Source organism: Hirundo rustica, chromosome 6 (genome assembly GCF_015227805.2).
Source record: "Hirundo rustica isolate bHirRus1 chromosome 6, bHirRus1.pri.v3, whole genome shotgun sequence".
Classification (NCBI taxonomy): domain Eukaryota; kingdom Metazoa; phylum Chordata; class Aves; order Passeriformes; family Hirundinidae; genus Hirundo; species Hirundo rustica.
In genome coordinates, this window is record NC_053455.1 from 19,940,041 (window position 1) to 20,012,129 (window position 72,089).

The following is a 72,089-nucleotide window of genomic DNA, read 5'->3' on the forward strand; positions in this document are numbered from 1 at the left end:
CAAATGCTTTACCTCTCAGCATTCATGTATTCACTTCCCAAGAATGTTTGAGTAAGTGATGAGCAAGACAAGAAAAGTTTCAAGTACATTAATCCACTAAACCACCATACAATGATTGCTACTCACAGGATGCCATCAGTCTGTGTCATTTGCCTGCTTTCAAACTTCCAGCTAAGGTACTCCACAACTCTCTCCTGAGCTGTCCTCTCTTTCTGGCTTAGAACCTATGCACTTTTTCCTGATCTGAGATTAATTTTCCAGATTACAATCTCTGGCACCCTAGAACTGGATTTTCTTCCCACAGCTAAACAAAATTAGGTGTAATAATATGATATGACAAAGAACTAGGAGAAGCATTGCTGTGTGCCTCTACTCACATATTTTACCTCTCCCTGCTGATGAATAAAGTCAGTTCCTTCTGCCTCGGAAACCTCATGCACAACGTGCTCCCTGCTGGAGTGTATGGAAGGATACTTCATTTTCTCAGTGCACTGCTGTAAGCCCAAGACTTTTATCTTTTTTCTTTTAGTGAGCCTTCTAGCAAGTAATTCAAAATTGTAGAAATCATTAGAAAAAATTAATGTGCACAAGAGCCTGATAATTATTGAAGCAACTTCTTCTCCCAACACTTTGTCCTGAAAATAAATACTGGCCTGCTCTATTCAGAGCTGCTTAAGACAGATTAGATTTGGATTTCTACAGCAACAGAATTCCAAGTTTATAACACTTCAGATAGTGCTTCATAAGTTTATGGCTCCTGGCTTTGGTGGCAAATAAGTAGAGAAGTTGGATCTCAACTCTAGGTATTTTTGTTTAATTACCAGCAACTCTACTGTATTTAAGTTCTCAAACTCTGTCTCAGGCTAACCTCAATAAAAATAAATATATAAAAATAAAATACAATTTTTTTGGAACACAATATCGTTCTGGTATTCAACTATTGTGGAGGTCACAGCAGACTGAAATTGAGCACCTTCTATATGGAAAAGCAAAAGAAAAATACATAAAATAATGGCATTACCTGCTCCACTATAGTGCTTGTCTGAGGAGACAATAAAAATGGATCTGTCGGAAGAGAGTGACACAGAGAAAGAGGTAGATATGCATAAAGCCATAGAGCAAAACAGACTCTAATCTCCTGAATGCTTGGCCATGATCACAGTGTCATTAAACATCACAGACACCACAGGTCAAGTATGAACTAACATACTGCACCAGGGTACACACATCCTGTGACATAGAAGATGTTGGGGAGGGAGCTGTTATTCCACTGTCAATGCACCTGGAATTTTGTGCTGTATTAGGCAATGTTAACTGTGAAGTTAGTGCAGCAAGCTCTGTTGGGGTAAATACCCAAGACATCTTGGGCCAAACTCTAACTAGACATTCAAGTACAAGCATCATTTCCTTCCTTCCCTTAGAGATATGGTTTTTCCACACCATAAAATGAAATGAAACTTTGTTTAGTACTCCATATAATTTCCCAGTGACCAGATTAAGGTTATAGTGTATTTGTGACCTGCAAATGCTTTGAGACCTTTTTGTTGTTTATTTTCAAAGTATAAAATTGTTGTACTTTTGTTGGGATTTGTATGACAGGGCAACATTTGAAGGTAGTATGAGGGCTCTAAAAATGTGTTTGTACAACACACACGTCTCAGGCTAAATTTGTTCTTTCCTCTGAAATCATTAGTTTTAATCCCTCAGCTTTGAATTCATTGTTGGTTTCCTTCCAGGATTGCATTCTTCCATTATAGACTGGTAATAATAATGCTTGATATTTATAGAGTACTTTATATTCTCAAATCTCTGTGCAAGCATTCATTATTTCATCACTACAGATTTAAAATAATTCAGTCCTATTTTAGAAGAGCCAAATGGAAGGCAATTGAAGCACTGAAGACTTCAATCTCAAAACAAGTAGTGACAGAAATGGCAAAAATCAGAGACCTATGACTTCTGGGATCAGGGTACCTACTAATACATAGCCTTTATCAAAATAGTTACTAAAATTAATCAAAAGGAAAAAAAACAAAGCAGTAAGCAACTTACAAAGGTCAACATGTGTCATAGACTAAACCATACCATTATTACTGAGAGCTCAGTGCAATAATGGAGTTGGAAATTTTGTGATATTTATTTTGGATAAAAGTGAAAATATAAGTTGTAATTCTCAAAACCACTCATGCAATACTGGTTTGAGGCACATTTTTGAGAAATTATTTCACTAAATAATTTCATTGGCTTTTTTTCCCAGGATTAGGGGCATTTAAAATAAATCAATTTATTTCATTTGTCTTCCACTCTTTTTTCCCCTGTTTTGGATGAAACAAGCTTTCACATCAGATCAGACCACTAGACTAATTTGTATCCAGTGACTAACAGAAGTTATAATATCCAATGTGTGAAGAACTGTAAAAATATAAAATACATCCAGCTAATTTTGCATTGTTTACCAAGAAAGATGTACTTCTGCAGAGATTATTTCCAATAGCTGGTTTAAATTAAATAAAAGCAGTCTGCTGACATTTTTTTGTCTTGGGTAATTGAGCTGAATTACACAACACTCATAAGAATAGGCAATAAATCTGGAAAGTTAAATGCACCCCTGTTTGTCTGTTCTTCCTCATTTAGTAGACAATGAGGCACTAGAAAGTGGTTAACCCTCTGAAAGTCAAAAATCTTTACGAAAGCTACCAATAATTGCAAACAACCAAGTTACCATATCATAAAAAAATTACCTTTTCTCAGCTAACTCTTATTCGATTCCTCACACGCCCCCTTCTCTTCTGCAATTGCCAAGTAATTTACTTCACATTTGCAGTAGTCTGGAAGCAGATAGATAAAACAATCTAGCTGAGGTGGTGAATCCTTCACAACAGTAGCATGTTTGCATGTAAACAGCTGTGCTGGAAGGACCCTGAGGAAATCCTCTCCCATTGTGGGGTTTTGTCTGGCTGAGCACAGAGCCACCTTTGGCACAGTGCAGCCTGTGACACTGGGAGAGGTCCCTGACAGCTCCAGGGAAAGGCTTTGAAGGGCTGACCCATGGGAGCTGATTTCAGGCAGCTCTTGAACTTTGTCCCTGCCTGAGTTACAGCTGCCTCCATAGCCAAGCCTATTCCTCACCATGGAGTCTCTGATCTGGGGCCCCAAACCACGAACAGACTTTTCAACTGGATGTCAGTTGTGATCAGGAACTTGCCCGATGCCCTGCCCTGGCATAATTTCTGATTGCAAAGTAAATAGTACTAGCTCTACCTCTCAATTTTTGGGTACTTTATGATGTTTAGAAACACATCAGGCAGTAAATGACATCCAGAAGGAGATCTAACTGATTCAACTATGTGATCCATATAGTCAGCAGCTTTGATTCTCATTTCATCTGTGTAAACATATTTAATAAAATTGCAGATGGTACAATTCTCCATATCACTGCCAAAAAATGCTCTGATCTCAACATGTTTATGATCAATTAACCTTTAGCATTCCCTCCACTTTATAAAAAGTGTGCATTATACACCTGAGACACATGGGTTTATCCCCATCTCTCTATTAGATGATTAAAGTAATAAAATGGCACATAATAAACATTTGTGTTTATTGCCGAATATGGAATTGTTACTTTCCACACACTATAGTGAACAAATATCCACTTGATGAATATTTGTAATCATTATCAAAAACCAGGTGTGAATATAGGTGACTTGAATAGCAGTCCAGACTGGAAAATAAGTTTGAGGGGACTGTGTTTGAGAGCTTTGCACCACTCCCCCCATCACCCTGCCCATCTGAAAATAAACCGTCCAGAGTTTCAGAAAACCTGCCGTGGAATCTGTGAAAGAAATCCTGCAATGGTAAGATGTAACATTAGCAGTATCTGGAATTTTCATGTTAACGGTTGAGGAATCCATTCAGGGCAGGCAGCTCGGTTTGCAGCTGCAGTGCGAGCTGCAGGTTGAGCTCTGGGTGGGAGGAGCCCGAGGCAAGGGGGCCACAAACTGGTGACCCTCTGCCTAACAAAGGGCACACTCAGAGACACAGCAGGAGGCAATGACCACTGACTTTTGTGGGCTTAAACTGTGAGAGTATAAAAGCCCAGGTAGCCCTTTGCTCAGGGTCCTTTCAGATACACTTGGCTTGAGCTGTTATTCTGTTGTCACACCAAGATTACATAAATTATTTTAAGAATCCAGAGGTCTGATACTCTGTTATGAGAAGCAGAATTGAGCTGGTAAGGTTGTCTGACTGTGTGAGTGTGGGGTGTGTAGGAGGTCAGGTGGGGCAGCTGTCGGGTCCCTGGAGCTACATGCTGTGAAGGGACTTCAGCCCCAGCAATGAAAGTCTCTGATTGTGATAGGAGGGCTCCTGGATGGTCAGACAGGAAAGCTTCCTGAACATAGTTCTGCATTTGTAACATTCACAGAAACATCTGATTCTCTTTCCTCTATTATCATACATCAGAGTCCGCTAGTTATTTTAACTTTGAAAATAATTCTAAGCTAAATGAGCATCCCATTAAGAAGGAACGTGGACAGCTTCAAAGTTAATGCCTCTGTCTTCTGGTTTGAAAGCCTCCGTGGGGTTCCAACTCACAGACCTTGTTCAGATGTTAGTCTCAGCTTAGCTTCCAATGGAGGGCAGTGGACTGCACAAGGTTTCTATGCTATTTGACATGCATCTGGGACTTTCTGCAACAAGAAAGGGATTGAAAACTGAAATTAGTTTTCTACCCTGGAGAAATTTGTTGTTATAGAAAATAGCTGTCTCCATGTCTGTGCCCCTGGCTTTCTTAGCAGATTCCTGCATGACTTGTCATTGGCATAAAGGCTTTCTGAGAACTCCACACAGTGACCACTTGCATATGTAGCCGAATTTTCAGGCTGGAAATCCTATAACATGGAGGCAAAGTGAGGGTCAAGCAGGCTTTTATTAGGTAATAACTGATTGATTACCTTTATAGAAGCTAGTATCACATACAAATACTACGGTTATTGGGCTTGAATAGTTTTGGTGGCTGCAATCTGTTTCCCTACAGCTGAGACTGGTGCTTTCATGACACAGAAGTCAGTATCTGTCTATTTTTAAGTGTTCCTTGTTTAACATCCTTCATCTCTGGTTCCCCTTTTCTTTCACAAAGAAAAATATCCCCTCAAACACTCATCTCAGCAGGGATACAAGTGCATTTAGCACTACCATTATCAACTAAATATTAATGTCTAGCTGTTGAGCCTCCATTAGAAGACAGTACATAATAACTGTAGAGGTGGATGGAGATCTGCTGAACTCCACCTCTCAGCTGTAAATGGCACAAAGGGCATTTCCTGTCTGTCACACTTTGTAAGCCATTACCTCAGGCCTGGCCAAAAGCTGAAGCCTTGATCCTGTCCCTTTGCATTCATATATACTAAGAAAAGTTCCGTTTCATGATGTGAGCTCTTGCCCAGGCTATATACAGTGCTTTATTTTGATTTAAGTAGATTTGAAAACATGTGAATGCCAGATTTCTTGGCTGCCAACACTTATCTCAGAATCCAAATAAGCTGTCTGGGTAGATAAATTCTTGGAGAGAGCATTGAAAGCAAGTTGTTTTCAACCCATGAGATTTTTAATAAACTTAATAGCTTTGTGTGGCATATCATGAGGTAGCTTTCAGTGTTTCTGGCTATTCCAAGGGGGAGATTATTCTGAAGAGCATGTTTCTTCTCCTGGGAAAAGAGAAGGAATTCTTCCAGCTACAGGATGGGAAATGTCATATTCTCTTCCAGTAAAACATGGAAGCCTTCTGCTCTTAAGTAAGGGTTTGCCAGGGGATTCTGAAGGACTGCAGTATCCTATAAGTAAAATGTTATACATGCATCCAAGGAAGAACAACTCAAATAATCTACACTTTAAAACCAGCTTTGCTATTTTTTACACAAAACAAAACCCAAATTATTTTTAACTTGGTCACGCCCCCCCAAAAAAGTCTTTCACGCAAGCACTTGTAATGTTCTTTCTTAAGAACGAAAAAGCTCCACACCAGGACCCCATGCAGGTTTTTTGCAAAACTTACTGTTTCAAGTAAGAATTTTAAAAAATAACTTTATGGTTAGGCTTTAATATCTATTAGCACTAACTGTGCTTAATATCTATATGCACTAACTATTTGAAAGACTAAGGACACACTTTTTGACTCACGCACTTAACACACTAACAGAGTGCACACAATCTATTTTGTGATGTCCTCTCTAATTCTGCATTTTCTTCACTGAGGTACAAGTAAGAGAACGTAGCTGAAATAATCCTGCGGAATTCATAGCCCTGCAAATTAAGGCCTTAAATAGCTATATAATTCTGTGAGTTGCTTGTAATCTACCTTTTTTTCCCCCTCATGTTTGCCTCTGCCAAGGAAGTGCCAAAAAAAAACATTAAAAAGTCTTAAAGTCTTCAAAATATTGAAATCAAACTTAATTCTAAACCCTTCATACTAAAATATGATGTGCTACTGAACAAGCAAGAATGAAGGAATGAAATTTTTAGGAAAATCTTTCATTTTTTTCCATCTGGAAAGAAAGAAAACAACATCCCATAATGTATATTTTCTTAAGAGTTTTCTAACCCAAGTCAGTTGATTGAAGATACTTAAGTAGTTATAGCATAGTTCTGTCATTTTTGAGGAAATCTTTTATACTGGACTATGCTACATAAATGAAGCCCTAAGAGAATTTTTATTCCGATTTCTGCTTGAGGTTCTCATTGGACATCATTTAATTAAACAGATCGCAGTCCTACAAAAATCTGATTTTACTTTACTGGTCCAACTGATGCAAAATGATCTATAGAAGTCTGACAACTCCTTACATTGAGCTCTGAGTATTTCCCAAATGCTTAAATAAACAGAGACAGTATTTTGAAATCATGCAGAGTTGTAGATGTTCAAAAACCTTGCTGTATTAGACCTTTACTGGTATTTATTACTGATTCAATTTTCATTACCTTTAATCTGAAATGTAAATGGTAAACTGTCTTCTCTGCAAACATCAGTGACAGACACCAAAGTCCCTGTCCCCAAATTATTTAAACTATACTTAGTTTTTGCTTTGGGTAAATTGAGTTCAGAGATGGAAGAGAATGAAACAACAGCTACTGTGTGTTTCCTCATATTGTGGTAAAGATTATGCTACTCAGTATTTGCAATTAGATAGTTGCCTTCAGCTTTAATAACTCTTCTTCCTTCTTAATTATGATTGATCAGTGTGATCATCCCAGGCATGTATGAGGCAATTTTGTTGGGTATGAGAAAGGTGTTCTCTGGCATCAGCAACTCTACGACTGGTGCAAATGCTAATAAAATTATTAAAAAAAGGCGAGCTTGCTAATTGTGAATGATTTGCTTTCTTATCCCAAGCTGATGGAGGAATAATTTTGATGAAGGATTCAGAGTCAGGAAGCATCAAGTGAGTTCACTCCAGATTAATTTCCGTTTCCAAAAGCAAATAGTTGCTGCTGAAATATGGAGCTGAATTTTATCTCCCCCATTCATGGTGGGATGAGTAGGCCTTATATTTGTGAGACATTTAATTTAATCAATGCAATTTAATTATGTTTTGATGCAAAACCACCTGTGACCTTCCATCTGCTAACAAAATTCACCCATCTCTGCACATACGCACACAGTCTTTAAAAATAAATAAATAAATGAATAAATAAATAAAAATTAATAAAAATAAAAAAATTAAATTATTGTATTCCTGAAGGTATAAAGGAATTAATGTTTCTGACTATTGCAGCTGGATGCATCTGCTCATACTGTCTTCCCAGAGAACTGGTAGACGGGAGCTTGCTACCTGGGTTGTCTTAAGAGAAAGAGTTGAGAAACATCCATTCAGAGAAAATTAAAATTGCCTAGGTGAGCTGATGGAAGCCAAAGTGATGAAAGTGATGTGTTTCAGTGATGAAAACAATGTATTTCAGTTTGCACTGTGCAGGAGAAGAGATGTATTAAATGTGGCTTCAGGAGTACAACTCTTTTCTTTCCATGGAATCTTTTCAAACTACTAAGCAAAAACAAAATCTTGTATGGTCTCTTTTCAGAAAAAATGTTGAAAGTAATCAGAGAGTGATGGTTTCTGTGCCACCCCTAACGCCAACAAAGGAGAATAATTTCTTGTTAAACCAAAGGATACACGTATTGATACCAACCCACACAAAAAGGGCAAAGCATGGCACGGACAGTCTGATCCCTCGTTTGCTTAGAATGAAACTAGACTCTAAAGAGCCTTCTCAGGTTTCTTCTTTCATTCTGAAAAGCTGTTCCTAATAATAATTAAAAATTAAAATTTAAAAGCCATTAAAAAGGACAGAACTTAATTTCTGGAAAAAAAAAAAAAAATCAAGATTTCAAATACATTTCCTATTCCAGTCAAATTAAAGTCAAAAAAGGGAGAATTTGGATGGGATATAAAGTGATGCATATTTCATGCTGACAATCACCAAAGCAAAATATGTCAGCAAAAGATTGGACAGTTTTAGAAGACATTTCTCATCACTCAGCTAAGTTATAGAGTCCTTTATACTAGTGTTTTCCTATATCAAATTTTGATTTAATTTAAAATATTTCCTAGTTTACTTATCCTGCTTGTACTAAAATCATTCTTCCAAGAGTCTCAAAGTAATATAATAATTTGGTAAATACCCTGTTTTGTGGGGGTTTTTTGTGGTTTCTTGTTTGTTTGTTTTGGGGGGGGATTGGAGATTGCAATATAATAAAGTGACTAAGATCCCATAGAAAAGTCTGTGACCAAGATTAGGAGAAAATCTGAGTTTCCTGTAAACCAGTCCTGGTAGACTCAGCCAGTGATTATAATTCTGCAACAGAAAATAAAATGAGTGCTGGATCTCAAACAAAATTCCTTTCCTCAGTATTAAATAGGAAGGAAGTCCAGGCTCCTCTAGGTATAGACAGAATGGGCTTTTTACTACTGAAACAGAAGTGTGCTAGACTGTAATTTCTTTCCAACAAGGTGTATGCAGAACTCTGTCAGTTAAAGAAAGTCTTTTCTTATTTCCTAGTTGGTGTCATTATTACTATTTTTTTCTTCAACAAATAAGAAATAAAATGCTCCATTGTCCTTTCCTGTTGTATATGTCCTCAGGCATTTGCTTACCTCTTTCAGCTTGAGAACCTGGAAGTTCTTTCAAAACTACGTGTAATTCACAGGCTGAAATAAAAAGGTAAAAAAGAAATCTCCACACCTTTCAACACAGAATTTGAGAAATATCAGCTTCTCTTGATAAAAGAAATGCAGCTTTTGAATTGAATGAGGCATTGAGATGGAATGTTCTCTCTCTTTCTCTCCCCACCCCCCCTTTTGTTGTTTGGGGATTTTGGGTTTTGGTTGGTTGGTTGGTTAGTTGTTTGATTGGGTTTTTTTGGTTGGGGGCAGGGGGTGGTTAGTAGTTCTTTTTAGTTTTTTTCCATACTTAGAAAGATCCCATTAGTAAAAAATAGAGGGAAAAAAGACTATCTAGATGAACGAGAAAAGATAAAAATGTTTAAAAGACATTTTTTAGTGACAAATAAGAAGATGAAGTGTTGCATCAACTTTGTGATTTTTGAATACTGTCTATTTCTAGGGTTTTTGTTGGGTAAAGAATAGCTTTCATTTGTAAGATAAAAAGGACAAATTCATCTTGAGCTGTATTCCCCTGCAGCTTATATATTTTCATATACTGATATAACTTGGAACTACAGTCTAATCATAATTCAGTTCCTGTCTTTAGTAAAAGCATGCGCCTCTTAATTTGCAATCAATTTCTGCACTTGACATATGGAAATAATGAATGTCCTCATCTACAGCTGGAGACAAAGGGAGAAAGGAGTGTGCAGCTCTTTGTAGGCTGGAATGTCTAGGCATTTCCTTCTCCTAGGCTTTGGAGCCTGAGCATCCAAATCATGCTAATATCGTGCTATAATCATTGTGTGAATGAAGATTCTCTGTTTAAAGTTTTCCCTTATCTCCTTTGAACAGACAACATGAATAATTGCATAAACATGAGTGAGAATTTGATGGCACCAGTTGATCATGCGGGGTCTGACTTTCTGTAAAGTATGAAATGTTATGCAGTTTCCAAAAGGAGGTATTTGTGGACATATTCATCTCTACATGTGTGTCATATCTGCTATTATTTTCCTCATGCTTGTCTTTTACTGAACAAAACCTAGTAAAAGAAAAAATATCTGGAAACAATAATTATCAAAAATAAGTAAGTTGTTTTAATTCACATTTTTTTCAGGAAGTCTCATGTCTGATTTTCAAGGCATAGCTGTAATACTAATTTCCCAGTGTCTAGAGATTTCAGTGAAGGTTTTCTCTTTTAAGCCACTGAATTTAAGAAGACTACATTACAGTGCATCCTAAAGAAGTAATCTGACGTTTGTGTTCCACTCCTTTATTTTAGATGGAATGAGATGTACTTATGTATTTACCATGGCCTTTTAATGCTTACTTTATTGTAAAAATGGTTGAGATCTCCAGACATGTCCAGGATCCCCTTTCTGTTAAGAAAAGTATAAAGAGAATTATAAGCCTTCCTTTAAAAAGCTTTTAGACAAGTACATCAAGTAAGGAGGAAACCGATGAATAGAACACAATGCACTTGAAACAATTCTATACTAGAAATGTCTACCAACAGAATACCCTGTAGTTCTAGGAAAAGAGGATCTGTTTTCTCACCGGCAGCCGTGGAGGTCTAAATACCTGCTGAAGAGGGAGAAGACAAAGATGGTATTTTTTGACCTTTTTACCTGTCACTAATGAAATCACTGCTAGGTTGGAACATGTAACCTGCTTGACAGCAGCACCAGATTATTACAATGAAAGAAAAGTCCTGCAAGGAACTGGCACAGCAAACACACTTGAATAAAAAACTCTGCAGCTACCTCCACTAAAATCTGGCCAGCTCACCACAGCTGACATCTCTGCAGTTGTGGCTTTAGGATTTCCTATAATCATCACACTAATACAATAATAGATACTTAGTGCTACACATCAAGAATCTTCTCTAGTAAGAAATTGGTCAATAGCAAGGGTATTAGAAGGAATACTCCACAGCTAGTATAAATCATGATGGTTTAGACTTTCCCAAAGAAGATTTTAAACTGGAAAGAATATTTAAAAAACTTTTGTAAGAATCCTTAGGCCTTTCTGAATCTTTTTTCCTGATGTGACATAAATAATCTTATAGTTATTCCCCCTAAAAAAATATGTACAGGTTAATGATGCAAAAGCTTAGAGATGCAATTTTTTTTATTTATTTTTTTTTCCCTCTCCTTAATAAGCATGGTTACTAGCTGGGGCTGAATTCTATGGGAAATAATTAATAGTCATAGAAGTCACTTCCAACAAAAGCCTGATGAAAGAGAGGTATGAACATAACTGCTCATAAAGGTGATGCATGGTAATATTAATCAAGAAAATAGATGCCATATAAAAGCAAAAGGTCAGCTACTGTGAGGTGTAGGGAAAAAGAGTGCATCATAGAATATCCTTAGCTGTAACGGGCTCACTAGGGATAATTGATGTGCCTGAAACCTTTGTGCAAATGCTTCTCAAACTCTGTCAGGTTCGGTGTTATAACCGCTTCCCTGGGAAGCTATTCCAACGTCCAACCACTCTCTGGGTGAAGAACCATGTCCTAAAATGTAATTTAATCTCCCCTGTCTCAGAATCATGCCATTCCCTTAAGTCCTGTCACTGGTCACCACAGAGAAGGGATGTGTGCCTGTCCCATGGCTTCCCCTTGTGAGTCTCCTCCAGGATGAGCAAGACAATGACCTCAGCTGCTCCTCATATGGTTTCTTCCCCAGACCCTTTGCTATATTTTAGCTCTCCTTTTGATATTTTCTAATTGCTTAATATGCTTCTTACATTGCAGTGCCCATAACAGCACATAGAACTTGAGATGGAGCTGCATCAGCACTGAGTAGAGCAGTGCTGGCTCATAATACTGTGCCTGATGCACCCCAGGATATAATTTTCCCTTTTGGCTGTCACAGCACAGTGCTGACTCATATTCAAGCTGCCATTGACCAGGACATAGGCATGCTGCTTTCAGCTGGCCTAGAGTTAATTTTCTTCATAGTGGCTGGTATGGGGCTCTGTATAGGATTTGTGCTGAGCACAGGGTTGATAATACAGAGATGTTTTTGTTATCACTGAGCACAGCTTGCACAGAGCCAAGGCCTTTTCTGCTTTTTTTACTGCCATGCTGATGAGGAAGTTGGGGTTGCCTGGGAGCTTGGCAGTAGACAGAGCTAGGACAGGTGATCCAAACTGACCAAAGGGATATTCTAGACCATGTGGTGTAATCCTCAACATAGAAAGTGGGGGGAACAAGAAGGAAGGGGGAAACGTTTGAAGTCTTTTCTTGACTTGTCTTCCCAAGTCACTGTTACCTGTGATGGGGAGACGGTTGAACACCTGCCAGGCATGGGAAGCAGTGAATTAATTCCTTGTTTTGCTTTGCTTATGGGCTTTTGCTTTCCATGTTAAACTGTCTTAAATGCTATATTCTTGTTGTAGTTTAACCCCAGCCAGCAGCCAAGCCCCAGGCAGTCACTCACTCACTCCCCCAGCAGAGAAATCAGGCAGATAACTGGAAGGGTAGAAATCAGAAAACCTACGAGCTGGCTGGGGTTAAACTACAACAAGAATATAGCATTTAAGACACTTTAACTGTATATAACCTTTCAAGTAAGAGGTTCCTGAAAGTATGAACAAAAAGCATGATTGGTATCACTAAAATTAGTCAAAAATTGGGTCTTTTTTTTTTTTTTTTTTCAAAAGACAGGAAATTCTGCCGATTGCTAGGGCAATATTAACAATTTGTGACAAGTGAGACTCAAAGAGAATTTTGAGCGTAATTTAATATTCACAATCACAGCTTTACATTGCTGTCTTACTATTCAGAGGATAGGAGAAATGCTGTAAGAAAAGCCATTCCTTCCATCTTTCTCTTTCAGGTAGGTTACAAAGATAACTTACTATATTTGAACACTGGGAAGATATCTTCAATACTGGTTGGGCAATGGTTCAATATTAAAAAATCAAACCTTAGTTTTATCAGCTAATTCTGTCAGCTATGTCACCTGTGCTTCTTAGACACGGTATCTCGAAGTCTACAGACCTCATTTTGAAGAGTAGACCTTGAAAAAAAAAATTTCATCATGGCTTCATGCATTGTCTCCTCTGTTCTCCTCTACCTTAGACTTTCCATTCTCCACATGCCTATTCTGAATCCTCCTCTCAGTTTCAGTTTCTGAATCTGCATTTTGCTTGGTGCTTCTACACACTTCCTGTTTATCCCACTCTCTCATATTTCCTTGGACTAAATCTCCTATCTGTTATCTCATGTCCCTTCACAACAAATCCCATTTCATTATTAAGACACTTGCATCCATCTTCTTGGCATACCTACTCCAAGCAATTTCTACTTCATGCATTCTCTGTCAGTCATGGATTTTGAAAGTGACGTCAATACTCCAAATGGAAATGTGTGAGATGCTTTGGCAAAGCCAGGCAATGGGGAAATATTCCCTTAACTGTGGAAAATTGGTGAGAAGTCCTCATTGTTCTTCAATATTAACTTTCAATCTCAAAAGATACTTGAAACATATTAGCAGATTTTTTCTTTATTTTTCTCCCAGTGTTTCTCTATTTATTTACTTATTTATTGGCATCAAGTAATTTCACCTAACATTCAGGGATTTTTGTTTGCTATCATTTCAGAGGTGGGGAAAGAAAGACAAGTTTAAAAATGCATATGTTGTCCTTATTGTGCTGTAACAAGATTGGCATAGTACCAGTGATGTTTGAATTTCTCTCTTAGGAAGACTAAGATAGTTCAAGCAGCTGCACTGAAATTGCATTGAAAATGGATACTTTGCAAATTCTCCCCATAAATGAAAGTTTAAATTACAAAAAGCCGTCTGACCGGTTATCTCTTAGTAAAGTGCTTTACAATTTGCATATAAACTTCATTTATTTTTCTAATTACACAGACTAAAATGCATTCATTTTGCTTTTGATTACAAGCAGTCGTGCCAAACACCTGTGACTACCACAAACTCTAATTTGTTATTTATTTACTTCAAAGCAATCTTATCATCTAAATGATTCAAAGCATCAAAGACCTTAATTATTGATAGTCAGTTTGAAGGGTTACACTTTCCATGTCCTTGGGCTGGAGGCACTTCTCTGTTTTCTTCTCCTCAAGTACACACTTGGCTGAGCAAAAGGACATATGATTCTGCAAAGTGTTTTGGAAATCACATTCTTATTTAATTGCAACTAGATTTAGACAATACCAAATAGACAAGACTGACAACTACAATATGGAATCTATTAAAGGACCAAAAAAAAAAAAAAATTAATCTCCTTTTTACCTTGAAAATAAGTTGTGTGTATATCACATGTACTGTGCAAGTTTGATCTGTCTCCACAACACTAATGTTTTGTGAATACCTTTCATTTATTCCAGACAAAAATTTACCCCAAATTTACACTCTTGCAATATATGTGCACATGGTGTGTCTTGTCATGATGAATTTTTAATATTTTCTTACAATTTAATTAGAATATTTAAGTGGGTTAAAAACTCTTATACAAATCAGAAGGGAAAGGATGAAAAGGTCTTCAATACAAACAAGACACAAAGCTAACATGCATGTTTTAGGGTGCAAACTCCTAGCTTATGCACATGCTCGGGTATCACAACGCAAACCTTCAGACAAAGATTCTTGGTTGCCTCTGTCTGCAAACCATGTATTTTCCAGAGTCTTCGATCGTCATAGCTACTATACTCTCATAGTGCCTTGAAGGTGTGGTATATTAGATCAATTTCTTGGAGCTGAGAATACTCAGAGCTTCAGATAATTCAGATAATTTTTAATTACTCCATTCGCCATTAACCTCTAAAATATTTTAACTTTAATGCTTAAGGCCTTCAGATATAAGAAGGGTCATATTACTCCTGAAGCCTTCATAAAACTGGTCATGAAGCCTACAGAATGAATAGTTTGATGTCTAAGTTTCTCACCTGTATCCTTCTACTTTTAAACAAATATCTTAAACTTTATTTCAGCTGTAGATTTTCCAGGGTACAAGGAAACAGGATACAGTTTTCACTGTTCTTGAAATACATTCATAGAGTGTCCTGCAACCTGTCTGCCACTACCTCTTTACCCTGGTCTCATTCATTTTAGACTGGGCTGGCTCCTGCTGTTTTGTTGTTTGACTGGAAAAACCCAAGTTGCCTTGTTTGTATGTCTAGACACACCACATTTGGTCAGGTGTTGCACGATGTAAAAGATCTGTGGAGAATCCTGTTCCATAGGAATCAAGGAGTGAATTAAGGAGGATATGCACGGTAGCCAATACAGCACCAATGCATGGATACAGTACATAAAAAGTCCATATGGATATACACATGAACCTATGATTTGGTTAGATCTGCAGCTGTAAAAACCGCATCAGCTGCACTGGCTGAGGAGTGAGGTGAGGTTGTGAATGGATTATGTGTGTCCCAGCCATACTGTGATACATCTTCAGAATCTGGTCTCCTGTAAGTACAATGCTGATGTTTTAATAAACTATTTACATATTCCTTAAATGACTTGTTAAGCCCTGAATTCAAGATTCACCCTCTGTAATATGATATGACAGTGGAAAGCTTTTCACATCTAGAGTTCTATGGTTTTTGTTTTCCTGTCTTTTAACTCATTATATCATTATCTTCTACAAAAGAACCACCAAATCATCTGTTCTGCTCTTGGCAAATTCAAGAAAAGTCTCAAGAATAATATGCAATATCTTAAGCATCTTAATACTGTTAGCATGTTTTTTAATTGGTATGTTTTGGTTTTATTTTTTAAATAATCATAACCAAAACCAATGCATTTGATATTATAAAGCTAGGAGTAACACCTACATGCTAACATTTTGCACACCTGTGAAGATATTAAACAACAATCTTCCTGGAAATGCAAAAAAAAATTTAAGTACGTCTTCTGTGCATGTTTTCAGCATTAATAGGAAGAGAGTAAAAATGAGTCAGAAAATATAATGTTCTTAATTGTTCTACTAACTCTTGACTTTCTAGGCAGCACCATCTCAGGATGGTTACATTTGATATGTCCTACAATGGTAAAGAGAATATGGCAACCATAATTATGAGGTAATCCCACAGAAAGATATAGGTGCTTTTATTAAACCATGATTATTAAAGTTTGAATATCTCATAAATAATGAATCATAGCAGTACACAATTGTGAGGTCAAGGTGCAAATTGTGTAACAAAGTTGTGTCTGCTATTATTAGGGCTTAATCAAAAACAATACATGAAATAGAGGAGAGAATACTTGAATTTTCAAGCTAAGACTGAATAGAGGCCAATATGAGCCGAGATAATTAACATCTTACTGAAAGATTCGACATTAAAATTTTTGTTCAGCCAACAAAACATGATTTTGCAATTCCATTATAAATGTATAAAAAAGAGCTTTTTAAGAGTGTATAAACGCATATGCATAAGTGTGTATATATATATACACATATGTATATATAAGTGTATATATATATATGTAAAATATCTTTTAAGAAGTAATCTCTGCAATGTATTGAAATACACAAATCTGCAAGCTTCAGAGCTTCAGGTGAGGAAATGAAAATTGACTACTCAGGTTTCCCTGCTAGCTAATCACAAAGCGAAGTAGTACTAATACTATTAGCAAGTTAACGTGCACAAGCAAACCACATGTATATTCTTAAATTATTTTAATATTTACAACCTAATGTGTTATTGTTAAATGAGGGAAATAAAATTATTTAAATCCACTGCTTTCCACTTCTTTAAATCACTACTTAAGTGCATTTTCTAGGTCATTGGTAAATTGATAGTTCCAGTTTCTCTCATTCTTTCTCCCTTTTTCCCATCTATGACTTTTCAAATACTGCACAGGTACTGATTTGACTGAAATTAAACATCTGATGCAAAGCTCTCTGAAGTCAGCATAAAGGTATCCACTAACTTTAGTGACACTTGGATCAAACCCTAAGTAAGCTGTTTAAAATCTCTACCTTTACAGCTGATTCCTGCAAGCAAGAGAAATTGTTGGGTGGCCAGTGGTCAAGTTTTCCATCCAATATAAAAGCTGTTTTCTTAATTGACTTCTACAGTCTTTGCTACTTGACTTTTTGAATTATTAGTATATTTCACTTTGTGATTAGCTAGTTTTAAGTCTTAATGTATTGCTAACATTACTTACAGGGCTTTCATTTATGATAGTGCTCAGCATGGCCAAGAGGAATCGTACTACATGAATACAAACTCCAGTGCACCACCTTTCCTCTGTTGCAAAATTTACCATGAAATTGAGTCTACTTGCTTCTACTGAATCATCATTATATCATCAGTGACCTTCCACTCTGATCAGTATGATCCAAATCCACCTCACAACACTTCTTTGAAGAGAGACGTGGATTGTCTAAGAAAATGCAAACTAGCAGACCTTGCATTAATTCAGAGTGCAGGGCAAAAAAATATTCTGTACTTAGTTTGCTTCCAGGGAACTAAGGAACGGTTTACAGTGGAAGACATGACATAATAGTCTCCTCTGCCAGTCCAGCCCTTAAAGTAAGTGGAGTTTGCTTGGGGGGTTTTCCTAAGTGAAGCAGCACCCTTTTTCCTAGTGAAACTTGGCCTCTCTCATTGTAGTGTTATCCTAAATTTAAAAAAAAAAAAAAAAGTTCATTTGTGTTTTTAACGATCATGTATCAGTAGATTGTGGACCACAGAGAGGACAGCACAAGCCATGCTTAGTGTCACTGTATCAAGGTTCCTCTACGGGCAGATGCCAGAGCACGGGCAATTCTACATTCACCCAATCACTTGTGAAAACACTTAGATACAGCAGCATTCGGGAAAAAAGCTCTCTCAGGAGACAGCCCTCCAAGCAGAAGAGTCAATGCAGTAGTATCAATTGCATACTTTTTCTGTCCCAATAGGAAAAATAAAAAGAGAGAAAGAGTTCATTGTCAGTGCATAAACTGAGTGAAGAGGTAGGGAGGCCTATCTTCAGCCTGCAGTAACACCCCACAGCTTCTCCATTTCATCTTGGAAAGTGCATGAGAGCTAAAATAATTCTAGAAGGAGCTGTGAATGGCAGAGAAATGGTTTGCCACTACTGTTATGTTTGCAGTGGCTTGCACATGATATTCCACAAGTCCACTGTCTTGGTTTGAAAAGACAGGTGTCTGCTAGGGAGAGGCAGGCCTCTCTAGGAACGGGGAATTCAAATCCTTCCGTCCGTGTTATTATAATTTGGAAGATTAAAAAAAAAACTTTTCAGTCAGAGCTATGGGGAAAGGAATAACTGTCCTTTACTAGTAACTATAACAGGACAGACAAATAACAACAGCAATTATAATAATAGTAAAACAGAACCAAGAACCCCGAGGGCACACGGTGGAAGCTCCGGCGCTGATGGCTGGAAGCGGTGGATTGTCCTCGGCAGGCAGGGGGTGTCCTCGGCAGGCAGAGGTGGCAGTGCCGGAGAAGCCGCAGCGGCGGGACCCGGGCTGACCCAAAATCCAGCAGGGCAGTGAAAAAACTCCGAATTCCTGGGTGCTCCAACAGATGATAGAATTCTCAGGACCGAACCCCTCCGTTAACCGTGGAATCCACGCAGGCACCAGTCGCTCGACCATCCTCCTCCCGGAAAAAAACGAGAGCCGAGAGGAAAAAAAAACAACCCCCACCCTCCGCTCCCGGGAGCCTTTTTCCTCCCCCAAAACTAAGTGATCAACTTCCTTTGTCTGTGTTGAGCACCCTTTAACTATCAGTATTTAGTCTCCTAGCAACTTATGGGGGGGGGGGGGGGGGGGAAATTCCACAGGAAAACTTAACCCCCAACATCCACCCACAGTCATTCCACGATCAATGAAATGCTCTATTTATGCTCAGAGCTGTCACTTGCTAGTGGTAAATTATTGTGTGCCTCAGAACACACATAACATGTACATGATGTGGCACTCAATTAAGTACACATATCAATCAAGAGACAGCGTGAAGATCTCTTTGTCTGTTTCATTGCTCCCTGCCCTAGGTAGAGCCCTTTCATTAAAGCTGTTTATTGTATTTTTTGCTCATTCTGCATATCCTTTGGGCTGGTTTTGTAGCCAAAAACAAAAACAGCAAGAGGAGAGCCTACACATTTCATGGTCCAATATATGCCTGAAACATGAACATTCTTCATGTTCTTTTAGTTCCCAGAATCTTTTACCACATACTTGAAAACAGTAAGGGTGTTCAGCTCTCTGGTTTAGAGTAAACACAAGTTCCTTTCCTCATCCCTCCCCTTCTTACCTCCAGTCTTTCTTTGTGGGGACAACAGGGAGGCCAGTGTCAAGTAGGTTAACCTGATAACAAGTGGGGATCACGAGGTAAAATAGCTCTCCAAGAGCACCTCTGTCAGCCTCTATGAGGATTTCAGCCTTTACCACCATGCAATAATTTTCAGCCCAATTATTTTCACAAAAACTTTTGTGGAAACTGTTCTGCTTTTGCTCTTCACAGTTTCTAGTTTGGAGATTGCAGAGGACTGACATCAGCGCTTTGTTGCATAAAAACAGCCATGAAACGCTCCTCAGGATGTGAAGTATCATGCGGGCAGCTGGGCACATAGTAATGTCAAGATGTAACTAGCACAACATGATACAGTTCAAACTCAGAAATTAGATTTTAATTTGCTGCAAAATTTAACACTATTAAACAGGGATTAACACTGCGGCAATTAAAGTGCAATCAGAAAAGCTCTTGCCTATGAGGTGGGAAGGGATGAATTAACTTTAGGCAAACACCAGGAAGCTTTGAGAGCATAAAAGAAATGGAGCATGGGAGAGAACATACAGGTGCAAAATCTCTTCCTGCATTGGTAAACCATCTCGACTGCACGAGCCTCAGGGAAACATTTTGAAAATCATTCAACACAAATATAACAATACTGTAATTCTGCTAACTCAAGAGTAGGAAGCAAAAGACCAATGTTTTGTTATCTCTGCTAAAGCTGGGCCTTAAGAGATTCTCTTCCTTCTCCTAAAAGAACATTTGCAAGCCATACCAACAAAATAGCTTTCAAAGGTCTGGTTTTTTACCTGAAGGACTACTTTCAATAACCTATCCCTACGTTCATCTATGTGATAAATGTGCTAAAGTTAATTCGTGTTATCAAATTATACAAGGTAAATGTTGAACTGTGTAACATATGAATGTTAAAGATGTGCTCAAATGAACATAAGTAAGGGTAAAATGTAGAAACCAAAAATTAGAAAATTTCCTGGCTTGGGAAGCACAGGAGGGACACGAGGAAAGTATGATTGGAATTACCAGGGAGGGGGCCTTGAAACTATTGCTGCCGGGAATCCCTGAAAAGAAACAAAAAACCACGGAAGAAGAAGATACAAGTCCGGAGACCAAGATAATCACTTCAGATGGATATCTCTACTCGTCTCCACCGAAATTAACATATACACGACACACCCGGGCTCGGCCATCAACGGCATTGTTCCGCCCTACCGGTCTATTCAGACCTCCGATACCAGGACTTGAATAATTAATGAAGACGCCTCGGAGAGGATAACGTCAGAATTTCGGACTTCACTCCGCGATCTTGTGTATAAAAAGGGGTGGCCAGAGACCAGAAATTGTGAACTTGGGGGGATACCAGGCTGACAGAGCTTGTTATCCGTGTTCACCCGGCACCGATCCCGGGCTCGGCGCTGTCCTTTTAAATTGTGGCTTTCCGAGACTGATATTTTGTCTCAAAATAAAATTCTAAATTTTGATACTTTGAATTTGGTCCATTTTATTTATAACAATCTAGTAGTATTTTTGTGAGAAAATATTTAAACATTTTTGTTCAGCTACCATTATTTAAACCACTTGCTCCTCAGTAACTACCTTAACTTATGCATTCCCTTGCCTTTACTTGCAATTTTGGCCCTCTAATTTGCCAGCTTCTGTTCCTTGCCACAATTTTTAAAGTTTTGCACAAACCATAGGTTTTTCTTCTCCATCTTTTTGTATCATGCTCTTACTCATTTCCTAATCCATTAAATGTAGGTCATGATTCTATACCAAAGCAACAGAAGGCTTGCATCTTTGGCCTTCAATTTCTTTACTACAGATTTCTTTAATTTATTATTTTTTTATCTATGGGAAGATTATTCTATATGGTTATGGCAACTATTCCAAATGTTCTTGCAGGTAATCAGGTCTACCCTCCTCTGGAGAAGCTTTCATATGCTGTCCCATCAGTAAACAATATACTTGTAACTTTATTTGCATATCTATGTGGAGTAAAAAAAAAAAAAAAAAAAAAAAAAAAAAAAAGAGAGAGAGAGAGAGATCCAAAGGAATGCTATTGACAAATATTAGGCCTCTAAAAGAGCAGAGAAATCATCTTAGGCTAGTTCTGTAGTCAGAGAGAGAGAGATCTCCACACAGCACGACTAAAGATCTGAATTTGAAAAGTCAAAGAAAATGCCCAAGAGCACTATTAGCTGACTCAGCTGTGCAAAAAATCAACTTAACAATTTCTAAAAACTGGACCAGACACTCCGTATTTTTATATTCATTCTTCTGTCTCCTTTGGCCTAAAAATATGGCTGAAGTTTGTTTTATCTTGAGGAACGTTACTGACTTCCTTGCTAGCATAATACCAAACGCTGTGCTTCTTCCAAGATAATTTGCAAAGCTGATCTAGTTCTTCCATTGTCATATTTACTGTGGGATACAAATACATTACAGAAAGTGGCAAAGGAGAATCCAAGAAGCAAGCAAGATCTCCTACAAACTGAGAAACAAAAAAAATGACAAATTTAAAGCACTCTTCAGAAGTGTGTTTTTACCGAGGGTCACTGAAAGGAGGACAAGTAAGGAGGGAAAGAGCTCAAGGCCCATGGGCTCTGCATTATTGACAGGATGGAATTTCAATAAAAGACCAAAATGTAGTGAACTGGGAGCCAGGAACAAGTCTCCACTGCAAATGAAAGAAGTGCAGATGTAGCTTGTGGCAAGGGAGTTTCTGGGCCAGGAGATAATTTTCCTCTTCTAAATGCCCTGCTGCCTGTGCTAAAGGCTAGCTCAGTTACCTGGGACAGCTGCTAAAATTCAGTTCAGACTGTCATGAAGAAGGAGCTGTTTAAGAGCTAAAAGAATCCTCTGCAGGCTCATACAAATGGTTTGCCCAGGAGCTTCATTTGTGTTGAGACTCCTGTCCTTGGTTCCTGCTTGTTTATATTCAAAACCAGTATCCTTACCTGCTTCTGGGCTTTGTTTCTGTCCATGTCAGAAATCACATTGCTCCATTTATTTGATGGGGGAAATTGCTGTTAATCAATTAGTTCAATTCTACCAGGGCTGTAGAGCAAATTGAACCCTTTGTTTTTCATTGTGCATATGGTGAGAGTGCAGGTTAAAGGAGATGGAAAGTCTTTGCACTAATGAAAATGAAATACACTTCAGCCTGGTCTCCTCTCTAATAGCTTTTATATTCCTCTTGAATCTATTCCCATTTTCTCCCTGCAAAATAAGCTAAGATTCAGCATCAAATCCTGAAATATAATAAATTTCTTTCATGGAATTCTGTTCCTTCCCTGGCTGAAAGAGTTTTTAGGCCAATAGATGGAAAAGGCATTTCTCAAGCTGACATGAGAACAACAGTCAGGTGCAGTGATACAGAATTCACTTAAAGGCACCCTACAAAGATCACATTTTGTTTTATTTTAATTTGTTCAGGATGCAGTGTTTCCTTGAAAAGCACCCAGGAATTGATTTTTTACTAAGATTTCACAAATTAAAAATACTGGAATAACATTTTATGATTACTTTTCATAATTAAAATATTTTTCAAACAGTTCTGTGAGCAGCATCACAGAAAACAGATCAGTCAACAGCCACACTGCATTTGCAGCCCTTCTCTCAGGGCACCACTTGCCCAAGTCTCAATTCAAATGTAAAAGACTACTCTCCATAATTCTGATGGTAAAAACAACAGAAGTAATCATTCCACTAGCAGACTCTGAAGGTGTAGCATGAAGCTGATGAGGAAGAGCCCTGGCTTCCTTATATCCTGTGACTGGAGTGCCCTACAATGACAGCGTTTCTGTGGTCTAAGCAGGGAACATTGCAGAGTAGACCTGGAATGATCTTTGTGATTTAAATCCCTTGCTGTCACTTTCAAGTCACAGAGGACTTGTTTGAATTGGCCACTGGATTCTTCTAAATGAAGTTTCTTCAATGAGAATGGCAGATGTATGTGTAGCAGAGGGAGAATTAATGTGCCTAGTTTCATAGGAAACATGTTTCAGTGACACACCAATGTTTCAAAATATTTTCATCTCTAAGTAGGATGAACACTAGAAATTTCAAAAATGTTCAAGACTGAAAAGATGTATTTTCAAATACTTTGGAGCATAGAAGAAAGCTTACTCCAGCACTATCTTGAAATACGTCATTTTAATCACAACCGTTTTAAAAGACACAAAGTTTCCTTCATTTTCTTAACAAAAGTAATTTTAAACTGGAAAAATTTATTGAAAAAAAAAAATTGAAGCAATACTGAAACTAGTTTTGAAAACTTTTCTAAAACAACCTATGAGTTAAAGTATCTTTGGTACCAGTCTTTGCCCCTATAAAATCTTGCTTCAATAAATCACCAATTATAGTGAAAAGAGGTATTACAAAAGTCTGACCAGCTGTATTCTCTACTACTATATTCTGAAGCGTGCTCAACTGCCATATAATTCATTTTCACACACACCCCTCTTAACCTATTTGAACTTGCCTTTGTTTTCACAATTCTAATAATTGGTCATTATAGAATAAGTTTCCATTTTATCTCTGAGACACATCCAGCACAATTCCTAGCCTCCCAAATTTAGATTGAAACAGACATACCCTCAGATGTAAATTCTCTAGCATTTTCTAAAAGGATTTTTTTTTCTCTTCCTTTCCTTTCCTTTCCTTTCCTTTCCTTTCCTTTCCTTTCCTTTCCTTTCCTTTCCTTTCCTTTCCTTTCCTTTCCTTTCCTTTCCTTTCCTTTCCTTTCCTTTCCTTTCCTTTCCTTTCCTTTCCTTTCCTTTCCTTTCCTTTCCTTTCCTTTCCTTTCCTTTCCTTTCCTTTCCTTTCCTTTCCTTTCTTCTTTATGATGTGGCAACTATAAAAATTCAAACCTCCAGTTGCTCTTTCCCCTGAGGATTTTCTTCCTATACCATTTAACTTTTCCTGGCATCTTTCTTCCTTTCCTTTTATACTACAAATTTCCCCTAAACAATGAGAACTTGTATTTGCATCTTTGACAGCAAAGGGGAGACTGACGGATGGAAGCAATGCTCTCTTTGAATAATGCAAGATGTTGTGACACTGACAGTAATAAGGAGTCCTAAATAATAGGTCCTTCTTGATACAATTTAAAAATATGCTTCCTATTGTCTCAGCCACCAGCAAACCAGCTCATAACTACTGCCTCAAGAGTAAGCCTGAGTTCTATCCATCTCAGAGACAGCTGACAACAGGAAACTAATCTCTCTTAAAAATATTTCCCAATCACTTTTCTTTGTAATTAAATCAACAGTGTTCAACCACAAGTACAGGAAAATAACTCTCTCTTTTATGACATTTCAGAGCAAGCAGTGGGCTTAAGTTTTACTCATCGCTGCCCTGAGGAAAGTCGGTTCCAATTAGAGTTGTCTGCATCACCTAATCCCAGTCAAGACCCTGTTCACTTTTGTGTTTTCATTATTTTTCCAGTGGTGCCCACAGATATTAACAAAGAGGAAAAAAAATTGTGATACAATGGTAAATCTTATAGGCTTAAAACACCCATGGGCATAAAACTATCTGAATCCTATAGCACTGACACAACTGCCTGAGGATTTCATCCTTAGTATTTCATTGCTTTGTCTTAGTGTCTATAATTTTATTTGGTACATTATTTTTCACATTAAAAGAAATCAGAAGTGACTTGGAAGTTCTTCAAAAGGTGAAAAATTGGTTCTTTTCAGTTACACTTTTAATTATGCTTATAAATTGATATAACTTATACCATTAGAGAGGCTTTATTAACTTTTATAGATTTTGAACTACAGTTTCAATGACATAATTTTGTAATTAGTGACTCATAGTCTTTCAGTAATGGAATTTCTGGAAAATGCTGTCAGAATTAGAAAGAAAGAGGGAAAGATACAAGAAGGGCAAACTGTATTAGAATATAGTTAATTTTTTATAGAGGCTTATGCCCCCTAACATCCAATGAAATTTTCATAGATGCTAGAAGTTAATTGTGCTCAAGTTCAGAGTTGCATGGAAGATTTGGCATGCAATAAAAGTCTAAAACAACAGCAAAAGCATCTACAGTTATCACAAGAAAAATGTGATGTAATCAAGAACAAAAAATGCAACTACTTTTCAGAGTTACAGCCATGGTGAATATGTATATACTTTTACTTATCTTTGGTTTGGTGTGGTCCTGGCATACCTGAGACAGCATGTCCAGTATGCCTCTACACCTCAGCCTGAAGCATGTCACAGATCCCCAGCGCTCAGCATTATCTGTTACTGTGGGACCATAGCAAAATTTAATTCAGCATGGGATTTGCTAAACCCTATGTTCACTAAGCTGATTAATGTCCACTTCCATATTTTTTTATTACATTGTCATTGACAGTGCAATCAGATTTTAAGTTATAGCTGTTTTTCTATTCCTGTCTTTGTCTGGTATTGCTGAGAATAACTGCATGCCACCTGCACTAAACAAACCCTTCCCCAGCCATACCCATCATTTCTGTGGACACAGACTATCACATCAGTCTTATTAGCTGATGTATGAATACAGACACAGCAATGGAAAAGTCATCTTAATATTATCTTCTTTTGCAAAGAACCAGTATTACAACTAGCAAATTCTATACTGTGGCTTCAGGACCTTTCTCCATTGCAACTGCTTCCCCAATGTATTGCAGCTTGCAGTAGGTAGAGATAAGCAAAGTAAATATAGACCATTAGCTAAAGCTGTTGAGCATCTTCAAAGGTGTACAAAAAATATCCAAGTTTCCTTTTATTTCAAAGAAATCAATGTAGATAAAAAACATCAAGGGTATACTTCTCCCTCCATTGGACACCAAACATCTATTTGAGACACTAAGGTTATATCTTTTGTTCAGTTTAAGATACAAATTAAGACACAGGTCTTATTTAAAATCTTAAGAGTTTGCCAAAATGTCTGAACCTGAACTATATTTCCTTTAAAGTGATGACGACTTGTCACTGGTTATACTATATAATGTGAATACATGTAGGAAAAATACTTAGAATAATATGATAGAAAAAGGCAAATTAAAGCAAAATAAAATACAACTGTACTCGTGGGGAATACCTGTCTATGGTGCAGGAGTTTGCATGGCTTCACCTGAAATTGAAGAGAAGAATGGTTCAGAAATAATCTTAAAACTGTCTTCTACCATCTCTGCAGTGCTCGTGCGGTGGTATTCTCCTAGGAGGAGACTTTTATCAGACATGTCTGTTGTGTCAGGAGATACAAAGTTATATAAACTGCATGGATCTTAAAAGAGTCTTCAATACTTAGTGGATACCAAAGCCACTGTGTGAAAGCCTCCTTCCAAGGTCAAGGGAGAGCTGGTGACTTCCAACATGACACAAAAGGTCACCACCTCCTTCCTGGTCTTGCATTCAGCAGTGTGGGAGATAAGTGACCCTGTATGTGTCAGGACACTCCAACTCTCCTGTTTTCTGCTACAAAACCTGCTGCTCACGTCTAAGTGATTTGCAAAATTCTCACAGGAAAAAAGGCAAAGGAAAATTATACTACACAGATACATCATAGCTGGACTTGTGGAAAAGGATCTGCAGTGTCTTTTTTTGATCCAAGTTCTTCCATAAATATCTGGAAGGCAGTGTCTTATTCCAGCTGCGTGTGAAGGTGTAACAAAATCAGTACTGAAAATAATAAGAAACAACAGAAAAACAAACTTAAAAAATCTGTAAAAATTATAACCCTGACCGAATGAAAAGAAAGATACCAAGTTTATAAGACCTCATCATTTAAGAAAAACTTTTTTTTTTTTTTTTTTTGCATTTTAAAAAACAAGGTAAAGACCTATTTGAACATCTGTCTCTGATTTTCTAATGTTTATTTAATCCTAATACTCATATAACACTTAAAGTGATCCTGACAGATATCTGATAATGAATCTGCTTTGAAACTCATCCAGAGAAGAAAAACCTGTTCAGGGAATCCAGTGCTCTATCTCAAAGGGAATAAGTTTAGATCAGCCTGTTAATACAATTACATTTGTACAATTCTTGGAATGTTTGCTAAGTGTTGTGAGGCAATAAAAACTGGCTAGGCATAACTTTAAATCCATCTCCTGCCTGCCTGTGAGTTAGAGTGTAACATGATTTTCCTCCTCTGAGGAGAGTGGAGATGTGTGACTGTAGATTCCTAACTTTAAAGGAATACTCATGTGATCTATAATTTCAATTTAAAGTTGAGACAGCTGCCTATGACTGAAAACTTTTGATTCGTCCACTGAGAATTTTTCTTTTCTATTTTCAAAGTATCTCCCAGTTCTTGTAAGGTTTATTCATCCCACCACCACATGAAAGAATGTTACAGCCATTCCATTTGGGCTTTTCCCCCAGTTAGAACCACTGAAGGAAATGATATAGGTGTTTGAAAAGCATGCCTTTGAGGTGCTACACTATCATCTTATTACAGAACTTCCGGAAGAAGCAGCAAACAGCAATAACAAACCCTTAAGTTTACGGGCAAAATATCGGATATTTTTTATATATATATATATATATATATATATATTTTTTTTTTTTTTTTTTTTTTTTTCCCCTGCCAGAAGTCACATTCACTGATCAGAAAATTCCTGGTCTACTTTTATACCACAAGAAAGAGAGAGACATTTATCCATTTTATCATCCCTAATTTTAATGGTTTTTGTAATTCATGGTTCTAACTAGGCTTCACTCACAACTGATAACGGCTTACCCAAAAGCAATGAGAAGCACTTGTCCTCTCAGTCCTTTTCAGGCTACTGCAATGTCCAGATGACCTTTACCTGTAATCTTCCCCACCTTACTGACAAGAGCAACACAGCCCTTCTTGTCTGGTAAGCCAGCCAAAATTCATTGCTTGTCACTCCACATCAAAGCAAAAGCAACGTGGAATTAAATGTGGATGCTGAGCTGGCTAGATCTATGAGACTGAAGACACTCTCCCTTTCAGAGCTTCAATGGAAAAGACAGAAGGAGTTAAATCAGCTTTTCAATATATACTTCTGAAGTAATAGGGCAGCTTTCTGACTAGGATAATTTTATTTATAAAGACAGTGCAGTTTGTTGCATTGGTTTAGAGTAAAACATTTCAGCTCAGCTGAAGTAATGAGCTTCCTCAGGGATTCTGCAAGAAGCGTTTGCTATCCACGGTACAGCAGGCAGGCTGGGATTGGAGCAAAGCTCATTGGAGGAGCCACCAGTTCTGCTTTGATTGCTCTAAGTGCCTAGCAGCATGGCATGTGTTTTTTTGACTACAGGTTTGGAACTTGAAAACCTGAGATGAACAAGCAAGTAGGGTAATTGTTAGCTACAGAAAATCAGTTTGTAGAACAATTTGCACATCAGGTGTTTTTTGGTTTTTTTTTTTTTTAACGAAGTATGAGTAGAATTCTAAAAAATCACCTTTCTCTTACCATGTCATTATCCATATTTCAGACTCTCAGAGTTTTTTGATGTCCTAAAACTCAAGGAGAATGAAACACAATGAGAGCAACCTGGGAAGAAGCTTAAAACAGAGGGTCGGCTGGTGGCCATGGATGTGTCCTTTGATGAAGGTTAGAGTAGGTGACTTTTCTGGTGTGGTACTAAGTCCTCATGAAGAATAGAAAGGAGTTTTGTTTCTATTGCCTAGTACCTGGCCAGCCAAAATGACTGAATAAAGGGCTGACTCTTCATATCTTTTAAGACTATTGATAAAATGGTCATGTCAAAGCCATATACCACAGGAAAAGTAAACAATACACATTTTATCTAAAATATATAAAATTCACACAGCAGGAAGGCTGTTATGTTCTGTCCAGCCATCATGCAGGAAGAACCCATATTTTTCATGATTTTTCTGCCCTCATTTCATACTTTGTTTTGATTTGGGCTGTGTATCTGTATACTGCATGAAAAGGATGATAAAGCCATTATGCTGTGCAAGATATTAAAATAACAGAAAACCATGTTTCAGTCAAGCCATCTGCTCCATTTTCACAAGAGCTATGTGTTTAAGGAAAAAAAAAAAAAAAAAAAGGGGGGGAAAAACAGCTAAACAGAAATAATGCTAAGGTTACATGAAAAATGGTGGGGAAAAAGTAAACATATTTCCATTATATATCCAGTTAAAAAATCTGCTTCTCTTTAAAAAAAAAAAAATACACTTGGACTGCAAGTTAAAGGATTAAAAATAAACATAAGGGAATGTGAAATAGTCTTTGCTCAAAACATTTAAACATAATGAAACTGTCAAATTTTTTATTTCTCTTATGATAAAACAAACAAAACTGATTTGAAAAATCAGAAAATTTTATATATTCTGGAACCTATATTTTTAGCAGAAAAAAAAATAACTGAAAAATTGTTTCTTATTCTATGTGGTGTAAAGGAACCTAGGAAAAAGAAGCCTAGGAAAAACTCCCCTTATCAGACCAACTTTAAGTTTTTGCTTAGATTTCCTTTGCTTTCTCCATGTCTTCCTCAACTTCTGTAGAATCAAATATCTTACACTGATATTGATAGGCCAAACAAATTCACTTACATTTCCAGGCCAATGACAACAATAAGGCTAGTCAATTATGAACAAAAATAACATTATTTAGTTCAAAAAAGTGCCATAGAGATACAGTTGTTTTGTATTCCCAAGTGTAATACCAGTATTGAAACATTAGATAGATATAGATATATATGGATATATATAGAGAGAGATAGAGAGAGAGAGAGATAGATAGATAGATAGATAGATATAGATAGACAGATATACAGATATAAATATATATATAGATATATATATATATATAGGTGCAGAAGTTTCTGATTATTTTACACAATATTTTAAATAATTTTAGGCAAAACCACATTTCCAAAGGAGATGTATGAAGTTTTCCACTGGAACAGAAATTATGTTTCCAGTAAAAAACTTATAGTACTTGTTGTACCTAATAACAGACATCAGGCTATTCACCTCAAGCCTCTTTACTTTCCAAAACAGAAGCTACAGTGAGAGCTGTATTTTTAGGGTCAATGTAGTGTAGCTGTTCAAGCAGTCTTTTGTCCTAAACTGATGTGCAGTTTTTGAAACCACTATTACAAAGCTCTTTAAAAAATCACTAATAGGGGAAACATGTAGCCATTTCCATTCAAGATCATTGTTCCCATAGACCGCCTAGTTGCTGATTTCATTACTAGTGCTCTCTCATCAAATAACCATGTTGCTGCCATTCTGTATTTAGAGTACACAAGTGATCAAAACTCCCTGCTGGAGCTCAATCAAGTTGTCTGGTGGAGCACCCATGTCCTTCAGCACCTACAAGAAAGAAGCAATGTGCTATGAAGTCCTACATTTTTCTCATCAGAACAAAAACCAGATCTTCAGCTCAGTTTTAAATCTTAGTCTTTTAAATCAAGAAAAGCTCTAGCAGTATTATAACATGCAACTAAGGTCTGATCATTCAATCTTTTCTTTGTTTCCCATTGGTTTAAATAAAGACATTCAACCAAGCTGTGGTTCTGAGCACACTGCATGAGTCAGACCTGCTTGCACAGACAGGAGATAACTTGCTTTCTTTGTCTAGCAGGGGAACATCTGAGATCACTGAGCATCCCAATATCACTGTGCCCATGCAACCTGACAGCAATAGCACCTCACCCCCAACACTCAAAAAATATCTACATAACTCTGACCAGGGGCACAGGCTTTTGTCTGTGAAAGATGTGCAGATATTTCTTCAGATGTATCTTGATAATGCTTCATCTTATATTAGAACTACATTTTTGATTGCATCTATGTATTTATAAAAGCATGGGTAAAAAAGAGACAAAACCCAGCTACTATAGAGGATGTGACTTCTGCCAGAGAATAAGGATTCCTCTCTTAGGGAGTATTTTCAAAAAGAGATTTAAAAAAAAAAAGGACAGTTTTGTCTGAGAAAAGTCAAGCTTCAGGCTGCGCAGAATAGAGGGATACGAGGAGGTAGGGTGGCAATCCTTCCTTTATAAAGTTGTATGCTATTTATTTCACTGATTCTGCAGCTATCTTTCTGTTCCCTATTTTTAGAGACATTGATTATTTCATTCACTGCCTGAGCAAGAGGCAAATTGAATCAATCAGTCAAACAAGTAATGTAACTGTTGATTAAATCTGGTATTCAGTGTACATTGCAGCCAAGAGAACCCATTTTTTATTGAAAGAAAGAAAGAAAAAAGAAAAAATAAAAAAAAAAAAAAAAAAAAGGAAGAAAGAAAAGTAGTTTAACTTTATATAACAGCTTTAAAACCAAAAGCATGTGATCATTTCACAAGCTGCAGGACATGACTCAAAACAGTAACAAAATGCAAAAATAATCTGTCTAGCCCTCCCAAGGGAACTGCAACTAAGATTACCCTATATATGGTTACTATCTATACAATGATTTTCTCAATGCCTGAAGGCAATTTCATCTCTCATATTTCTCTGGAAATAAAACAGCTGTATTAGCCATAACACAAGTATCTGTTGGTCTGCTGTGAGTACAGCAAAAATAAGATCATCCTGATCTAAGCTTGAGTGATGAAATCTGAATTGGTTTAGATACATCCAAGACATAATGAATGGTTTTATAATAGTCCATCAAGTCAAGGCTCACTCTCCAAATTGAGGAAAAAACTTTTCAGATGAGTAGATTAAAAAATGTCACTGAATTACTAAGGACAGCAATACTTATTATTGTTTTGAGTCATGTTTTCTGCAGCTTGTAAAGTGATCAGATGCTTTTGCTTTTAAAGCTGTTTTATAAAGTTAAACTACTCTCTTTATTTTTTTTTTATTAAAAATATTCATTGAGATATACATCAGTCCATTGGCATAAATGCAGATCAAGCTCAAGGTTGGTTTGGGTTTTTTTGGGTTTGTTTTTTTTTTCTCTAATGCTTGTTACTCTCTATTCCTTATAATGTATTCCTTTTAATGTATTCCTTATAATGTATTCAGGAGATTTTCAAAGCACTGAGAAAGGGACAAGGAAGAGACTGAAAATGTTGTGGTAAGAGGCTGTGTAGGGATGAACACAAATCCTTCTGAATTTCATTTTCCCAAATATCACTCTTCATAGAACAACTTGTTCTTTGCAGCAGCTAATACTTTAAAACCATGCAGATATCAACATCACCTGAGTGAAATGAACTTATTTCAGCTTGATTATGTTCAAAAAATTACGGTGAGTTTATAGGAATAAAGCATAAATATTACATTAGTCTCAAACTGCTTGAATTTTGATAACCCACCATTATTTGCAGCAGATATTATTAATTTTTGCTTTGGAATACATTCTTCTATATATAAATGCATAAAATATGAGAATAAAAAGGTAAATTTTGTCACTCAAGTATGGCATAATAGATAAATATATAGAAAGGTCATATTTTAATTTTAATTTTAATTTTAAAGGCTGTGAATGAAATCTTTTCCAGCATTTTGTTTCATTTACAAAAATAATTTCAGAATTACAAGGATTTCATGCCAACCCTTAATTTATAAAAACTCTGATGCATTTTTAAAAGTTGTATCCTTATATAAAAATATAAAAGATTATATAGAGATATATAAAAGAAAATTATATGGTAATCTTGTTTCTAGACTGTCTTCATGTGTTCACTACTTAACAGTGACTATTACAGAGACTATATTTAAAGTATTTTTTAAGGTTTTTTTAAGTTCAAAAATAGGGCTAGATTGACATTTTTAGTGAAAGGATACTAGATACATTGCTCTCACAATACATTTTCCGAAACAGACATAATTACAAAAACTGATCTAGACACAGATAAAAAAACCTGCTAAGTACTAAGCATCTTCAGACTAGGCGTGAAATTATGATTAATTAGGAATATACATGTAAGAGTTTTGTGAACATGTTAAAAAATGATATCGTGAAATAGAATAAAAGTGAAATTTTACTGCAACTCATTATGAATGTCCATTTGAAAATATCAGAATGTTATATAACAGAAGACACATGATAGGCTGGGGATAGTGATTTTCCTTATTGATTCTTCAGGTAAAGTGTGGGTTTTGTTCTCTACACAAAAATTAAAAGAGGAGTTGTAGCAATTTGTGCTAATGATACAGCGTACTATCAGATTTCCATTGTGGGACCATTTTGGGGACAATTGGCTTTTTTATGTTGATCTTCCAAGAAAAAAATGCTCTGATTCAGCTGCATATTACAGGTGCTTCCAAAATAGTAGTAGTAGTGATGGCTGCATGATCTACAGTAGCAGCATTACTATCAGTGATGATCTAGTAATGGATAAGAGGACATTAAACAAGGCTATTCAAAGCCATAGTATGCAATACATTTAATAAACAACATCAAGCAAAACAAGGTCTGTGATTCTAGGCATTATGTTGATGAACTTACCCTATCTAGTATGTAAGCTTATAAATATTTAAAGTAAGTGTGAGACAGTCAACCTTACATTTTCCCTGTGTCAAGAGAAGCCATATGCTTTGACTCAAAAGTTACTTAGGCTTTAGGGCTAAAAATAAATTAAATTAAAAAGACTTGAAAAACCCTGCAGCAAATCTTAAAAAACTTCTCAAATCCTCACACTTTTTTCTGAAATTGCACTTTTCATCTACAAACAACATGAACTGTCCTGGAAACACAACAGTTCTCATGAAAACTTCAGTGAGTGTAAGAAGGAGAGCAGTATTAAATAGATTTCATTGAGAACTCAAAGATCAGTGACCTTTTCAACACTGCTAAATTTCAGCTCATAAAGGTTTGGTGGATAGAAATTTTCTCCAAATGAATCTCTAATTTTCAGTTGTTTCAAAAAACTGCTTGAGATATTTTGACAATAAAAAATTACTTCAATTAACTTTGAAACAACTTCTGATTTCAAACAAGGCAGTCTTACTTGGGTGGAATTTCTTATGCCAAAATTTAAGGACCGTTTTCAAAACACATACAGAATTGATTCTGAACTTTTCACCAGTAGAATTCCATTTAACCCTATAAAGATCTTTTGAGAACTTCAATTTGGGGCAAAAGTTATTCTCAGAGACCAATTCCAACAAAAGATTAAATCACCTATTCCTGCCTGCAGATTCATCTGAGTGGGAGCTCCATGGCTCCCAGATCAGTAATCAGTTCCCCTTTCATCATCATACTTTCATGTGGCTTGATGGATCATTGAAGGTCTCAGTTAAACCTCTCTTGCATCAGACAGCAGCACATGGCAATTAGTTGTGCAGTCATATGCCTGCCTTGGAAACTTTTCCAGTTTGCTCCTAAAACTTAAAAGATAACAATATTGCAAAACTCCTCCTGGCAACAGGACAGACTTTGGGTTTGAAATTTAGAAACTTGGTTTTATTCTTTCCCATTTCAGGTATAATCTGAATATTCCGATTTTCCTCTCAGCATGTTTTTTTCCATATGCTACCTCCCTGAATTTGACCTGCACCAGCCATTCCAAACTTGAACACTAAAAATTACATTTCTTCAGAGTACTTCTGTATTAACCTGCTATACCATTTCACTGTGACACTCTGTATGTTAGTGACTAATGGAGAAAGAGTGGAATTTTCAAGTTCATCCTTTGTGGTTACATTTGCAGCAGTGAAATCCAGTGTATCTGGCCTCTGTCACCTAATGTGTTAAAAAGCCATCAAATGTGTCCTATTTGGAAACACTCTGGTGTTAACAAACATTGAGATCTGTGTGTAGAACTGTACATTTAGCATTTTAGGGGCTTTAATGCCACGGGGAGGTTTGGTGGCTGTTGGCTTCTGTCTGTCCCCTCTTACGACCTTATGTCCAGCAGTATTACATCTTAGAATGGGCTGGAAACTCATTATCTGGGCTTTTCAGACCATGGCAATTTGACTAAGTACAAGGATGTTCAGTTATTAATACCAAGAACAACATGCTTCTCTACCGAAGATGTACTAATATCATGAACAATATCAATGCTGAGGAATCATATATATATTAATATAGTATTTGGATTCATATTTAAGCCTCAGGATCCAGGAAGATGTCCTTAGCAGTCAAGTTTTTAGAAACCTGCCTTTTTCTTTGTTGCAGATTAGGGAAATATAGGAGTTGGCTCAGCAACTGAGTTTGTCACACAACTATGAACTACAAAAAAAGGAAGCTTTGGAAGAAACACTGTCTTTAAATTAAAATACAGTTTCAATTGAATAAATTAATGGCTCTTAAAGCATGTGTGTGTGAAGGCAAAAGACAAAGAAGGCAGGTGAGGGAGAGGGTACAAAATGAAGAGTAGAAAAAAAATTCTTTGTGGAATAAACAAACACCTTGCACAAACACCATGGTCACATGCACTGTCTGAAGTTTTTGTTTTTCTTGCTCCACTGCGCTGATGTATTTTGACAGGATATTTTGTTCTGCCTCTTGGGTTTTTAGGGAAAAGGAACTCATGGGCTATTACTGTTCCAGTGAAGAGTTTTGACTGAAATGTTTTGGCTCATTTCCTTGAGCTATGCATTAGCCAGATGGTTTGATGCATGTACCATGCCACCCTGTTTGATCCTGCTGTTGGACTTCAGCTCCTGTTCCACTGTCAAAGGGAAGGATTATTATGAATGCTCTCATTAATATTCACACTGAAGAGTGATCTGACTGCCACTTTGCTCGTACTGCAGGTTAAGTGAGGGTGCCCTGTCAAAACAGAGAAAAATCTTTACCTCTACTAATGCAAACCAGTCTGAGAGAGGATTTTGAGCAGAAAATTAGATTCCAGTATTAAGGGCTTCCCTCTTCTTTTACAGGGATTTACTATGACAAAATCTCTTCTTCATTATGAAATAAGAAAAACAGTATCTAACACTTTCAGATAGAGGAAAAATATATTTTACAAGGTTTTGTGATAAAATACTTGCATGAAAATTGATAGAATTGTGAACTTATTAACAACATGACTATATTTGATGCAGTTCTTCAAATCCCTGCTCACGGGCAGAACCTATTATGTGAGGTATTGATATACGTATACATCACATAAACCTGATACTTCTTCTGGGTGGGTATCCAAATAAGAGCTAAAAGGTGCAGAGGAGACTGATGCTGTCATCCATCCAGTCCTAACCGGAAGTAATATCCCACAGAGCTGAGGGGAAGCACACCCTGTGATAGAGCAGACAATTTCCCCTAAGGCTGCTTTCCAAAGGTGCTGGGCAAATTCAGAGGAAAAAATCATCTGGGTGCTCTCAACTTGAGAAAAAATCATGTGGAGAGGTATCAAAATTTTGTGAACATAACTTTAAACACAGTGGGAAGCCTAGTCCTTATGCAAAGAACTTCGGTATCTGCTGCATTTCTTAACAGCTGATTCCTGCTATCCAGAGATTAAAAATGTCAACCTACACTGACTCAAAATTGATCATACATTAATTTTTAGTTTTGAATGGCCAAAGCTATACCCTGTTCTCAAAATTACTTTCTGGGACTACTTTTCTTCTTCTTTAGAATACACTGAGCAATTGAGAGTATAGTGTTACTGGACTTAGTGAAGTATGTTGCTGAAGTAAGAAGATGCTGAAGAAGATGGTAGCCTCTGTCAGCCCACATAATGCAGCATTTAAAATTTCCTCCACCATATATGATTTGCTGAATTCCTGTGATACTGAATTCCAGAGACTGACCATAATCCAAGGAAAAGAAAAGATGTGGTGGGAGTTCTAACTCAAAGAAATGTTTCTACCATGACTGAAAAGGAAAAGTTTTATGATTTTGATAAAAGACCTGCAACTTATACAGAATTCATTTGGCTTCTGTGCAGGAATTGTCACCTTCTTGGATTTTTCCTATTAATCTTGGAAAAAGAACAATTCTCTTTAACTGTGTGAGACAGGATGCCAAATTCCAACTCATGGCATAGTCCACAAGTTCAGTATCAATTAGCCTTTTGTTTTTTATCTCATGTAGTTGTGTTCTATATATCCACAGTGCATTATCATCTGTTTACTCTAGACAGTTACAACAATGGAAAAGGTCCATGAACATCCTACATGCCAAAATATACAGAAAAAACAGTCTCAGTTTGAGCAATTAACAGCATATTTGTGCTTATCCCAAGAAAAATCCATCTGGTAGAATATATATTATCTTATTGGACAATAGATATATTAGACAATAGATTTATGACATAGCAACCCATGTCATAAGTAGCTTTTTTTAGAAATAACAACTTGCATAAGAATATGGTAAAATACCAGAAAGGTGAGGCCTTGAAAATGATTTAGCTCTGCACAAGAACTTAAGCATGCAAGTGTGAATACCAGGAAAATGCCTAAACCCAGAGGTCATAGTAGAAGAGAATAGAATTATAGAATGGTTTGGGTTGGAAGGGTGTCGCTGTAGGAAACGAAAGAAAGAGGAAAGACTCCAAGTATTTCAGAAGGCAAAGAGTATAGAAGGCTTTATTGTCTAATTCTTACCACCTTTTATAAGGTGTTCTGATACAGACTTAGAATGATTGGTGACTAGGAACAACACCTCTGTAATCCCATTGGTGAAACTAGAGAAACAGCAAAACACCACCTGGAGAAAGATTGTTTTGGGAAAGGATAGTTGTTTGCCAAGATTGTTTTGAGAAGAGGCTTTCTCGAGAACTTTTCCCTTGGGAAAGAGTTAGCACTGCTAGCAGGCTAAAATCTCTTCAGACTTAGAAATGTCAGGCCCACAGAAGAGCCCTTAAAAATCATCTAGTTTTAAATCCCCTACCATGGGGAAGGAGACCTTTCACTGGACACAGTTGTACAGAGCTCCATGAAGCCTGGTCTTTGAACAACTCAAGGAATGGGGCAACCACAACTTCTCTGGACAATCTGTTCCAGTGTCTCATCACCCTCACAGAAAAAAGTTGTTTTCAAATGCCTAATCTGAACCTACTCTCTTGTAGTTTGAATCCACTCCCCCTTGTTCTGTCACTACAAGTCCTTGTAAAAAGTCTCTATCTTTAGGCTTCTTTCAGGTACCAGAAGGCTGCAATTAGGGTATTCCAAAGCCTTCTCTTTTCCAGGCTGACCAAATTCAATTCTCTCAGCCTTTCCTCACAGGACAGATACTCCAGCCCTCTGATCATCTTGGAGATCCTCCTCTGGACTCACTTCAACAGGTCCATGTCCTTGCAGTGCTGGGGACCATAGAGCTGGATTCAGCACTGCAGGTAGGATCTCTCCAGAGGGAGAAAGGGGGAGAATACTCTCCCTCACCCTGCTGGCCACACTGCTTTGGGTGAAGCTCAGGACATGTGTGTCTTGCTGGGATGTGAGTGCACACCCACCAGCACCCCCAAGTCCTTCTCAGCAGGGCTGCATAGGACCTTAGGATGTTTTCTCTTTGCTGAGGCCTTTAATTCAGAAAGATGTTTGGTTATCAGTTTTTCTGAGTGTATTATAAAACCCTCAATTTGGTGTTGAATGATCAGGAATCAGGATGAATTATGAGGAATTAAAATTTAAATGTGATTTTGAGCCTTACATACTTAAGATTTTGCCTGTCCTGAGGAACTAATTGCACTGAGTAATAAGAGTGTTTGTAAAATAAGTTCTTCTAGCAATAGAGCATATAGAATGTTAAAGATCAGAGGTGGCCTATTCAGTCCTTGATTTTAAGAGTCTAAATTGCCTTCTGTCTCTACTATAAAAAAATATAATATGTAATGATATCCATAATAAAATGAAAAAATGACCCATTTTGTTGGGTTTTTGGGGGTTTTTTTTGGTAACGAGAGCACTGATTGGTTTGGATTGTAATTAGAGGGAAACAGTAGACAGTAGATTCTTCCTGGGGGCAAGTTATAAACCAGAACATGTTCATCTTTGTTCATACAGCCTATGGAAGTAAGCCTTGCTTCAAAAGGCCTTGCTTCAAGCCTTAGATATTTTGGGATAAGCCTGGAGTTTGTCAGCCTGCCTGTGTCAAAAAAAGTTAGTAAAAACACAGTGTATTGTTCTCAAAATGTTTTTCTTGACATTAAACCAAAATTTTCACATAATTTCTACCCATTGCTCTTTGATGATTACCTCTTCAAAATTATGTTAAGTGACGGTGATACACTAGTTATAAAAGGTAAACACAATTTTTAAAGAGCTAGGTTCCCAAAGCAAGATAAGAAGGCAGAAAGAGACTCTACGAGGCCTACCTCTACCGACACAGCCAGCACAAAGCCAGGAGCAAAGAGCCTCGCTGAACATGAGAGGTGAGTTCAAAGTCAATGCCTCATTCAGTCTTTTTGCTTCTCTGCCAATGCTTCCAGCAAGTGCCCAATTAGCAGTGACAGCAGTGATGGTGTTTATGAGAAACTAGCCTGAGACTGTCATTTCTTTAAATCTGAAACTGCAGAGAAGTCACGGGGTGGTAAAGCTTTTAAGTTCCTATTGACATGCACCAGAAACTGACCTCAAACTGGTGACTTAGAGGTGAAAGTCTCTATTTGCTAAGTCAGTTTGTCTTCCACAGAGTGAATTTGTAAAACAAATTCCCATTCCATTCCAGCTTACTTTATTTCTCTTGAGATGAAGGAAGCTTTCCCCTGCATAGCACTAGAACAGTATCCTCCTACCCCCTCCTCTCCTGGAGGAAAACTGGGCTGTTCACACAGGTCTGTGTGAGCAAGTTGGTCAGTGCATCCAACACTGAAAAGTGAACAGTAGGAAAAATACAACAATGGAAATTGTAAAGCCATTAATTAAAAACACAGTAGATTGTCACAGAAGGCACTGCCTAGAAGTGTTACTGAATGTGGTGTTTCAGTAATATATAAAAGTTTGAAAAAAAGATATGAAAGAGAGAGGAGGAAAAGAAAGACTATGTATAGAATACTTTAAAAAGGCTGAAACAAACACAAAAAATTAGAAATTTCTGAAATGTTCCCCTGAGACACAGTCTGCTAATTTGTTGGCTTGGCTTCTCTTGTCTGTACACACTGATGGGCTATTAAAAAAATAGCAATGTGCATTAATTTTAAGCATATGGGTTAAACTGCAACCATAGTTCTTGGTTGTCAAACATCTTACAGTGCTCCTGAGTCCATTTCAACTCTGAATCCACCTGCCTTAGAGTTTAAAAAATAATCTGATTCCTGTGTAGAGTCTGAATATGTGGAGGTTTTTGTTTTACTTTGGTTTGAGAGTTCAGGGATTGACTGTTTCTTGTTGCCTGGAACATCTAGACAGATTATTGCTATTTGTATCTCTTTTTTCTGTTCTCTTTTCCATCGTTTCTGCTATTGTAATAGAGTGAATCAAGGATTAGGCTATTTTTGATCTGACCTGGTAAAGCTTTTTTTTCTCTCTGGCCATGTAGAGAGCCAGTCCCTTTTTTATTAAAGGAATACAGAATTCTCATCTAACATTATGGATGTTTCACAATCTCTTTCCACATGTGTAAAAGAAAAAGCAGATTGCAAAATGTCAGGGAACAGGACTTGCGTAGTGTGCCTGAATTGTGGACCCAAGGTTATTCTTTGTTCTTGTTCTTCCTATCTTAGCTGTATGGCAGACAGCTACTTAGGCACCTACAGTGTTATTCCTTTCCAGCTCCTGATCTCTTGATAATAAAGGGCATGTTGAGAGGTGATTTGACTGAGCTCCTGCCAGCCAAGTCTAGCATAATGGTGTCTTTCCAAGATAACATGAATCAGAGTAACCCACAAAAAATATCTGACATATTTTGGGACTAAGGTAGCCTTAGAGATTAGGTCATCACAAAGTTATTACAAAAGCATTTCTGACAGCTCTCTCACTGTTCAAAATTCTGAGTTGAACTTAAGGAAGCTTAGCAAAGCTAGACAGTTTAATCTTCTATTTGGAGACCCATGAAACTGTTAATTAAGCACCAATAATATTACCAGTTCCTATCTTTCTTTTTATTTTTATTAATATGGAAAGGCTGGGAAAAAAAAAGGATAATGGAGGCAAGGTAGGTACTGCTTGTAGGCCTCACTCATCTGCACCTGGGCAGTTGTACTCCTCTCTTTGAGGCAGTGATTCCCACAAAATGTTTGCTCTGTTGTTTTACTGATCTCAGTTTGAAAGGCCTATCTTTTTCTACCTCCTTTCAGAGACTCTGTCTCACATCCTATTTGACCTCAGTGTAAAAAAAAGCATTTCCTTATATTCATTGCTTCCTTCCACTTATTCACCTTGTTATACTTGCAAATACTAGAAAAAAAATCAGTCCCTTACACAAAAACACCTTCAAGACTATTATAAAATTCCAAGACATTTGCTTTAGTGAGTCTTTATATTCACAATTAAAAATCTGTTCTTCTCCACAAAGAAAATGTTGTGTCTTTATATTTAACCACATTGTGGAAAATTATTACTGGGGTGTTTCTTTTTGTTGTCGTAACACTTTGAAATTTAATAATCATATTCAAAACAAAATTCTTCTTCCAGCTTCTAAGTACATATGTATCATGTTTGAGCAATCCCATGGTTTCATTAATTGAAAGCCCATCTTAACTCATTAAACATAATTCAGGGGGAAAAAGAGAAAGCCACTACAGTTGTGTGCATTTGTCCTAATTATAGTGATTTCACAAACTTAAAGCCTTGCTTTGATTATTTAGTTTTAGTATTTTCTTTGTTACTTTAATAGTCTTCCAGGGAGGCTACAGAATGATTTCTCCATCCTTGTTGAAAAGAATTATTAAAATTGATTTGATGTAATATTGTTTTCTTTGATACTCAGTCATGACAGGAACTGTGCTGGGGTTTGGATTTTAGTTTGCACTCAGAGAAGCTGGAATGAGAATGTGATTGAACTTTCTTCTTCTGTTCAATATGGTCAACCAGTGAACAACCCAGTGAAGACTACAGAAAAGAATGCATTAGGAGACCTTCAAAAAACAAAATAATTTGTGAAAAAGGCATCCTTTGCATAGTTCATATGATTAGGAGCTTTTCAATCTTGTATTCATTAGAGATGGTAGATCCTGCAATGAACTGCTCACACCAGCATGTAAATATCCAAAGTAATACAATGCAGACTTCTGAAATTAGTTAAACAGGAGCCAACAAGTGTCTCTTTCTTTTCCCTGCAAATGGAATCGAAGGTGACTAACTTGGGGTTTTATGCTGCAAATTACATGGAATTAGATGACATCAACTGTACTCCCACAGCCTGAAGTTTGGAGGCTGGTGTAAAATTGGATGGTTAATTAATTTGTAAAGTAACATCCAACTTTTTTTTTTTTTTTTCTTGAAAGCAAGACAACATTTACTGTATGTATTATTTATGTACCAGTAAAAAACTTGTATGTCATCCTTTAGGAGACGTGCCAGGGCACTGTTTTCTGTAATCGGAAAATAATGTGCTGAGCTCCTGACAGAATTTTCCTCATTGGTTGGGGTTTTTTCTGTGTTTTTTTTGGTTGTTGGTTTATGTGAAGCATAATTTTGTTTATTCAGATCTCTGTTCTTAAGAGCTGTCTGTATAATGAAAGCAGACATGAATTTCAGTGGGGGATTACATGCAGTGGCCAGTGACTCATGCAGTGAGAGGCTTTCCATACCTTTCATATCCCTTGTGTTCTCACTAACTGCCAGGCTGCCCATGTGGAAGTTCATAGGCAGGCTGTGCTTAGAGACATTGAATCTGCTCATATGAAACCAGCTACCACTAAACGAATAGCTTACTTAACAATCATCAGTCCCATGGGACACTGAAGTCTTCAAAAGGAGTCCCTGGGTGTAGCCAGAACTCTGCTTACAGGTTCTCTTGTTACATGGAAGCTGTACCTAGACTTACAGGCAGCTTCAGAACACCTCCTGAAATATCATATGGGATGAGAATCAGAATATTTTCCTCTTCTAAAGTTCAATCTCCCTAACATTTTTTTAAACCACAAAGTAACCAGTCTGGTAACTTACCATCTACGCTCCTCCACTTCACTGCCCCTCTTAGTCTCAGTTCCTCAAGTCCAGGAAAGCTCATTATAGTCCACCGTTGAATCACTGGACTGCTCTTCAAACAGACTTCATTACTGTAGGAGAAAGAAAAGATGAATGCCCACATAGCCAGCTTCACATTCCTGAGATGAAAGTTTAGATATCCTTCAAGCCTTTACAGAAAATTCAGGAATAATGTGCAAACTACAAGCCTTGGACTGGAGATGCTAAATCTTAGATTAGTACTGAAAGTACCTAAAAATGTTAGTATACAGGCAAGAGAGAAGTGCTGGAGCTTTAAGTTCTTCCTTAAAACTGCTCCGAAGAGCAAGAAAATTTCAGACTTCTTGAATGGAAGGACAAAGACAGCAATTCAAAAAAAACCAAAAACCTGTTGAGGACAACAGTATGACTAAAGGGAACTGAACATCTGCTAAGGGGAAGATCACTACAGGCAAGAGAAATATGGGACATCCAGCTTTGGACTCATGAAAGATTCAGAAAAGCAAAAGAGAAAATCCACAAAGATACCCAATGTCTCAAAAGCTAATTCAGAGAAACTCCTCGATATCCCAGGGTGCTCTCCTTGCCCTCCAAGAGCACTTGATGATAATTTCCTCTCTGAGAGCTGCAGCCAGCCTCAGGTCCCAGCTCCTGAGGGCTTCTAGAGTTCCAGAAAAAGAAAAACAAACAAAAAACACAGAGCTCTCTCTTTGGCTCTTGTATGATTCTCATAAGCAGTGAAAAGTTTAATGAGCTTTTGAGTGCAGGAAAAACCAAACCACCAACTATGCACGTCTTGCATTGGAGTAGAGTTTTTGGGAGATGCTAAATTAAATACATTTACAGAGAAAAGTGGCAGTAATTGGACTTCATGCTCTTTTTAAACTTTCATTAACTTATGTTTTAGAATTATTGTAATTTTTTATTTTTAGTAAGATTGTGAAAGCAAACCTCCAAATAGCACCTCAGCCTTTATTTCTTTAAATCTCTCGTGCTGTCCAACATTCCCTGCCAAAAGCACTCTTGGCATTTGTAGCAAAATCTCCTAAACTCAGTCGTCTCTCTACAACCAACCTCAGGTAGTCACCACTTTCAGCATAGTTTTAGCTGAACCTTGCAACAGGCCAGGCCACAGTTGTCACTGCACAAATCTTAACATCTAGGAGACAGTAATGGCTGTGCTGCATCATAAACACCACAGGAACTGGACTCCAAGAGCCATAAAAAAACCCACACACATGGAGGAGACCTGTAATTCTCTTACTTTGAAGGACAACATTATCAAGAATATATTTAGCCCACTCTGTGTGCCCCACTCTCTGAAATACACAAAAATGTATCTGTTAGGGTCTTCCTCCCATCTCTATCCAACCCCCACCTTTACTTTCTCCCCTCTTATTTTTTCAGTGGACATTTGGAAAGCTGGGGCAAACGGAAAGTACTCCCTGCTTATACAACTGCTATAAGAGCAGCACCTGTAGAAGAATGCAAGTCATAAATTACCTCATATCATGGCCTTTCAATGACCAGCATGAAAAGCAACCACATTTTTTTTTTTTTTTTTTCATGAAAATAAGGCAGCAACAGAAGAGGCCATCTCCCCCTGTTCAGTGCTTTTCTTCTCTGCATCGCTGCTAGACCCTGCACGTGCTGGCTCTTTGCTGTAATTGAAGATGGTGTTACACTTTGCCTAATCCTTGGGCTTTCCCAGGTGGCACAGAAAAGTAAATTTTGGAAATTATATCAAGAAAAAAACAGTAAAAAAAATCTCTGACTTCTGTAACTAGGCTGTTGAAGATACTGCTTGATGTACAAACACAACCCTTTCTCTGTATTCCACCACGCCTCAGAATTTCTGATTTCCTAAGATAATTGAGGTTTCCAAAGGGCATTTGCAGATCATAAGTATTTTAGAGGAAATCTTCTAGGGGAAAACCCTTATCCTAGGATGAACCTCAGCCACCTATGGCTTTAGAGATAATTTACAGATGTCCAAATGACCAATTTATGCAAACGCTATAAATGGGCATTTGAATATAAAATGTGTCCCCTTTGAAGGGGCCAAAACCTTTTAAAATTATTCCATCTCATCTCAAAGAAAAGCACTTCAAAGATTCGTAGTATGACATTTACTGCCTGATAGACTGATGCAGCTGAAATAAATTTTAAGAATTTTATAAAACTAAACCAATAGTATGATTCCATTAACTAAATGGACTCAAGAAATGCTTACCATTAGTCATCATTACTGTCCTGAAAGAGAGGAAGACTAATTATGAATGCATTTGTTTGTGTCTTCGTTTACAAACTTCTGCCTCTAAAAGAGTAATTGCAAACTCAAAGGAGGTCTTCCTGAAATGCTCTGCTTGTAAGAAAAATAGAACAGTCCAGAATTCCAACTAACGACAAATTGTTCCTCAGAATTAAAAATCAAGTTAATAGGCTCACAGTGATTTGTCTTGGATTATTGATTAATATTACATTTGGTTTTGCTTCCCTTGGTGAAATCAATCCCATTCCTCAAACCAGACAGCTTACGCCTTGTCACTTGGGTGTAATGAAATCAGCTATTAGACTCTGCACACGCCGACCTGATTTGGATTTATTGATGGCTCAATCAGTGCCCGCGGTCCGAAGGCTCAGTACTCGAGAGGGCAGTGACACCTGGAGGGAGGCACTGGCCCTACAAGTGGCTTTCTGGCAAGGTACCACTGAGCATGGGAATTCTTATTAACGCGATGGACTTTAAAAAAATAACAATAGAAACAAAGCGCTCTTGTTGCCTTCTAACCTGCAGCCTATTCTGAGGCGTAGGAATGTGCAGCAGTGCACACTGATTTTGCTTGCCTGCATCTGAGCCACAAAGCCTCTCATCTATTTTGAGATGGGTGTTTAGGATTGTGTTACTTTTTACTGCAATAGAGAGAGCATCTCTTTTGCCAGAGTCATCAGTGAGAAAACAGGATGAGAAATGGAAAACATTAATAAAAGCCATGGAGGCAGCTGTGTGAAGTGCAGGGTGCAGCCGCCAGGAGTGGCTCCAGCTGCTACTGCATTGAGAGAACAGGAAATAATCCAAGTGGATACAAAAAAGCGGATATAATTTTGGGATAGGCATGAATTCCAGTGACATGATTTCCAAGCTACAGTGTGAGAATCGTGAGACCAGTTAAAATTTTCTCAAAGTCACGGAGATTCTAATGGAAAAATAATTAATTATTGCATCATTAGTGACTGGGTGTAAATTATTTTTACATGTATCGTGCACTATTATGCATGGTCCTGCAAAGGCATGTGAAAATTATATAAAAAGTAGACTGCTTACTGCATAGAATGTAGCTGACCAAAACTGGATTTAAATCTTAACTATCTGAAAATCCTATTATTCCCCATTATTCCCTATTATTCATTATTATTATTCCTTATCATTATTCATAATTATTATTGTTACTCTTGGTATTTCATTCCTAATTATTATTGTTCTTGTTTTTGTTGTTATTGTTTTACACTAGAATTATTTTTAAAAAATAGACTCAGAAAACCGAACTAGTCAGATTCTATGACTTTTCCCACTTTACTTTGTATATGCTTTATCATATAGAAGTGAGGGGAAATATTTAAAAGCATAAGATATTGCCCACCGTGGCTCCATATGTTCTGAGTACTTTGTCCCATAGATTTAGGGTGAAGTCAGCTGCAATCGTCACTCAGAGGGGAAAAAAAAAAAAAAAAAAGTCACAGATTTCATTTTGAAGTAACTAAATATTTGCCTTCCCCTTTCTTTTCTACCTATCTCTTTACCACTTTCCACTAAGGCAGAGATTGGTGCTCACAAATATATCATGGATCACTGACCCCCTCAGTGTGTAGATAAAAGCATGTACATATTCAGTGATATTCTGAGTATTTTTAACCTATAACCCGGTCAAGGTTTTAGCTTTTTAACTTTCTTCTGCTTGTACTCTTACATGTCAAGCACACTGTGGTTTCTGCCAGATTCCTTCTTGCTGCAAGAAACGTATTTCTGAGCTGTTTGCCTTTAGTGGCAGCTACTTTCTGGGTACATGTCTAGGTCTAGTGCAAGCTACAGATAACTGGACATTTTGATTTAGTTAACTCCTACTAGCTGTGGAGTCCCATGTTCCTGCACTATTCCAAAATGGAATAACTAGCTCAGGAGGATGAGAACAAAGGTTAAAAAAAAAAAAAAAAGTTCAAAAATTTAACTGTAGATGTCATTTTCAGCAAAGTAAATTCAGTTACATTATTCAACATTTCTATATTCATAAAGTCATACTTACACTAATATTTCCAAGATCAGATTGTGATTTTAAAGTTTATCCATTTCCTATATACATTTCTTTCATAAATGAGTTGGTGCAGGGGACTTCACAGGCAGCAAAATAGCTGAAATAAAAGGAGGAGGAAAATAACAGAGTTTCACAGAGAACTGCTTACAAGTGAGGAATCTGGACTGTGTGAACACCTAGACTAAAGCTTCAGCTTCAGGGAAGTTAGAGGGCTTTCCACACTACAGAAAGGTACAAAGTGCTACACACGGTTACAGCTTGCCACTGATCATGGTGCCAAATCTTTCCCTGAGGTAACTTGTGCTGTTCCAGGGGATTTACTCTAGTGGTGAAATGGTCCCCTGGCACATAGAAAACTGCTTACAGAGACAAGCAGCAAAGCAGAGTGAGGAAGTAACATCACCCTTCAGCACCAAACTATCAAGTTGGACTCAGTAGGTTCATTTTTCATGGAGACATTTTGCCTCTTGTAAAATGGCATTTCTCCTCCTTCCACAGTGCCTCAGTGTTACTCAGAGACCCTGAGTACAGCCACGCAGGCAGTGATGCCAAGAGTATCTCAGGCTCAGAGTGAGTTTGGGCCAGTTCCTACTTCTGACTTTGGCCAGCTGGGTTCCCACTGCAGGTGGGAGCATGCAGCAAGGAGACCCGGACTACACACAGCACTGAACTGCAAGCACTACTGTCACATCTTCAGGGTGTTTATCCTCCTTAAGTGTCCTGAGAGAACCTGCTGCTCAGAGCCAGGATGATTTCAGTTCCTAGACTCAGGAGCTCCATAGATGTCTTACCCAGCTCATCCTGTGCTGTGCAAACAAGTCCCAGGAGGTGACTCTCAAGTTACTTGATTTTTTTGTCCAGAGTACTTGACAGTAAGAATAACTGACTGGCTTCTCAGGTGGGGTGAGGGTTTTTAATATGCATTTTCAAAGCTTTTGTGGTGACAGGAACTATTCCAATTTCACATCATTTTACAGTGATATTTTTTAAACTCTGATTCGCTGAATGAAAGGATGCATTATTGTTAAATGGTATCAGTAAGAAAGCAGTGGAAAGAGAAGGTTCTGATGAGTTCAGAATAAATAGTTATAGCATTGTTGCAAATTAGTTTATCTGCTCGTCATATAAGTTCAGCTGATTTTCAGGATGCATTCAGCTACATTTTTGAGATATGGGGTGCATTTATTGATTTTTATTTTAAATCATATTGAATTTGGTACTTCAACAGCCATTATTTCTTAACATCTCAGCAGGACATGCTGATGCCTGCAGTACTGTTGTAGCAGATCAAACACTGAAGAGGCAATTAGTTGTGCTCCTTATTTAGCTGTGCAAGAGTCTGGGAAGGGGGAGTTGCAAGTTCGAGAATTTTGAAATTGATAAGAATGATCTCCTCCCGGTATCATACACATTGACCAAGACTTAAACTAGACATCATACTCTGTCATTTTGCCTGCCCCACGAAGACCAAACCAATAAGAACTACAGCCACCTGAACAAAGACACTTTGTGGGGACAGCTCTTTTAACAGTTGTCTAAAGTAAAATAAAAGGTGAACAAGGAGGGAAAGGTTGCTGGCATAATTTTGGTTTATTTATTTTGCTTTCTTATAAAGAGGCTGGGGTCATTGTGAGCCCAGGATATTCATTATATTTTTTCCTTTGGGTAGTTCTGAAAAGGGCACAGAATGTCAGTAATCATCCCCTTTATGTCTTAGTGGAAAGTTTATGATTGAAGGATTACCTTGCTATTACATGTTTAAATTAGGCTTTGGCAATGTTAGTGGTATTTAAAAGAGCTCTGGCATTTGAAACAGTCAACAACAAAAGATTTTGCTGATAAACAGCACCAGGTTCATGTTAGTCTGGCTCTGAGACTGAAGGCTTTAACATTAGCTCTGTTCTGACACTTAGCATTTTTAATTCATAGCAAAAATTGTTGGTATCAAATGCTGAACAGAACATCACAGAAGCTGAAAATGATGGGGAAAATAAAAAATATTGTCAAATGAAAAAACATATAAAAATAGCTGATATGAAATATCTGGACCATGACTATTATAATAATAATAAACATATCATCATCATCAAATATTAAATTGAACTTTTTTATCCAGGAAGTCTTTTAAAGTATCAGGGAGGAAACAGAATCTAAACAGTACAGTGTCTGGTTTTTTTCATTTACAATTTTTTACAGTTCTAGGTGTGTCAAACATTTAGCTCATGAATAAGTCACAAGCAGGGTTGCCTTCCTCCTTTCACAGGAAAGGTCTTGGTAACTCAGGTGGATTCTCTTAGATTAGCAGGTTGGGTTTTTTACTGGTAGAAAGGAAGCAAAAATGGATTTTTTTCTTGCTAGATTCTTGAGGTTTCTGGAAGGAAGAGGTTACAAAGGAGTCATTCAGCATTTTCTGTTGGATTGTCAATTAGTTTCCATTTGACAGACTTGACAGTAGCTCCTGAAAAAAGTGAAAACTTGGCAGTGCAATAGGTAAGGTATCTATTTTTAATAGTTTTTGGTTTGCAAGAAGAATGTCACTCAGCTACTGTTTTGGCCAAGATCTTGCATGTCAGTAACTGGTTTTTTAGAATTATTTTATGTCTTAAAGGAGATTTAATATAGTAAAAGGGTTAATTTTTCTCATTTTACAAGGGGGGGGAACACCCACCAAGTTTTTTTTCTTTACCACAACTTTTGAATTAAAAGAAAGGTTTTCAAAATTATCACTTATCAGTTTTAAATCCATACACCCCATTAAGGCATTAAACATGCACTGGCAAGGTACATGCACCAAAATTTTGTTTCAAGATATGGAGTGCACTTCTGCTTTAAGAAACCACTCCATGAGTATTCCACATTAAGAGGGTTTCAAAGGTGAATAGAATTAATTGCTTCTGGAGATATCTATCTCTTTTCACTAACTAACTGGAGGAAATCTAGACGGCTAAACGGAATTTATCTGATGCATCTGTTGCTTTAAAGAGTATGTCTACGGTGGTATTAATCATCACAGCCCCACACCTCCAGGTTAAGAAAGAGATGAAAGGAGTTGCCTGTGGTCATGTAGAACGCCTACAAACAGAGATAAGAACTAATTCAGAAGAGCAAGTTTACACTCCTAACACTATGCAAAGGATTGCCATCCTTTAATGTGCGTGCAAATGTGTTTTGCTTTCCAAAATTAGAGGTAAATGTGTAGTTAGAAACTCAGAGGATCAAGAGAGTTGTTTTTCATTCCGTTTACTTCAATTTACTTCAAAAAAGTAACCTTCTCAAACCACGGTTTTCCTCGTTTCGTTTTATTTTGCTGAAACCAATACTGTCTATATTTTTCCATTTACATTGTGGACTCAAATGAAACCATATCCCTCTTATCTTTTATTTCTTATTAAACTTACTTAAGCTTAATACTTACTTAAGTTTCCTTCCTGCACCTATTTGAGATAGTAAGCAGCAAATACTACTTGCTTTTCCAAATTAAAAAGTAGTAGCAAAATGTCAGTTCTACAAATGACACATAATTATTTCACTGTAGACTTCTGAGGATGAGGAAATTATAGGGTTAGGAAGCAAGAATAAAATAATTATATATTTTTAAATATCTTATGAACAAAAGCCTTTTCTCGTCCGTCTTTCTCTGCTGAGTTCACATGCTTCACTAGAAATTAACAATGAAATTAACTACAGAATTATGAATTATTTTTTAAAGAATCAAGCAAGAATATAAAGGTGGGATATTTTCTTGTAATAAATATTGCACTTGTACAGTTTATACATATGAGCAGGTTTTCCAGCTGAGAACTGTTTTAAAAACCATATTTCTAGAAGTGGCATTATCTCCTAATGCAGCATTAACAGAATTAGCTAAACAAAATGCAGAATAGAGGTAGTAGCCGTGAGAAGGCAAATTACAGATACTAGAATTTATAAATGACTGAAGCTACATTCCTTGCTGAGTGACTCCTTACTGGATCAGGCTAAAGAAGTTGAGGTATCAAAGTTCAAAAGCTGCTAACTCATGAAATGGCAAAGGTGAATATTGTTTAAAGATTATATATTTGATCAGTTCTTACATTCTCTACAAGCTGGAGACAAGGCACTAATTGAGATAGATCTTCAGACTGACTTATAACAAGAATATTCCAATATTCCTTATGACTTAATCCTAATGATGTTTAAGTTAAAGTGAAGATATTAGTGATATTATATAGCTCAGGATGAGGCTTTGTACGATCAAAGTTGGCAAAGTTTTTTTTGTTAAAAAATGGCCACACCTTTGATTTTTCTCTGAAAGTTCCAAGTATGAGTTATATAATTTAATTAAGCTACACTTTCAGTATCTAAAGTATACAAGTTGCTTTCAGCACTTGAAAAAAAGACATAGGCCATAGTACAGCAGTCCAGAACAACTAAAGAATGTGGAGGAGTGTTTAGTTCTATCCTATCTTCTTGGTGACAAATGACATATGGAGAAGTTCACTACTATTCTCACTATCTCTCAATTTCTCTTATATTAAAAAAAAAGTTGGCATCGGGAGGTCACGATGAAAATGTAGGAAAACAACACATGTTTAAAGCTTAAAAATATTTTGGTTAATTTGAAGAGGAGACAGGATCTAAAACAACTGAAAAAAAATCTGTTACAGTGGCTTCATAGGTAATGAAGTTGCATATCTTGCCCCAAAATTATTTATTGTGTTCATGGCAAACTCTGGGGCCCCATATTTGCTTACAAAACCCTCTGCCTTTTAATTAAGTATTCTAAAGTTAAATGTCAGCCTGGAACTTTTGCCAGCTCACACAGATTATTTTGCAAGGGGAATACTGGAATAGAGGTTTTGGTTCTGTTCCATAAAGACTTTCAGGACCCTCTATAGAGAAATCACTAAGAAAAATAAAAATATTGGAGAAATCCTATCAACCTATGAATTTTATGTTTCATCCCCATTAACATTTATTTGGCAATAAGAAAGAAAATTTGTAAACCTTTTCTCCTGAATTAAATTTCCATGTTTATTTGTCTTCTGTTAATGCTCACACTCCTTGGCCACCTAAAAAATATCCCTCAAATATAAGACCTGTTAACTGAGCAAAACAAATTGGATATATTCTATTTTCAAAAAAAATTATTAAGACATCCAACTAAAAAGGTTTTGTTATCTTACAGATCAGTAACTAAACTATGACAGTATTGTTATAGATAAGGAATCTGTAAATACATTATCAGTTCCCCGGTCTTGGTCTATCTTTTCTGCTGAGTTGGAAATCACCTGAAAACAATGATGATAATGATGATGTTTTCAGAGATTTAAACTTTCCATCATTTCCTTCCATGAATGGATTTAGATGCATCTGTTCCAGGCAAAATGCAAAAACATGCAGAAGAAAGTGGAAATGAAAAGTAAGGGAGAAAAAAAAAAAAAAGTTTCTAAGCATAAATGACATCAGATAAAGCTTAGTTCTCAAGAAATAAAAAACTGGTAAAACATACACACAGAAAAAACCCAAAGCCCACAAAATTATCTTAGTGAATATAAGATGGATGACTCTTCCCCTGAGCTGAAACACTCAGATCAACCCAGGCAGCCCATGTGCTTCTCTAGAGCACTTCTTAGAGAACTTCATGGGTCTCTGAACAGGCTGGAAATATGAAAAATGAAGTGGCCCTCAAGTCCTGCTTCTCCTTCTCATTTAAAGCCCCCAAGTGGCAATTGCGCCACACATATGGTCCCTACAGTTGGATGAGCTCTTCTTCAACTAAATCAACAGCACTAGCCAGCAAATTAAAGAGTTGTGGGTGAGTCTGATCTTGGTTAACTTCTGCTTAGGCCAGTATCTCCAACTAGCTATGGCAGAATTAAATTTAGTCTGTATAGGGTTATAATCACAATATGTTATATTTGTTGTAATAAATGAACAAGCCCAATTCTGTAAATCAAAATTTAGAATTTTATTTCGAGACTTAAATTCAGTCTCCAACAGCCACAGTTAAAAGGAACAGCATCGAACCCCGGGGTTCGGCACCGGGTGAATGCAGAAACGGACTCTATCACTCTGTTCACAAAGCGTGTCCCGAGCCGCTGGTTTTTATACAGCCTTTCGCTGAGAGTGGACGGCGACCGTAGCGCTCTTGCTTCTTGGTCGCCTCATTAGGTATTCATGTTCAGGTCTCCCGGTCGGTTTAACAGGTTCTCGGAGTCAAACAATGTCATGATTGCTGGGTCCAGAGAGGGTTTTGGAAATGGTAAACTGGGCCGGAACAGATAAGATATCTATATTCTCTTAATCGTTGGGTCGTTAGCAGGTCCATCTCCGGGGGAGACACAGTCTACCTCATCATCTTTCCCATTCTTTGAATTATTGGTTATCCTGAGGCTTTTCCCAGCAGAGACCCTCCCTGTCTCTCAACCCCCGTGTCCCCCTCTTACAGTACACTTTAGGTTTTACAGAGCTTAATTCCGATCGAACGCAAATTAACTTTATATTACATATCACAACACCTAACACGAATTAACTTTAGGTCACATATCACATTTGTGTTCAGTTTTGACCACCTTGAAGGTCTTATCTTTTTTTTTTTTTAATATCTCACCTCTTCAGCAACCTACCTACATCCTCACTTTGTCCTCTCCTGAAATAGCCCTTAGGAACTTTGTTATAAAACTAAAGAATGATGGTGCATTAAAAAATTACCTAAAAAGGCATTTTAAAAGCTTTTCCTTAAGAAAAAAAGTAACAAAAATTCCCCCATATAGAAGGACATTTTTGAATTTACAATTTTTTCCATCTACAAAAAATTAATCTGAACATCCTAGTCACTGAAAATATTTTCCTTTTTGCTTTTGTCTGTTCTGCTTTCTTATATTCTAATTGTGTTTTCCCATTTTTTCTTTCTTTTTATACCTCTTAGAGACAACATCTTTTTAATAGTGTTAAGAAAGTTCAGGTAAATGAGAGCAGGAACAGCTTACTTCTGTTGGGATGGTTCTATAGGATCTATGGACTCACTGTGTTCTTCATCAAGAGCATGTGTAATTTTTGTACTATTTCACCTTTCAGACCCGTTGTTTAAAATAATATTTTAATAACAAATCCACAGGACAAAAAGGGGAGAAGAGTTCGTGTAAAGGCCAGCAACTTTTTTTTTTTATCTCCATGGGAAATGTGAAAGTTTAATACCTGTACAGGGCTTTACTGATTGCTTTTAAGATATTCAAACCATGACTTTTCATTCCTGTTCCTCAGACAAGAAAAGATGAAAGAACAGAGGTGATCAGGTAGAGGTGCAAGTCCTAAACCCATTTTCCTCTCTTGCACTAGACCTTAACCCATTCAGTTTGTGTCTGGTAAGACAAGGGTGCCCATAACCCAGTGTAGCAAAAAACAATATATGCATACATTATTGTGTTTCAGAGGGAGTAATTTAGCCTATTTAACATCTGCTCTGCTCCACTGTTTTCACCTGTGTTTTTCCTGAGGTGTGGGAAGTGCAGATGTCTAGCATTACTTTCTAAACTTCAACATTGTGTTCCTGAAAACAGAGAAACGATCTTATTCACTCAGGTCTGTAGAGTACAGGAAACAGCCTGCCAAGTGCAATTTCCTCAGAGAAATTCCTGTTGGACTCAAGTGCCACCCACTCTCTTCTTTCTGAACTGGATTTTGCTTTTTCTCTGTCAGCATCAGCTCAAAGTAATTCATCTGAACTATGCAATTACATGAGCTAAAGGATGGAAAGTCATTCTTGAAAGTAATTCTTCATATCTTCTCACTAACTCATCTAAGAAAATACCATCACAGTCTTTTTGCACAAGTGCACCCTTTCAAGGCAATCAGGGGAGAGGGAAAGAAAAAGTGGAACAGTTTGAAGCATCATCTACATACACATAAAAGGCAAGGTAATGAAGTAGATGTGAACTTTTCTCAGAAGATCCTACTAACTAATTCATCTTTCTTGAAGTAGTTCACTCACCTTATGGTTTTGTTTATTGCAGCATATTACAAACATCTCCCCAGGAATCCTCTGGTTCTCTTCCTGGGAAAAGAGATTGGCACCAAATGAAGTTTCAAAGTGCCTCAGAAGCATAAGATGTAAGCAGTAAGAAAAGACTTTTGGGACCAAATCACGTACAGGTTGATTAAAGTTACATTACCCATGCCCTGAGGAGCTGAGATGGACTTGTAAACCAGGCTTAGTGTTGTCAGCCTCAAGACAAGATTGGGTACAAGTTCTGTCACTTCTTCCCTGGGCCTGTTTTACAAACCAGTTCCTATTTCCTGACAAAGAAAAGGCATGTTTTGTCCTTCATGTGTTCATGTGAGTACAAAACCACTCATTGGGGGGAAAAAAAAAAAAAAAAAAAAAAAAAAAATCTACAAGACATCAGTAAAAATCTAACTCCTCTCCTCTCCTGTGAAACTTCTTTTCTCTGTGGCTCATTTTAAAATAGAAATAAATTATTTGAGCCTGATTCATGTTCTTTGTAATAAATTGTTGAGGTCAAGCTGCTTGTCATCAAGCTGGAGGATGAACACAACCCACTGGGGTAGTTTTTGGTATGAAAGCAGAAAGCCCCTCACTGCCTGATGCAATTACCTGGTTAGATTTGCTTTGCTTTCTGATGCTGTTCTACAAAAAATAAATATCTCTAGAAAAGACTGTATACGTATCTCCTGTGGTCACTGGCAGTATAAGATGAATAGGACTTGATCTCAATCCAGCATCAGGCTCTATCTTCCTCACACAGACAATGTATCATGATGGCACTCCTCACTGGAGGCAAACACTAACTCAGCTCATCTCAGCCAGCACAGCATGCGTGCACAGGAGCTTTAGAAAGTGTTGGGCAGGGCATTCCTATAACATACCTTTTGTCTTAGGAAAAAAACCACATATTCTTAAACTACATATGAGTAAGTTCAACCTCTGGAATTTCTGGATGCTGACTGCTCCTTTGAGGAAAGTATTTTGCTCTGTCAGGGGGTACATCACATATTTATTGCATTGGTCAAGAAAGCGCGAGTTTAACAGTGGTAAGTGGGTGCAATTGAGCCTAAGTGAGTGTGAAGGAGTCTAAAGCTGGCTCATTTTACTTGGCAGAGGTGCAGGTTAATATAGAAGACTTCTTTAATTTACACCTTCACACTTTCTCACATCCTCTTGTGTGTTGCAAAAGAGCAATTTCTGCAACTCTTTTAACTCGCACCGTTGCCTGTGATTGTGTAATTCACAGTCCTTTAGGCACCACATCTGGGTCCTGCAGGCTGCAGTCTCAAGCCAAAGCAAGGCCAGACAGCTGTTCCCAACTCACCCATAACAGCTCCTGCTCAATGAGCTCCATCTGCACATTAATAGGAGATTATTAAGGACACAAGGCATAATATTTGCATTTGTTTTTCTTAAGGATTTCTTGTAAACCACAGTGCTGGTAGTTGACAAGTTTATAAACTGAAGTTAGAAAAGCAGCCCCCTGTGACTGCCACAGATATGTGAAGGCGAGTGTTAGGATACTGGTGAAATCATGACAATTTACTCTGATGTCTGGTGAAAGTCCAAGATAACAAATTTCCTCCTCCATATCCCTATTGCTATTTTTAATTCTTTTCATGCTAGCTGAAGCAAACTCCCATCCCAACAACCATAGACCAGTTTGTTTATCATATTTTCATGATATGAATGTCCACAGATTAATAAAAAAAACTTGTGAAAAAAAGTTTCTGACACTGTTGAGAGAGACTGTCAGACCTTAGGTTCAGTGATGAGAGGTTCTTTAGGGTGATTAATTTTTATTTAACTTTTTACTTTTGGGGTTTATTTTTTTGGGTACCTATTCCCACAAGGTGGGAAAGATGGCAGGCACAGAAAACCTCTGTTTGACTTCACTGGGTACTTTGCTATTGTACCAAGTGTTTTTTTCCTTAAAGAGTCTAATGTCACAGGGCAGTAGAAGCGTTTTGGAACACTAAGTTACAGACACAGCACTACTGTTGGGTAAGAAGGGGTAAAGGAGGAGACATTAAACTGAAAATATCCTAAGGATAATTATTTAATTTCAGAAGGTGGTTTCTTTTTCATGATACAAATAAGCATAATTACAGTTCCCACCAGCTTCTAAAAATATGTTTACTTTTTCTGGGAAAATGACATTTTGAACTTACATCACCATTCATACCAGAATCTCAAGGTCCTCAATTAGTGCAAAATGAACTCTCTCAATGCATCTTTTTGATGTGGTTCTGCTCTATTCTTCTTTGTAAACAAATTGAAGCAGCAGATGCCTAAAGAGTTTGCCCAATCACACATTGAGTGAGCCCTGGATCTCAGAATTAGAGCCAGAGGTCCGTTTTGCTAGTGTCTGTCCATAATGTAATTATTAGGGGGGTTTTTTATCTTAAGTACAAAAAAGGAAAATGTATATAGCATAATCAAAATCTGAATTATATACATATATTATTATCTATGTTATAATAGATATTATAATATATATATTTTAGAAAGTTCAGTAATAAAGGGTTGATGACAAATAGTATACTTTTCTTCTTGCTCTGTTGGGTTTTCTCCATTTGTAGGCCTTCCATAATTTTGACAGCAAGTTCTTTAGAAGGTGATCACTCTAAATACAATGTACAACATTCATTTGTTGTGCTTTTTTCTGTCCATTAAATCTGTACTTTCTGATTCACTTCCTGACTCACTGCAGTATTACTCCACTATCACTCAGTTGAAATCAATTTTGTTTGTTTGGCATTTTACTGTTTCCAGGGAAAAGGTGCAATTACTTGACCAAAACAGAGTCTGAGGAGAGATGGTGTATAGGTATGTGTATGCTTGTGTGTGTGCAGGAAGAGAGGAGAAAGAGAACAGAAAGGTCCTTGTATCAGATTTAAGAATTTTCATTAAATTTTTAACATGGAAGCATTTGTAGATGAGAATTTAGTTTGTTGAGGAGCTGGCATCAAATTCAGGTCAGGTTAAGGTCAAAACTGGGTTGATGGACTCCTTGAAAAGTGTCAGGGGCTTACCCCGGCATTCAGGTGGTTTTAGAGTCCTTTGCCCTCTGCACAGCTCTGTGCCAAACCGAAGGAAGAGACGGAGTCTTCAGGTTCAGATTTTTCAAAGTTGCATACTTCGTTTATTGTTTCTTATCTTACAATTTTCTCAGTGTCCAACAAGATGTTTGCCACAGCTTGGACTTCTGACGACTCCCCGACTCCTCCCGAACTGGGCTGTCGTTATCTATTATACTAATTGCTACGTATTCTTTATTTATTATTTCTTACCAATGCTTATCACTAATACTAAAAAGGTCATCTCTACTCTGACCCAATCCTCACCAACCATTCTGTGCCAACGTCACTGCCGAAATGGAGTGAGGGAAGAAGAAAGAAGAAGAAGACAACGCCCCAAATTCTCCATCTTGCCCCCATTTACTTCAATGCTAGAAATCTAAACTTACTGTTTTTTCACCCTGCGATATACTAAACTACAATCTTTCACACTTGTGGCCTGCAATCCCCCCCGCAGTGCAGGAAGTTTTTCCCATGGACTGAGATCGAAGTCAGTGTCTTTCTGAGCTCTGGGCAGGGGTCCCAGACCCCCCTGTCCAGGTCCCCGACCCTCCAGGGCAGCCAAAGGAATGCCCTGGACTCCAACAGAAAAGGTGATGTTTTGCATTACACAAGCACAGAATTCATGATTCCTGATAATTCATAACAGGCAACACCTGTCTTCAGGAGCCTGATCCCATGAGTAGGACACACAAAAAAACACAGGGAACCTCCGATTAAGTTTATACCCCTTATGGTTTTGACAAATAGTTGAAGAAGTATGCACATAGAAAAGGAAATAGCACTCTACAGTGCAGACTGAGAACTACAATTAGAAGAAATTCTGCTTTTTCTAAATGTTATCCAGAACATGTATTGCAAAACATAAATCACCTGAAATCTAGTTTGCTGATCTGAGTCCAGGACTCCCCTAGATCTTTGTCCAGTTCCTACTCTGACTGTCTTCCTAGGAACTCCATGGTCACTTACAAATAAGGGCACACTATGTGTTCTAGCTGAGTCCGCAATGATAATAAATTCATCTGGTAAGAAATTACATTATCCTGCTCTCCTCATCTTCCCAAGGTATTCCTTTGAAAGGTCAGAAGCCACAGAAATCCAGCATCTGCACTTGCCAAAGGTCCATTCGGAAGGAATAACCTTCAGCTTTGAACTGAAGCTGTTGCACAATGTACAAGTTAGAGGAGGATAAATGGCTGCTGGAAAGGCCTTTCTTCACTGGTCATTTCACTACTGAGTCTTAGTGCTCCTCTAAAACTAAAGCTGTTAGCCTGGTCATTTGCTGTGGCATTAGAACAGGAGGATCCAAACTCCTTTCAGCCCAGATGCAAAATCTGTGGGTTTTTTCTGTATTAGCAGAATTTGCCTGTGACCATGTTTCCTGTCCCCACAAAAAAAAATCTGAAATCAGATAGCTCTGAACATTGTTTTCTGGTTCCCCCCAAGGCTGTCCTAGTAGGAATGTGTTCACTGACAAACTGATTTAAGTCTACAAAGTGAGGAAGGAGAGGTCCAAGGAATCTCCTACAGGACTGAGTTGACATATTTTCAGATATATGGAGCTTTGATGAACAGAATCTGTCTCTCTTTCTTTGCAGAGAATTAATTTTATTTGTTGAAATAGATTTGAAGAATTGATCATTCCAGATATGGATAAAATTTTAATCTGGTTCTCCTTTATACTGCTAGATTTTTTCCTAACTTTAAAAAATAAAATAGTCTGCAACAGTGGGAATTAGCCTGAACCATACACAGAAGAAGTCTCCCTAACTCGGCTCCACCAAAATTTAATCCTATGCACTTTGAAAACTGGAGTTAAAATTCATGCTTGCAATACATGTTTTGTAGGAAGACTGCAAACAGACCTGCTTGAGTCCCCTGCACTGGTACTTTTCCATCCTTACATCAGAAGGAAATAAGTCTTGCAAAAAATACCAAGTTAAAAATATCCCTAAGAGATATTGAAATGTTCCTCCTGATACATGTATATGCAGATGTGACAAGTATGCAAATGTACAAGTATGTTTTCCATCACAGATGTGAGGTCCTGAGAATAAACTGTAATGTGAAGCCTTGCTCTACTGAGAACTAGTTCCCTTATTGCTGAAAGCACAAAATAAAGGGTTTGTGTGTAAGTGGAAAAAAATCAGATCGTGTATTATCATCCAAAAAATTTCAAAATTGAACATAATGCTGGCACAGCAGAGTATTAAGGAAATGTGAAAAGCCTTGGAAATATTTTCGCAGATTAGCATCATGATGATAGTAGAAGTGAAGCACGAGACTGGTTTGCGGTGAGGTTAAGTTATACCGGCTGTCATAGAAGGCATTAAAAAATTAACTGCTGGGTATTGGTGGAAACGCTATGAAGCTTTTGATTCAGGACAAATTCTAGCATGAGTTTTTGTTAATACACAATTTCACTTTAGAGGAACATGACACATTTATCTGTTTCATGTTATCCAATACACTACATATCAAGCCACGCTAAATGCAGCTGAAAATCATTAAGCATGGATGGAAATTTGTGGTGATAGTGACAAGAATTTTAATGTTTTTGTTTTTAAGTAGGCATTAAAATTTTAATCAAATATTTAGCATTTTCAGTCAACTCAATAGTATTCATAATGATTATTTGTCATCATACTCTTTCTTATTTTAACCATAAAATGAAAGAACAGATATATCACATGATCAATTACTTAGGGAGAAGACTAACTAATTAAAATGAATAATTCAAAGGCAATGCATATCAAAATATTTTTAAAGTTCTCACAAGCATTGCCAAATTAAAAACAAGCAGAAAACCCACAGAAAACAACCATTGTAATGATGTCTTCACTGATATTTTTCTACTACATAGCCATTCAAATTTTGAGGTCTTTATAAATGTCTATATACTTTTATAAATATATGAAGAATCTCTAACAGCTCTAGCAGCGCTTAATGCAGTGGATCCAGGAAGGATTCCCTATATTGTGAAAGCTGGAAGAGCATTTTCTTTGTGATATCCTGTAAGCAGCTCTTTGAACAATCTAAATGTGGTAATATTGCAATAATGCTGTGAAGGCATAAGTTAGGGAAGAATTCTGAAGAGGGGTAAGGTGATGAAGGCGGAGTCTCTCCAAGTGGATGACTTGCTTATTTTCATTTTGAAATGGACCCTTGTGTTGCTAATGAGGTTTGTAGCTGTTTTCTTAAAGATAAACTCAGAAAGGCACCTCTTAATATTTCCAGTCTAAATATAGAAAACTAATTGCATATCATGAATCAAAGCTCAAAATTGCACAGAACAAGTAATTTTTTTTACAAATTGACTATGTTTACTGGCCTCAGACTTGTGCATGTGCACTCCAGTATCTAAATATTTCTATATATTCTGTGGGCTCATTATTCATAAACAGAAGGAATTTGCTGCCCAAGTACATCAGTGTTAATTATGAAGTTATTAATCACACAGTTCAGTGTCAACCATTCCAAGACTAAGAGCAAAGCAGGAGCAGAAGAGAAACTTCTTTTATGGTCTTATAGTGAGAAGGAACTTCACAATGATAGAAGACATCCAAGGACTTACTCTACATTCTGCGCTTTGACCAGGTCTAGTAAAAACAAACTGAGTGAGAAGTAATCCGAAAACCAGAAGACAAAAAATATTTAGTATACGCTATTCTCAAACTTGCCTATATAACCTTGTCTACCTGAAAGACTAGGTAGCTTTAAAGTTTCCCCACCCTATTCCTTAATCCTTGTATTGACTCTCGATTGCATATATCAGGAGATCTGCAAATGTTGTGAATGGCTCTGATTTTCTTTGCTTTATTTCTGTATATAGTGGCAAGGCTAGGAGCCGCTCATCATCTCGGTCCCTGCCCCCTCTTCCCCCTCTCTTTGCAGCACTGGAAGGATGTGAGACTGGGGGTACAGAAGTGGGGGCGGAGGGATTCTTAGGTGTTGTGCCATCCACAAGTAACAAACTTGTAACTGTATAAGTTTATAAGATATTGCATGCTATTTGTATTAAAAAGTGCTGCTTGCAAGCTAGAAAGAGTTATTTGTGCCTATTGGCACAACTGTGATAGCCATTTCCAGTATAAGCTTGCCTCTTTCTTTATCCTCCCCATAATTAATAAAGGAGTTGATTGCATCTGGTTTGCAATTCACAGGAGGAAGAGTAGTAGCAACATAGCTGCCCACCACTATTATCCAGCATAGCAGCACTTCATTCAAAAATGCCAATGATATGCTCTTCTGCATGGAACAAATCTTCTGCAAGTGTTTAGATAACCAGCTGGAATTTCTACACTGTAGTCCTGATGATGTGATTTCCAGGTTACAGAAACACATCCTTAGGAATTGCAAATACAAACAGTTAACAGTTGGTCCCTACATTGTGGTTTCCTTCTGGATATAACTCCATCATATCTGTCTTCCATGGCATGTAAAGAGAAGGCAACAATGTGATTACTATGAGTGAATCCCTCCTCACTTAATAATCTGGCAAAGACATCAGGGTTTTGAGGTGACGACCACAGGAAGTGCCTCTATAGCAGAAAGCAATAAAAAGGGATGGGGGTGGGGGGTATCTTTTTATATTTTCTGTTCTTGATATCATATAAAACAGGAACTGTAAGTTTGGGGGTTGTGCAGGATGCTTTTGTGTCAACTGAACACTCAGTAAAAGGAAAAAATAATAATGAGATGTTGAAGATTCGGGTTAAGAGCCTTGAGTATAACATACAGGGAATATGTGGCATAGGCAAAAACCAATATATAGTTTCACAGCAGCTTTCCAGTGTAGAAACAATGGAAGTCCCATATATGGCAGCTTGCAACCCCCTTCCTCCACTCCTGTGTGTTTTTTACAGCTTTGCATCCTTTTCTATATTTTATTTTTAGCTTGCCTCCACCCACTTTTGAATGCTACAGAAATAAGATCTGAAGACAGTTAGTGTAGGTGTTTGATAGTTTAGGAATAGCCTGCAAGGTCTTGCATTACATTTCAGTGAAGCAAAACAAAGTCATATCCAGAAAATATGAAGAGGTGAACATCACCAGGGACCAAGGAAGAAGAAATTGTTGATCCTGTACTTGATTCTCATCAGCTGCTGTGAAATGAGCACCTAAAGCCTTAACAAAGAAGGCACAGAAGTAAATCTTGGTATTGTGGTAAAGCAGAAATCTTTTTAAGTGCTGTGATTGCCTTGCAGTGAGGTCAGTTGAAATGCAGGACTGAAAAAATTGAAAAATCCCTTTCTAAAGTGAGCAAATACTGCTCTGCTTTGTGGCTGCAGCTTTTGGTGAAAGACTATATTATGCTGGGATTACAATATGGAAGGAAAAGAGCAGGTCGTATTGCCAAAGCAGATGGCATCTAGAGAAAGCTCAGTAAAAATTTCAGAGGTTTCTAAGGAAAGGACTTAAATTCTCTATATAAATGTTGGTTGTAAGTGGGTAACAAAACAGTAATAAGATCATTACCAAGAACTGTGGAAATCAGCTTATTATTTGATCCCCTTCTTGTTTGTTTGGGATTTTTGTGTGTCTTGGTTGGTTGGTTGGATGGATTTTGCTCAGTTTTGGTTTTGGTCTTTAGCATTTCTTTTGTCTTTCAGAACGATTTGTTTCCTTGCAACATTAGTAGTTCTGAAATAAGTGCTCCCACACTAGTGGCTCATACACAGATTTTGAAAAACAATTTCAGCTGAAGTTTACACTTCTCTATAAATTTAATTTACAATTACAATTTTGATTAAAATAGATTACAGCAACCAGCACATTAAAAAACCCACTTCTGTTCTACTAATGCAAAACTGACGCAGGAGAGTTGCTTCTATATCGTGCTTCTTCTCCAGTAAAATATTATTTGTGTCTCTGAAAACAAAGCTTATCTTATTGTAGATTGAGGCAGCAGGTATAAAATAGCAGGCTGGTTTTATCATTGTTTAGTAGTGTACTGTTATTTCACAATAGGTCTAAATTCTGCCTCCACCTCAGCCCCTTGGCCAATAACTGTGGGCTGCATTTCCTTCTCTGAACCCAATCCCCACCCCCCACATGCTTTCTGTGCTTACTGATGAGAAATTTGATTTTCTTTCAGGATGCTAAAGTGAGAGCATATTAGTCACCTACCAGATTACAAGAGTTGATGCTCAGATCATTCCTCATTTTTTTCAGCTAGAGACCTCCACACTCAGTCTCCAGCGTGAATAATATGTGAAAACGCATTAAAAGGCAGAAACTAGTCATTGCTTATAGCTGGCCTTCAGGACATATCCAGCACCAGATAACAAGTCATGTTTACTGTACATTCAGCTGTACATAAAAAGAAATGGGATGTAGAGGTTCTAAAAAAATTACAATCATGGACTAAGAGGAAGTGAGGACTGGGCCAAGTTCTGAAGGAATTAATCACTCTTTATTCAGTTCACATTATGGCTCCTTTACCTCTGAAGTCAGAGAAGCTTTACCTGCAAAAGCATTAACTGAATAAATAAGACCTGGAGGGTTCAGCCACATGGTTCCTTGTGTACCACCTTATAGCAGTGTCCTCTCACGCCTGGCGGGCGTGCAGGCTAGCTCAGTTCTGCACTGCCACAATGAGGATCGGTCAGGGTTACAGGCAGGGCGAGTAACCTCCTCCCGGTGGGTTCTTGGTTCTCCACACCAGCGAGTGGACCAGATGGAGTTGCGACTGCGGCGACGGAAAAAGAGTCGTCTCTCTTTAGGCAGGGTAGGAGGTAGTTTATTAAGGGGAGTCCGGCAAGGAGCTCTGCCTCAGACCACTGCTGCCCAGAGAGAGCAGAGATCAAAGCTTGACAGCCACTTATAAACGGGGGAGGGCTGACAACGGGTCAGCCAACCAGGGAACACAGCGGTGGTAACAGGGGTGTCAACTTCTGAACCATTAACAAATCACAGGAGGGTAGGAGGGGATTCCCCAGGCACCAGCCTTCCACTCGACACCTCCCCTGGATCTTTCCAGAATCCAGGGAAGGGTCTTGAAGTGACAGATAGGGCGACCACGAGGAGAGGGGAGGGGATTGACAGGGATAGGTGCAGGGAAGGAATGACTGACAGAAAACGTCTGGTTATATACCTAACTCATAAGGGGGAAAACCGTTACAAAACACAGGGGGTACAGTGGACTAAACCATTACAAAAATAACTTATAACTCTTACAAAAATAACTTAATAACTTAATAAAACCACTCTCACACCACTACACCACCTCATCGCCTTTTCTTACTATCTGTCTACTTCAGGATCACTGAACTGACAGAAGAGGTCAAATGCCTCACCTAGCCAGCCTAGGAAAGTTATCCTAGCAGTAATGGTGTTTCTGTTTCCTTGCCAGGCTTTGAATACCAAGTTATTGCAGAAAGGAGGCTGTTTTCCTTATAAACATGAGACAACCTAGGAAAATGGAAAGCAACAGACCCAGAACATCCTGAGGTACTCTCAGTTGTTAAAACCACTTGAGAAAAGCGAGGGTAGCACTGCTGAAAGGACTGGCCTCAAGCTATCCCATTTTCAGATTGGCATGCAGTCATAACTGTTCCTGAGCGAATGAATGTGAGCCAAGTTAGGACTTTGCCATGGTGGCAGCAGGGAAATAAGAGACACAGATAGCAAGTTAACATAAACAGAATACAAAATGAGGGAGGGCTTCAGAGACTCCATGTGTGACTAGGGGAGGTTTAGAGTCCCCCAGCATTTGTTTTACTGTCACATTTGAAGGATTTTTAAGTATCAATGGATTCCAGAGGTGGCCCAGCCAGCCAATTAAATTTATGATACATTGCCATAGAGCTTATCATCATGAGTCTGTAGTATCATTCAGTGAATGCTTTTAAACTAAGAGGATACACTGATTAGCCATAATTAGCACTGCACCATAAATTCATGTAGGGCTTTAAAAACATTAAGAAACAGTATGTCTCTTCCCCAGAGAGCAACAGCTTATAACTAAGCCATTTTCTCAGACACAGCACAAACATGCTTAATTTAGCTATTAGCCAACAAGGACACGATAATTATTTTTCTCTAACAGTGACCCATGTCCTTGTGAGAAAATGCAGTTTGGAGGACAGAGCTAGAAGGAAGATGCCAGCTTGGAAGCTGTAGGTTGCATTGCAGTTACTAAAGGGAGAGTATGACTCAGGGTCACCTACAGAGGAAACTCTCACCTGTACTAGGTTATTTGCCAAGCAACATCCCAATGATTGGCTTCAAAGACAGAAAATGTTGGCAAACAGTGTCTTAGGTTCATATTATAAGAAAAATAATTGTGATAAATGTTACAGGTAAGCAAAGAAAGCAAAAATATTTGGTCTTTCATCAACCCTTTGCTCTTTTTAATACTTTTTTCTCACTCCATACTACCATACCACAGCTATACTAATTAAAGATGATGTTTTACCTCTCCCTTGTATTTTGCAGTTCCATGACTTCCTGGTGAAGTTTCTTTTATCCCAGCCACTTTTCTTGCAATGTCTGATCTCACCATTCATTAATTTACACACTGCTTGACTGAATTTCAGTTGTACTTCAAGCTTCATCTTACCTGTTGCAAGGCAAGAAGTTAAAATAAATGTTTCCACAGAAAATATAGAACTAATCCTTGTGTAAATTCAGAGCTGCAGAATTCAGAGGAAAGACGTGAAGAACTGGGTATAGGAGACATTCTACTCTTGTAAAGATGTTTCTGTGGTCGTTATTGCTCTCTTTTTTTCAAAGGTTATTTTCTTTTAACACAGCAAGTAGGCTCTTGCAGTTTAGAGTTCAAAGCTCAGGACCAGTTCTATTATTAAGTACTTTGAGCCTCCCGGGTCTCTGAGGTAGTTTGGTGAAATCAAGCTACAAAGCTACCCATGGTTTATTAGCTTTCTCTGTTGCTTCTCTTTCAAATAGTGTTTAAAAGGAGATCCTACACATAGCTGCTACTTAAGAGATGTGTCTTAAGAGATGAAGAGGAGGTGCCTTTTATCTGCAACAAAGGACAAGCATTCAACACCAGAAACCTTGTGCAAGCTGAAATTTGGTTGGAACAAATTGCATCTCTGTCAACATAACTAGAGGCTCAGCAGTTTTCTAATTATTAATGTCCTTCAGAAATCTGCTGGGACTGATTACACACAACCAATGAAACACCAATGGCCCACTCAGCTTTCAGTTTCTTGGGAGACCAGACATGCTTTACCTCTGGAGCCGTCCACCCTTCAGCATTTAGCACAAGCCAAACAAATTTAGTGTGCATGCAACCATAACCACATGGCAAGATTATGCCTCTGCAAATTATCCCATCAGATATTCACATATCACCAGCCTTCATGTTTGCTGAAGGCAGAAAAGTTGCATTTTGCAAGCATTTATTGAATGCTGAGATTACTGGAGTATGAGAATTTTTCCTGCCAGGAGTTTTTCATTAAGTTATGTTGACTTTTTTATTATTATTTCTTGATGAAAGGGGAAAAAAAAAAAAAAAAAAAAAAAAAAAGAAGCTTTCTACCCTCTCCAACTGGTTATGGGGGCCTCATGCTCCTTCCTTCCAAGCTCAAAAGTCCAGAGTCTAGGCCTTTCTTCTCTAAGCACAGAAAAAAATTCCAGAGCAGATTTTAGAGGCCTTTCAAAGTTTTCTCTTTGCTAATTTATTCTAACTTGATTTGACAACAGGGTTGCATTGGTAGGAGACCAGCCCAGTTTTCCCTCGCTCCAGTTTCAGAGTTTGCTTAATCCCACAGAATCTGTGCACTACAAAGCCAATTGATTTCTGAACACTCATTTTATTTAGCTTCATAATACTGAATCCTCAGGAGTATTTAGCCCTTTGGGGTAAGAAGTTTTTCTGTGAGAAGAAAACTTCTTTGCTTTCTATGCTTTCTCCAAATCAGAAGGCTGTTCAGCAGAGTGGTCAGTAATCTCAGACACCTCTACTGTATTATCTGCTAATCTCTTGGGGAACACAGTCTGCTTCTATGTCTGCCCACAATGGGCAAAGCGATAGAGCACCCAGCACAAAATGTCTCCAAATTATCAGGCATTTTCACATGTATGCAATTCAGGAATAAATGCCTCTGATCTAATATTCAGACCCAATGGGCAATCCTATCTCCCAGGATAATCAAGGATGAGCAAGGACAAGAAATGTAAAGTATTGGTATAGAAGTGGATGCAGAAGACACAGAGAGGCTAGCAAATACTCCACCATGGTTAAAGGAAGAGCTGAGATTGATATCCTACCTGGTTTTTTTCTTTTTTTCCTTTTCAATGTTCATTAGGCAGTGAGCAAATGAATGAAAATCAGTATCAATGGCCCACCAACAAGCAAAAAGGAACTGCATTCTTCAACCACTTCATTTCCAAGGTGTACTTGAAAGCAACTGTAATCAGGCAAAATGGACAATGTAGCAATGGATTGAAAATGTACTTTGCCAAAGAGTACATATTAATCCAAAGTAGATCAGCTTTCAGTTATGACATATTAAAGAACTGTGCAACACAGCTCAGCAGTCATCAGCATCATCTGTAGCAGCCAGTAGTTATATAAAAACTAGTCAGTTGTTTGGGTGTTTTTAACAAATTTATTTAACACTGTGATTTGTCATCTATACATAAACATCAGGGTAAGAGGAGAAGGTTTAGAGAAAATCCAAGCTAATTTTTTGCCATGAAATAATTCAGGTTAATTTTCTCAGTGGGCTTGCCATGTCAAATGACCAGCTCTAGAGGAAGACATGTAATTGTCAATCTGAATTATTTTACTAGCAAAAAATCTTACAAAATAAAAAATAAAATCCACAAAGGCTCTCAAAAAGGAATTTACTATTTTTTTTTCCCTAAAGAACTTTTCCATGTTGAAAGAAGATTGAAAAAAAAATGTGTGCTTCTCAGATAAAGTTAAGCTTTTAGAAATCCAGAGTCCCAAGGGGTTGTTTTTTGGTGGGGTTGCACTTTGAATTGAAAGGAAAAAATACTGAAAGTAAAAATATTCTCTAAGTAACTTTTGTTGGAAGTCAAATGCACGCTATTTTTATGCTTGGAACTATGAAAAACTTCATTGATTGAACTGGTTACCTGATTCAAGAGGTTTCTTATTTTTATTAGACCAAGTCCCTGGCTGTTATAAATTAATGTATCTCTTCTTGTTCTGATGGAGCTAGATGAACAGTGACCACTGGAAGTATTCACTGGACCAGAGTGCAAAGATGAGGAATCTCTTGGCAATTAATATACCCACAAGACTGTTGCTTGAGTAAAACCAAGGAAAGAGGAAAACATTTTTCACAGCAGCCTTTATATTTCTCCTATCTTTCTAACTGATTGGAGAGCAATTAAAATCTAAATTAGATCATCAATCAAATGAGGTTGTACTAAATACTGTCCCTGCTGCCACATACAAGAAAAATTTAGTTTGTTTGCAAGACTGTGTCTTTACTCTAGTCATGCAATTCAAATTAATGGTTGTGAGAAATACATTTTTCTATACAATTTCCTGACTATAATGTTCTTCTGGATTGTTCAGGGGGAAAGAAGAAAAGAAAGCAAATTAAAATCCATCACAAAATAAGGTGTTTTTAAATTTCTTACTTCAAAATTCAAGAGTTTCTGAAGTCTATAGCCACACTGGTGTTTCATGGGCTCAATGTTAGCACAGAAGTCCTTAACCACAGATTTCAGTGCAGTTCAAGAGGCTTTTTGCTGGAACCAAATCACTTCCACACCACTATGGGGCTGGAGAGGAAAGACTCCACACTAGTCATATCAGAGAAAACACTCTGATTTCAGTAGATAAAAGATAAACCATTGAAACTAACACACTGAAACCAACAGCTATGCATGGCCCACTCTTACAGCCTAGTTTTTAGCAAAATATTAGATGGATTTTTAATTTTTTTTCCATGCAACATATGACATGTGAAATAGGTCCTATGAAATAGTAAGCTGACTCTATATCCCAAAAAATTGTCTGGGTGAGGGCTGAGTTCTAACTGTAGGTTTACATATCCTTATAACTTACTTCCCAAATATATCAGTTCCATTTCCTTTCTCTCTTTGATTTTTTTTTTTATTCTTTTTCTTCTTCTCCTCAGCTTTAGTCTGAAAATTTACCTCTAACAGATTTTTATTTTTTAAAAAATGAGTAAATGAAAGGTCATCTCCTCCTTTTCATCAAAGCTTCCCTTTCACATTTCGACAAGCATGATTGTATATTGCCTTTGAGGAGAGAGAAACATAAAATAGAAGAAAGCAAAAACCTTTGGTGATGAGTTCAAAATAACACATGAAAAATATATTTTATTCAAAAGCCTGCACTTGCTTTACTGTAAGCCCTCATGCCTTCCATACTACATTTAGATTAGGGCATAAACCATACAGGATTTCTACCTGATTTAAAAGGAAGTATGATTTATGTGCACATGAAGGGTGAAGTAGTGGTGTACAAATCACATTTGGAAAAATTTAAACAGTGCCATTATCACTGTCCTGAGATAGGTCAAGGAGAAAAGATCAGTGTGTCTCATCAGTAGAAGGAAATACTGGGATGAGTTCATCGTGAATCAGGAAGGGCATCATCCAGTAATTGGGAACTAAGTAGGAATAGCTGGAATTCACTTGGGATCAGGAATGAGGGCTCCATTAATCTTATGCACACAAGGGAATATGTCATAATACTTCTGCTAGAGGGAAAAAACAAACAAACAAACAAACAAAAATCTGTTACTAAACTATAGGAATTTCCTGTAGAAAGACCAAAGTTAGGGTTCTAGGACAAAATGCAGGTATTGCTGTATATAAACCTTATTATGAAGAATTTGTTTATTAGGTACCCATGTTTCATGGAGACAGATGTAAATGGCAAACCATCAAATTGAAAACTACTTTGAATGGCGAGGTAGAAATGCACAGAGTGCTTATGTATAAATCACTTCCTGAGACAGAGAAATTCTGAGGAGTCATTGAGCAGTGAGAATATAGGTTGTTTATTCCTCTACAAAATGATATTTTTCTTTGAAAGAAGATTCAGTGAATAATAATTGAAGGATTTTTTTTTTTATTATTATAACAGGTCTGTTATTTATGCTAAATCTGCGCTGCACTGATGGCACCTGCTGCCTTGTATTAACACACTGCTGTACTTTGTTTACTTGGATGAAGGCAGCAACACCATGCAGACTTAGGCTCCTGTATGGGTTTATGCCTCTTTTCTTCATTTTTGTGTTTTTACTTACGCATGTGATGAACAAATTAAAAATCAAAGCTGTAAGTTAAATACAGACACACATATGCAGGCAGTTGCAAACCTCTTAAAATCTTGGGACCAATCCCTCAGTTGTTTATATTCATACCATCTCTACGCTATAATTTCCAGCAAAGATTTTAACCTTGAATATCAAACTATTTGGAGCATGAGTCTT